Source organism: Erigeron canadensis, chromosome 6 (genome assembly GCF_010389155.1).
Source record: "Erigeron canadensis isolate Cc75 chromosome 6, C_canadensis_v1, whole genome shotgun sequence".
Lineage (NCBI taxonomy): Eukaryota > Viridiplantae > Streptophyta > Magnoliopsida > Asterales > Asteraceae > Erigeron > Erigeron canadensis.
This window is the reverse complement of record NC_057766.1, coordinates 11,676,872-11,748,960: the sequence shown is the minus strand read 5'-3', so window position 1 is coordinate 11,748,960 and position 72,089 is coordinate 11,676,872. Positions and strand designations below refer to the sequence as shown.

At 35.1% G+C, this 72,089-nt stretch overlaps 5 protein-coding genes across 8 annotated transcripts; 3 read left to right on the top strand and 2 right to left on the bottom strand.

The window, feature by feature from the left end:
* The first annotated feature begins 13,657 nt into the window (after positions 1-13,657).
* LOC122606124 lies at positions 13,658-15,447 on the top strand. Its single transcript, XM_043779087.1, has 2 exons — positions 13,658-13,825; positions 14,757-15,447. The coding sequence occupies exons 1-2, from the start codon at positions 13,764-13,766 to the stop codon at positions 15,316-15,318; spliced, it is 624 nt and encodes a 207-aa protein (XP_043635022.1). The 5' UTR covers positions 13,658-13,763; the 3' UTR covers positions 15,319-15,447.
* Positions 15,448-19,554: 4,107 nt separating this feature from the next.
* On the top strand, positions 19,555-24,733 carry LOC122605824 (acyl-coenzyme A thioesterase 2, chloroplastic-like). Its single transcript, XM_043778782.1, has 5 exons — positions 19,555-20,154; positions 20,762-20,939; positions 21,158-21,630; positions 24,099-24,227; positions 24,444-24,733. Exons 1-5 carry the CDS (start codon positions 19,588-19,590, stop codon positions 24,576-24,578), a joined length of 1,482 nt encoding a protein of 493 aa, XP_043634717.1. The 5' UTR covers positions 19,555-19,587; the 3' UTR covers positions 24,579-24,733.
* Positions 24,734-29,394: 4,661 nt separating this feature from the next.
* On the bottom strand, positions 29,395-32,978 carry LOC122603918. Of its 2 annotated transcripts, XM_043776772.1 has the most exons (6): positions 32,867-32,978; positions 31,384-31,453; positions 31,135-31,294; positions 30,595-30,676; positions 30,246-30,462; positions 29,395-30,085 (listed from the first exon to the last, which is right to left on the bottom strand). In XM_043776772.1, exons 1-6 carry the CDS (start codon positions 32,936-32,938, stop codon positions 29,766-29,768), a joined length of 921 nt encoding a protein of 306 aa, XP_043632707.1. In that variant the 5' UTR covers positions 32,939-32,978; the 3' UTR covers positions 29,395-29,765. The 2 variants fall into 2 exon arrangements, with proteins under 2 accessions (XP_043632707.1, XP_043632708.1); XM_043776773.1 differs by lacking the exon at positions 32,867-32,978 and having other exon boundaries at positions 31,135-31,265; positions 31,359-31,421.
* A 4,316-nt stretch (positions 32,979-37,294) lies between these two features.
* On the top strand, positions 37,295-44,632 carry LOC122605394 (eukaryotic translation initiation factor 3 subunit J). Of its 2 annotated transcripts, none has more exons than XM_043778339.1 (7): positions 37,295-37,447; positions 37,932-38,005; positions 39,338-39,453; positions 40,181-40,320; positions 41,384-41,534; positions 41,617-41,776; positions 44,177-44,632. In XM_043778339.1, exons 2-7 carry the CDS (start codon positions 37,993-37,995, stop codon positions 44,269-44,271), a joined length of 675 nt encoding a protein of 224 aa, XP_043634274.1. In that variant the 5' UTR covers positions 37,295-37,447; positions 37,932-37,992; the 3' UTR covers positions 44,272-44,632. The 2 variants fall into 2 exon arrangements, with proteins under 2 accessions (XP_043634274.1, XP_043634273.1); XM_043778338.1 differs by having other exon boundaries at positions 37,296-37,447; positions 37,919-38,005.
* Positions 44,633-44,830: 198 nt separating this feature from the next.
* LOC122605393 (calmodulin-7-like) lies at positions 44,831-49,724 on the bottom strand. Of its 2 annotated transcripts, none has more exons than XM_043778336.1 (3): positions 49,533-49,724; positions 48,195-48,564; positions 44,831-45,185 (listed from the first exon to the last, which is right to left on the bottom strand). In XM_043778336.1, exons 1-3 carry the CDS (start codon positions 49,606-49,608, stop codon positions 45,098-45,100), a joined length of 534 nt encoding a protein of 177 aa, XP_043634271.1. In that variant the 5' UTR covers positions 49,609-49,724; the 3' UTR covers positions 44,831-45,097. The 2 variants fall into 2 exon arrangements, with proteins under 2 accessions (XP_043634271.1, XP_043634272.1); XM_043778337.1 differs by lacking the exon at positions 44,831-45,185 and adding an exon at positions 47,330-47,455 and having other exon boundaries at positions 49,533-49,720.
* Positions 49,725-72,089: the final 22,365 nt, after the last annotated feature.

Sequence of the window (72,089 nt, the reverse complement as noted above, 5' to 3'; positions counted from 1 at the left end):
TATTTTATTTATTAATGTTAAATAAAATACAAGGTTGTTGCGGAACTAAGATAATACACGAATGTAAATATCCTAACAACCTATGAAATACAATTTATCTATACTTGGAAATTCTCTTAACAATCGAAACACTTAGAGTTGTGAAATGTTCCTTTTTGCGATTGAGAGAATATTGCACAAGTTCACCAACAATATTGCAGAATGTATGTGTTTGCAAAGTTGTTAAAATGCTTGTGCAAGGACCTCTATTTATAGTCGAAGGTTGAGCATTGGGATCTCAACTTCGACGTACAAATATGGTTGACAGCACACAAAAGTATTAGTAAATAATTCTTTGTGTGTGTGCTAAATAAAGTAAGACAAAAGGTTACTTTATTCAACCACTCTACATCTTTGCACTTTTATCCACAGACAAGATTATTATCCGGGTAAAAGGATGTAGTGTAAAAGGTCCTCCTCGTAATCAGTGTAAAGCTTTGTAAATGCATTTACACTGAGGATCTCTAGTTGATTAATCTGGTAAAATGTCAACTGGGCTTCGCTGCCATTGCCATTCTCTGTCTTCCACTTGTTGTCTTCTACTTCAACTGGAAGGTCTTCAGATACGGTCTTCAGATCTCAACTGGAGGAAGTCGTCAGTTGCATAAACTGTACATTGTAACTGGACTTCAAATATTTCGGACGATTCTTCATGCTCTTCAGATGCAACTGGAGAGATCCAGTTTTCAGCAAAACTAGACCTAACATGACAAAACAAAAAACATGGGTAGCCTTACAATTTCGTCCTCTTTCATTAGAGATCCAATTCGATATACTTTTGACGACTTTTTAATTTTCGTTTTCTTTTTGGTACTTACACATAACTTACACATGTGTAGGTTGAACAAAAATTATGATTCGGAGTGGGTTTCGCCCTTAAGGATATTCATAAACCAAAGCTGGTGGGGGTGATAGGTCATTGAGGGTGATGGGTCATAGTGTGATAGGTCATAGAGGGTGATAGGTCATAGGGGGTGACCAGTGATGGGTGATCTACCTTACGGGCTCCGCCCTTAGCCGCTATGGCTCCGCCATGGATTGACGGGCTCCGCCCTTGGCCACGTACCATCGCTCCACCATGGATTAACGGGCTCCGCCCTTAACCTTCATTGTTATGTACATATGTTCATTTACTAAATTACATGTGAAAACAATGATCCGACACATGTGTAGGTATACAAGTACAAGGGTAAAAAAAACAAAAATTAAAAAGTCATCAAAAGTTTATCGAATTGTATCTCTAATGAAAGAGGGCGAAATTTTAAGACTACCCATACTTCTTATTTCGTCTAACGATTTACGGTTTGTGGGATAAAATATTTTGAATGATTTGGATGAGTTTTATTAGTTAATTGAAGAGAGAGAATGATTAGAGAAATATGTAGTCCAAAATGGTTCTTGAGTTCTTTTTTTTATAAGTTCTTAAATAACCCTTCCTATTTGTACCAATTTACCACATGAACCACCCCTCGACCAAACAGATTAACAAGAGTAGAAATACCATTTCTTAAGAGTCACCACGCGAAAAGATTTACTTTTTTGGAACATATTTGTTCTAGCATATATGTAGTAGAGACAGTGTTGACATAAGAACCATGATCAATGTACTTACGCACACTGAAAAGTGATCTTTGCCGATGAGGTTCCAAGTCTATGAATCGTCACAATTTTGGAGCTCCTTCGATAATACATTCAACATATTTTAGAGCTGGTCCATTTCTGTCCATTCCTTATTGCCCTTTGCCAGTTCCAAGCCCAATCAGAATTAGGATGTCTATCAGACACCATGCAATTCTTGTCCCTTTCTATTGCAAAAAGTCTCGGAAATCTGGTTTCAAAAGAATTTTTCTTTTGATCGGCAGAATTATATTAATATTAAAAGGCAACTAGCAAGATGCTAGCAACCAACGATTTCAATTACATATCAAAATAATAAAAAGAAACAATAATACATTATCTCGCAGAAACACAACAACATTCAATAGACCTGCTACTGCAAAGATGGGATGTGTGAACCAATAGCATCAAAGGCACCAAATTGAACAACACCTTATCAAATTCCACCATTACAAATGAGCATCCCTCGTTTCTGTAAGTAAAGGATTGGCCAACCATTGAATCCAGTTCATTTCTATTTTCTTATATCTATTCCGAAACCAAAAGAATGAGAAATTTATAATAGACTCAACGAGAAACATCTTCTTTTTTATAATAACAGACTCAGCGAGTTTCAAAAGCACATAATTTCCCATACCAAGTGTCTTTCCAAAAATTAGTTTTCCGAGCGTTCCCAACTTTTCTAGTAATAACATCCTTAGGAAACGAATAATGCTCATGGGAATGTTTGGTACCAAAATAATGTTGTTCCATGTATTCTTTTGATTCGTCGACAAGTTAATGAAACATTCGTTCCCATTCATGGATTATTGAAATCACACGAACCTAGAGACAATCTTGATTATTTAAACCACGCCATCTCCATTTGTACGATAGTGACAAATTCATAGCTTTCAAGCTACCGATACCTACTCCTCCCTCATCGATACCTGCCAAAACGGTGGTCCAATTAATCCAGTGGATTTTTTTGTCTTTTGATCCTCCCAGATAAAAGAGGATCTTATTGATTCCAAGGACTTAAACTCTTATTAACAAAATTTGGCATCGGGTGGGTAAATGGAAAGGAAGTAGTTCCCTAAAGATCCAATATATGACTTAATAAGAGTAGTCCTACCACCAATTTTGTAAGTTAGTTTTCCAACTACAATTACTTATTATAACCCTCAAATTAGTGGGGAATGCTTCGTTACATCATACTCTATAATGATTAATTATATTTATCGAATTTTTTTTTTGAAACAGTCATTTTTCAAGGGTGTTTTGTCAAACAAGTTTTCAAAAAAAAATGAATTTGTACAAGCAGGTAAACCGGTATTTCAAATACAGGTTTCGTTTTTTTGGCTTCAAAATGGTATTAGCATTACCGGTTTCAAAAAAAAAAGGTGTTTGAAGCTGGTATTTGCATTACCAGTTTCAGAGGTGTACAGTGAGATGTGACTTGTCAGTGGAATCTTTGACTTGTGCAATCTTTGACTTGTGCAGTTATGTGACTTGGTGGATGCCACGTGGTAGGTTTCTAGTAGTGAACAGTGACAGTGCCTTGATATCATACCAATCTTTCTTTTGAGAATGGATCAGCTCTGTTAGATACATTGTATATACTCGTAAATATTTATTTCACAAAAATATACATATATCTATTGTTGTAATACAAAAAAAAAAAATTTAAAAACTTACGCTTTCTTCTTTCCACCCCTCTTTTGTAACACCCCAACTAAGGCGGAACAATGAGATGTACAGAAAGTCGAGTATTCAAAACAAAGAACTATAAATAACATTCACCATAGCTTTATTTGATAAAAAGAATTTACAAATGTACAAGCATGTGAACCAATTTCCAAGTACAAATGCGTCCACCATACTTAGATATTAAGTTCACGAGACAAATAACAAACACATGAAATAGTATACTACAATGATCAAGGCGGATTCCATTGCCCATCACATGGTTTGATCTTTGACTCCAAAGTGCAATGCAAATAGTCATGATGCATATAGTTCCTCATAGTTAATGCTAAATCCTGAAAAGCATGAAGAAAAAGCGTCAACTACGAAAACATAGTTGGTGAGTGCATAGGATTTCGAGTAAATCTCATTACATATCCATTTCAAAACTTAGAAAACATGTTATCACATATCAATATACCCAAACCACATAACCGAAGAATTTCCATATCATGTTATCAAGTTTTCCAAATAGCACAATGCTATATCAAAGCATTGAAAATTCATGGTAATTATGAAGTTCTCATTTGTCAAATCCTCTTGAGAGAAAAATATATCAAACGATTAATCATATATCACATCAAAAGCATTTGGTCATCAAGATTTCAATATCGCCAATTTCAACAACTTTCAAACTTCCATATAAGATCCAATACCCAAACCGCATGTTCATTTCCATAATAAAATCGAAAACATGTCCCAAAATAGTCATTATAACTTTTATATACAACTTATCTAATGAGTTTAACTTGAGCCACTGCTAAGACCCTTTCATGTCCAAACCAATATAATATCCCATTGTATAACAATAATAGCACATGTTGTCAATCGTGTGTTAACCATAATTGGGTCGCGCCATGGAGACGGCCAATAAAATAAAAAGTAGATTAGAGCACCCCTAGGTTGGCAGCCGTTGAGGCGGCCACGTAGGCGGGCAATCAACCTGTCACCATCTTCGTGAGTGAGGGGACGAATTCTAGTTGCGCAACTCTCTAACTACAGGCTTCAATGAGTTAATAGTAGTGTAGCGGGGACTAGACTTTGACAATTCTCAAGCTCATCATATAACAAATATCACATTGAACATACATCATAAATTCCATATCATAAACATCCTTTCAAAGTATCATTTCATAAAGAAAACAATTTTTATTTATTCATGCTTTTCACCCCGTAAGTAAAACACATAAAAGAGTTTGAAACGGGGCTATGACTCACATTGATATGCCGCACATTATATCCACACATCCAAAATGGGTGCTTCCCATCTATTGCTTCCTTGATCATGTATCCGTCATGTTCTTCAATCACATTTCAAGCCAAGACTATCCCTACAAGGGACTAATATACATAAGTTCCTATCTTAAGCCATTACTTAGAAATGTCACTTTCATTATGTTGCTATCAATTGTGGGATCCAAGTACATTTCTAACATTTGCATCGTTTTGGTTGTAAAGATTGATGGTGTAAAAGGCTACTTTCATTATATACGTAGTTATAAGTTGTTAGATTTTCGGTAACTTGGCTTCATTTGTGGTTTCACTTGGCATCTTAGGTTATCATATAGAAATATCATATCAAGTTATGTCATCTTTATTCATTATTGAATGTGTAATCAATTTTAATATGAATTAACATTTGTGATATCACTTTATAATTTGGTTAACGTAATTACTTATGTTCATCCCGCTTATTTATCTTTCGTTTTATTTTGATTACACTTGTATTCAACTTGCATATTTCTCAATAAGTCTTATGATTACTCGGTTTATGAAATCCATTTAAATGTTATGGGCCATTATCAATTGAGCCCAAGTGTTATGGGCTTTTAAGTAACTTCGGCTTAATTTAGTTATTGGGCTTAACCTTATTCGGGGTACATGCTTAATGGGTTATATTGGTTATTGGGCTATTTATGTATTTGGGCCAGGTGGGACTACTGATTTATGGCTCAATGGGTTCATTATTTGGGTCGGGCTAGCCCATTATGTCCTTAGTGTATTTGTTGGCCCATTTACACAAGTTATAATGTTACTTACAAATTTTCTGTTTTCTACTTCAGATATATGAAATGTTGGCCACTAATTCAAGGTTAGTTCTAATTATTTGGAACCTCCTAATTTTTATACCATAACCTATGTGTGTCCACTTATTATGTAAATTTTGGCTTAATTTTTAGGTAATGTTTACTACCTCTAAATATTTTAGAAGTGAAAGTGGTCAAAACAGTCACTCTTTTGCATACCCAAATGTTTTATAAAATTTCTTTGGATTATGCTCTTAGTAAAAATTCCGTGATTTTATTTTAAGTTTAGCACACATTGAACCTACTTTCCACCAAGTATGAACTCCTGGAGCCTTTTCGTTTAGGAGATAAAAATTGTTAAAGTTTATAAAATATTCATACTAAAGTGCAGTCTTGACCAATTTTAGTAGAAAAATCATATCTTTTGTTTGGTTCAGTATGTTTGAGTAATTCCATTTGGAGGTTAAACTTAACTCTTTTATCTATAAATTTTATTTTGAAAGGTTTGCTTGAAACGGCCCTCACATGCCCAGTTTACCCGTTCCAAGACAGAAAATGGTTTCTATCAGATTTGTTCTTGATCATATCAACTCACCAATGACCTTTCTTGCTTAATTAACACTTTAATTTATCACTTACAAGATCAACTCTCATTTTTGCATCATTTTAATATCAATATTTACTGATCTCTTAGCAAATTTAAAGTCATCAATCATCCATCTCTAATCCCAAATCAAAATCAATAAAAACTAAGCATGCTTGTAAAGATCTAACATTTTTAGACAAGATTACTTATCATCTTTTATGTGTATGATTTTTAATGATTATTTTTGTTAACTCATCATTCAAATATGCATGCATGTGTAGATCTAGACTTGTTTAGCTCAAGAAATCCAAGATTAGTGAAGTGAGATTTAAGAGGGTTCAAGCTAACAACCTTTGAAGATCAAAACAAGAAGATCAAGAGTGTTGCTAGGTCTTGTTCTTGATGGCTGCCCAAGAGTTGTTTATTGGCTGTAACAAGCTTGAAAAGAAGGGAATATAAGCTACAAGATGTAAGAAAGGATGATGAACAAACAAATGAACAAGTTGGGTACCCTTTGATGATCAAAAGTCAAAAGAAAGGAAGAAGATTGGGCTTTTGCTCTTGTTTCTGCTGCTGTTCGATCAGCCTCTTAGAGGGCTGATTTCGTGACCTTGTTGCCCCCAAATCGACTCCATGATTCCCTCATTCATGACTCTAGTTGTTGGATGATCAAGGTAACTTATTATTGCATTAGATTAGTTATATTCAAGCTACATTTTACCTTGTTTGAACCGAAAATGAAGAGAAAGAAGTGCAGAATTTTTGAGAGACTTGGAGAGAGTGTTCTTGCATGTGTGTGTGTTGGTTTGAGAGAAAAATCTGAAAATGAGAGAGGAAGGGGGAGAGAGCACATGATTTAGGGGAAGAAAAGAAGCTAGGAGTGAGCTAGTTGGTTGTGTGGGGTGGTGTAGTGGGTTAGGAGTGAATACATTGGCTAACCCAAGTGATATGTGTTGGGTTTAAGTCCTAACTAGTGTTTATGTGTAAGTGTAAGAATAAGTGGGTTAGTTGTATGTTGATTGGTAAATTTTACAAGAATCTATGAACACATATATGTATATTTTAAGTTGTAATGTATTTCCCATAACTTTAAGACTTATGTAAAAGTTGTAGTATATATATGTATGTCGTGTATGTATGTATATACACATATGTAATTGAATTGTAAATTTTATCGATGCACATTGTTATTAGTTGAAATGTTGATTTGTTTGCCTTCTTAGATGCTTGATTGTTTAATTTCCATACTTGTAAAGTTGTTATTACTCATTCTCTTTGAGTTTGTCTTGGATAATTATAGTTATTGTTAATGACATTTTTAAAGCAACTAGCTATGTTTTGGTATTCTATTGAACTAGAGGGCAAGTATCACCATGACCTAAATGTCGGGAAGGTCAATTTTCTTAATAAACCTCTAGAGATAGACACCTAGATAAATCCAAGTAAATTGTCCTAGCCAAAATTTGAGGGTTGTTACATCTTTCCCTTGGAAATCCTCTATATATTTCAAAAACCAACAGCGTAAGCCCGTGACCCAGAATTTGCAAAGAAACTCTGGGATTTCAGTTCAAGAATTTGGGTACAAAGGCTGGATAGCTAACCAGAACAAATAGCTGTATCACAAGCTCAGGCATCTGTACAAAGAAGCAAAAGAGGCTTCTCATACATTGTTGAAACACTGATGAAACACTTAGTTTTGCCCGAACCCGGTATTCCCAAAACCTGGTTCGGGCTTTATGGTCCACTGTACTGTAGCGGTCAAAAAGCTACCGCACCACATCACATCACTGCGAAACCGGGCTTGCAAATACCGGCTTCAAACGTCTCTGAAACCGGTAATGCTAATACCATTTTCGAGCCAAAAAAACGAAACCGGTATTTGAAATACCGGTTTAACTGGTTGTACAATTTATTTTTTTTTGAAAACTTCTTTGACAAAACACTCTTGAAAAACATCCGTTTCAAAAAATATTTCTATATTTATCTAAACAAGCACTTTCAAAAATTATCATTATAATTTCTTTATCCTTTGAAATCTCCACCCAAGCACCCCTTATCTACGTCAATTAAGCATATTTGATAAGTAGTCGTGTTTGGTTTATAGATTTTGATACAATCTGTGGGTTGGATTGAATTCCATTCCTTAGTACAAAAAGACGATAGAAATTTCATTTCATTAGAATGTAAACATTCTTTCATTTCATGAAATCTCCATTTTTAGGGTAATTGGATGTCATTTCATTCCTTCCCTTTCTTGAACTTTCGGAAACAAACAAATATTTCATTAAGTTCCATTCTTTCAAAATCTAACTCTTTTGACATATTTTCTTCTTTAAAAAATATTTTGTGAACTAAATGTACCCCTAGAAGTTATATGAGCGGTAACGTCCACATAGGGGTTTAACTTTATGATTTGAATTGTATGCTTTTATTGATATATAATATGATGGAGGAGTTCCTCAATTTATACAAGAAGAGAACATGTAAATACGGAAACTAAATCAATTCTTGAAAACATGTTTCTTGATGACCAAGTTGATATCTCCTAACTCCGGAAATGATGATTTGTTCTGATCCGATATCTTCTATCTTTAATCTTGATTTGGTCTTATCTTCTAACACTCCCCCTCAAGTTGGACATCGGGATTACCAAAGTTCAACTTGTTCAAACACTTACGAAACATAACTGTTCCCACAGCTTTAGTTAAGATATCTGCAAGTTGTTCTTCAGACTTAACAAACGGTATTTTGATAATCCCATCTTCAAGTTTTTCTTTGATAAAATGACGATCAACCTCTACATGTTTGGTTCGATCATGTTGAACCGGATTTTCTGAAATCTGAATTGTTGCTTCATTATCGCACATGATCCGTATACTTTCTTTGGAGGCGAATCCTAACTCGGTCACAAGTTTCTTTAACCATAGTGCTTCTGCTAGACCTTTAGCTATACCTCGAAATTCAGCTTCTGCACTTGATAGTGAGACAACTTTCTGCTTCTTACTTTTCCATGTGACAAGATTTCCTCCTACAAGAGAAAAGTATCCTGAAGTTGATCTTCTGTTCCCTTTATCTCCAGCCCAATTAGCATCTGTATAGATTTGAATCGTTAGATGACCATTTGCTTTAAACAGTACTCCATGATCAGGAGTTCCTTTGAGGTATCTGATAATCCTTATAACTGCATCCAAGTGTTCTTCTTGAGCTGGTGCATGAATTGACTCACCACTCCAACAGCATATGCTATATCTGGTCGAGTATGAGCAAGGTAAATCAGCTTCCCCACCATCCGTTGATATTTGTTCTTATCAGCAAGCTTTCCATTTAGTTTCATAAACAATTTTTGATTCATAATCATGGGTGTATCTGCTGGTTTACAATCAATCATTCCGGTTTCAGCTAGAAGGTCCAATATATATTTCTTCTGACAAATAAAAATTCCTTGCTGTGATCTCATAACTTCAATTCCAAGAAAATACTTAAGGTTTCCCAAGTCTTTCATCTCAAATTCCGCAAATAATGCTTCCTTCAATTTCTTAATCTCTTTTTCATCATTTCCAATAATAATCATGTCATCAACATAAATTATTAGACATGTTACCAGATTTCCTTTATGATTGAGAAATAAGGTATGATCTGAGTTGCTCTGTTTGTATCCATATTTCTTCATTGCTAGAGTAAATCTTCCAAACCACGCCCTAGGTGACTGCTTCAATCCATATAAAGACTTCTTCAACTTACACACTTCTGCTTGTTTAAAACCATGAGAAAAACCTGGAGGAGCTTCCATATAAACCTCTTCTTTCAATTCTCCGTGTAAAAAGGCATTCTTAACATCAAATTGATGAAGAGACCACCCTTGATTTGCGGCTATTGAAAAGAGAACCCTTATTGTATCTATCTTCGCAACTGGAGAGAACGTTTCAGAATAGTCAATCCCATATGTTTGAGTGTATCCTTTAGCAACCAACCTAGCTTTATAGCTCTCTATGGCACCATCTGGTTTATACTTGACTGTATAGATCCACCTACATCCTACTGGTTTCTTTCCTTTAGGCAGAACACATATATCCCATGTATCATTCTTTATAAGGGCATCCATCTCAGTCTCCATGGCAACTTTCCAAATTTTCAATTTCAAAGCATCTTCTATTCTTGATGGAATTGATTCTGAGTATAATGCAGCAACGAAAGCTTTTGCTTCTTCAGAAAATCTGCCTGCAATGTTGGCCATAGGATACCTAGAGTTTTGAGGAATTTTTTCTGGAGAATATCGTTTTGCAGGTATCCCTCTGGTTGACCTGGGAGGAAGTACATATTTTTCTGGGACTGTCACTGCTTCTTCTACCCCAGCTTGTACTTCATCTTCTATAGAATCTTCTAAATCATCTAAGATACTCTCATTATTAACTAAATGACTAGGTATAGATTCACTTACCTCGGATATCAGGCTCGGGACTGTATGTTCGTTGACACTTTGAGGAGAGGACTGTTCTTCATTCACGGGATCAGCTGATGTATTCTGTTTTTCTGGAGAATCAGTTACTGAAGTATAACTCAACCAACCCAGTGAGTCACTTTGTTCCTCCCCTTGACCACTGTGTTGTGGGGAGTAAAAGTACTTGGTTTCAAGGAAATCACAATTCATTGTAGTAAACATATGACGAGTTTTTGGATTGTAACACCTATATCCCTTTTGGGTAACCCCATATCCCACAAAAACACATTTTTCGGCACAAGGGTCAAGTTTATCATGATAAGTTTTTGGGATATGTACAAACACTGTACACCCAAAAACTCTAGGTGGGAGTGTGAGAGCTGGAGGAATATTATGATAATTGGCAAGGATTTTGAGTGGTGTTTTCATTTTTAAGATTTTTGTAGGAAGTCGGTTAATCAAGTAGGTGGCAGTTGCTATAGCTTCGGGCCAAAAACTTTTAGGGACAGCAGATTCAATTATCAAAGCCCTAGCCATTTCTAATAGTAGCCTATTCTTTCTTTCAGCGACACCATTTTGTTCAGGGGTATGAGGACAGGTGGTTTGATGAACTATCCCTTTGGATTGAAAAAAAAGGTTCATTTGAGTGTTCACATATTCTCCACCATTATCTGTTCTAACAACTTTGATAGATTTTTGAAATTGAGTTTGAACCATGGCATAAAAAATGGTAAATCTATCATAAACTTCACCTTTATGTTTCAAAAAATAAATCCAAGTCATCCGAGTGCAATCATCAACAAAAATCACATAATATTTGAAATTCTGACCTTCAACCACTGGAGCAGGACCCCACACATCTGAATGAACTAACGAAAAAGGATCTTTAACTCTAGTATTGGTGGGTCTAAAGGTTTGTTTGTGACTTTTGGCTAAAATGCAAGTCTCACAAGAAATTGTTTTATTTAAAGGAAAAAGATTCGAAAACAAAGTATGCAAATAACTAAGTGAAGGATGTCCCAGTCTTCTATGCCATAACCAAGCCTGTCTTTCATTAGTTCCATGAGCTAGCATCACCTTTCCATTATCAGTAACTTCATCAACATAATACAGTCCTCCTCTCTCAGTGCCACGCCCAATGATCCGTCCCGTCCTGATATCCTGTAACAGACAAAAGTGTGGATGCATAAGAACAGAACAATTGAGCTCTTTTGTCACATGACTTATTGACAAAAGTTTATGTGACAAAGAAGGAACATAGAGACAATTGGTTAGATTGATATTTGGAGAAATTTTGACGGTTCCACCATTTTTAACAACCATTTTTTGCTTATTTGCAACTTCAATTTTGGTTCTTTTTGGTTTTGAAAAAACAGAAAAATCGGTTGGGTCATAGGTCATGGTATCGGTTGCACCACAGTCAAAAATCCATGACCCATTTGATTTATTGCAGCTGGGCTTAGTGATATGGGCTCCCCCTTGTTTCTCCATTGGCCCAAACCATTTCGGCCCACTGTTGTACGGCCCATGTGGCTTATAAACCCTTTTATTATTATCACATATATATAGATTTATATGGAAACTTGGGATATTTTTGTATTCCCCCATTCCTGTTACCTTCAACCACCGAAAACTCCCCCTCCCCTTTATCAACTCCGGCCGCTGCTATGCCACCGAACCCAGTCTCCGATTTTCGATTATCACTTTCTTTGGTGGTATTGGCTTTGGCGGTAGGGGTGGCAGTGCTCGATTTGGTGGTATAATTTTTCTTGAAATTTTTCTTGGCCGCCGTCTTGTGATTGTCCGTCCACCACTCGGGATATCCGATTATCTCGAAACACTGATCTCGTGTGTGTCGAGACATGCCACATTCATCACACGTTAGTTGTGATTTATCATCCTGGATCTCCTTTTTCTTGCCGTCGTATCGTCGGTAGCCTTTGGACACAAAACCGCCGCCGTTGATTTCTCCGGCAATCAACCCGACGGCGACACCTTGTGATTCAGTGGTAGTTGCTCCCAAAATCTTTTGGTGAGCAGCTTCTTTTCGGACAGTGGCATAGGCTGCTTCAGCAGTTGGAACAGGGTCGGTTCGAAGTATCTCCCTTTTTATTGTATCGAATTTCTGATCTAATCCATTCAAAAATTGGAATAGTTTTTGATCCGATCGGATTTGTGAATATGTTTTTATATCATCAGGGCACTTCATTGGATTGGGATCAATCCGATCTATCTCCCCCCATACACCTTGGAGAGAAATCCAGAAATCCTCAAGGGTTTTATCATGTTGCTTCAACTCGTTGGCTTTTACATGGAGATTAAAAGCTTGCAATTTGTCTTTGCCGCTACTGTATGTTGTTACCAAGGCATCCCATAATTCTTTTGATGTGGAAAACTCGGTTAGATTTCCGGCTATGGTTGGCTCGATGTTTTTGAATGAGCCAAGAAAAAACGATCAGGTCTTCTTGCTCCCATATCTCGTATTTTTCTGATGATAATTTTTCAGGTGGGTTTTCGGTTAAGTGATTTAAAAGGTTTTTTGATTTTCCGCCTATGGCGACTCGAATCATTCGAGTCCATAAGGCATAGTTTTGGCTATTTAACTTCAGATTAATCTGAAGATTATCGGAAAGTTTTGGGATTTGTGATTGTTGATTAGAGTTGTTTTGTAGAAAATTGGCTAATTGTAAGGCCAATTCTGAATCAGAGCTGTCGGGTTGATCGCCCATGGTAGCTTAAATCTGATGATGATGATACTGGTTTGATGAGGTTAAAAGGTAGATGATGATGCTAGAATTACTAGCTCTGATACCATGTTAATTTTATGATTTGAATTGTATGTTTTTATTGATATATAATATGATGGAGGAGTTCCTCAATTTATACAAGAAGAGAACATGTAAATACGGAAACTAAATCAATTCTTGAAAACTTGTTTCTTGATGACCAAGTTGATATCTCCTAACTCCGGAAATGATGATTTGTTCTGATCCGATATCTTCTATCTTTAATCTTGATTTGGTCTTATCTTCTAACCGTTTTGGCCGTTTTAGTAATTTTGTTAAAGAAAAATAAAGGTAAGAAGTCCAACTTTGCCTTTGAAATTTAAAATCACCTCACACAATCAGAAGGAAGGAATCATGCCTGCCACTGACAAAGCAAAAGGCATTGAGGGGTATACGTAAATATCAAATAAAGAAATGAGGACAACTAGTATCCATCATTCTTAGCAACCCGAAAAGACACCATCATTTGTAATTTACATGAACTCTCTTCAGATTTACTCTCATTCTTCTCTTATTCCTACTCTTACCCCTTACTTACCATTTTCATGCACATTATCATTGCTAATCTGTTGATGCAAGATCCCAAGACCAACTCTGTTACATCTAGGTATGTGTCTTCCTTCCTCATCTACTTCCTTTTGTTAGAAACACTAGACTATGTGGCTTAACCGATATTCCCATGACGTTTCCTAGACCTTTTTTTTCTTGAACATTATAAAAGTTTGAAGTTCAGAAGAATAAAATTTGTTGCATATATACTGGTTTTTTCATGCTTTTTCCTGTTTCATGGTGGAAATATTGGACTAAAATGTCCAGGGCTAATAATATCAAAGCATAACTTGATTCCATGTATGTATTATCTTTTAATATTAAAAAAAAAATAACCCAAAAGTTTTTGAATATGTTGAAAGTATTAACATTCGGCATCCATGGATCAATAAGTGTAGGTGTGGTCAACAAAATGTTTTAGTCCAGCACTTGGCCCCATTGAGGGGTTTTATTGCTTTCTTTTTCTCAAAAAATGATACTGTCTAAGATAACTTTTGACTACACCATCGTTATTCTAAGACTAAACTGTAAGCAATCATTCTATAGATGTCAATTTCAACTAATTTACATATACAAAAATGTGAGTTGGGTCTGTTTCACGGTCTAATAAAAGTTTTAACGAAAATGCGAACGGGTGATGAGTCAAACGTGTTGGCCAGTTGAAGTCATAAGAATTACGTATGTCATGCTACATTCTTTAATTCGACTATTTATATTCTTCTTAGAAAAAAAAATCATTATAATTGTAAATTGTGAGTATAACATATCAGCTATTCAGAAAAGCTTGAAAACATGAACCAAAAAAAGTGTTTGTGGTTTAATCTAATATGAACTAGCCTGTACTAAAAATAACTTGTTTTGACCGAAGCGAGTAACCCAACCCATTCTGTCAGGTTAATCACCTTCCATCATATATGCACCATCTAGATAAAAAGTTAGTTCAAAATTCATTAATAAACTCGATCATTGTCATGTTATAAACCGTGCAGGAAGCCTTGGTATCAAAGAGCATTAGACATGGCTACTCTATGGAAAATTACCAATCCAAAGTCTACAAATATTCCATCGCCTAACCAGACTTTAAAGAAAACTCATTCATCATCATCATCATCCTCCAAATTTACTACCACAAGAAATAACACCCCCAACAGAGAAAAACTAAGAAAGTCGACATCTTTAAAGGTCGCCACCTCATTCACCCGTGTTTGCCTATGCGTCCCTATATCTTCTTACACGGAGGTTTTCCAGCAAGCTGATGTACCCCCTAGAAGAAGCAACACGTATCCACGATCAAAACCATTTCCAAATTGTACTCAAGAACGCCATCCAACAACTCCAAGAATGAGCATAGAAGGAAGGAGAATATTTAGAGGGAAATCTTTAACTGATGACGTGTTAATGAGAAGATTTGTAGTCGAAGAGGAAGCGATGATGCAAGTGAGGAGGCGAAATGAAATGGAAATTATACGGAAGAGAAATTCTAAAAGACGGAGAAGACTTGGTCCAAGCCCACTAAGTAGAATGGTTTTGGCAGAAGAGGATGGATTTTAAGATTTTGGAAGTGTGCAATAGCTTCATCTTATGTTCTCATATTACGTACCTATATATGGTACTTCATTTTGTATTTACTAGTCGTTTCTTTAATTTGGCTTATAATGAATTCCCAATATTGGTTTGCTTTCAAGTTGCATTACTTTCGTGGCCACCAAAAAGAGTTTATTATGGTGAGAGCTAAGAGCGAATGCATGTGCCTACTGCATAGTGTTTACCAATAAACAATAATAAGCCCACTTTACTCAACTAAAATCAATCAAGAACCATAATATATTATGGATGCTGGCAATCTTCAAAGCTACAAAGTATCTTTTTATATAACTAAGAACGTTCCTCAATTAGAGGAGACCAATGCGAAATATTTATAGGGGCCAAGGATTAGTCCAGTCACTGGTCCCCAACCGTACGTGATGCTAGTCTTGCAGGACCTTTTATTCGATGTGTTGTTTTTCCCATGTATATTTGTCTTAATGGTAAGATAAGACAAGATTGGAGGCAAAGTTTATTACAAGCCGCTGTCATCTCCTTGCTCTTGCCTTGTTCGCATCCTACGCAACGTAATGCTCCGGACCAATGATTCTTTTGTAGCGTCCGGCGGGCTGATTAGTATTAATGATGGGCCGGTGCTTAGTGTAAATTATACGTCATCAACTAGCATATGCAATGTCAATTCATCTTTTCGTAATTAAAAAAAAATAAAGGTAAATGAGTAAGAACCCTTTATTCCCATGTACTATCTTGTTACTGAAAGAGCAAACTATAAGTATTTAGTTAATACATTATTTGAAAACCTTTCATTTTTTTTTTCGCAAATTTACCAGTAAAACTTAAACAAATTCATGTTATTAGTCGGCTATCGGCATTTAATATGGTAATTTAAATTCAAGTTAGAGATTATTTTATGAAAAGTGATATTCGTACCACTTTATTTGATACATCTACCACATTGTACACATTTCATAACACACTGAACAAGTAGTTGATGCACAGTTATGGATGACGTATCAAATAAAGTTGTACGAATATCACTTCCCTTATTTATACCCGGATTACTTTAGGATATTTGATATAAAACTTTAAGCAGAATGAAATTAATGAATTTAAAAAATGAAAATAAATATCCAAAACAATTTGTATGATAAAATCTGGGAACCAAATTTTAGATTTTCATGTATTATGTAGAGAACCAATATTTTAATCTCGAGTTTTGTCTCAGGAGAGATAACAATTCTTTATAAGTATATCGTGTATAAAGGCAGTGATACATGCACAATAATAAACGCAAATTACAAAAAGAGGTACTACACAAACAACAAAATTGGATGTCAGAAACAATTTTAAAATGGATAATTAATTGTAATGGAACACTACACGATATTCTGCTTGTTTGTCTGATTACCCGACTGCTAAAATCGTTGAAAAGAAACAATGTAAACATAAAAGGAAATATAAAGAAAAAAAATATTAGGGCCAAGAAGAAAAAAAAAATAATTGTTTGATTAATTTGTTTTCATAAGAACAATATATTGTAATGTAATAATAATAAATCACATATGTAAACAATAACTTACACATTTAAGATTTACAAAGATAAAGGAGTAATAATTTACATATTTCAAAATCTAGTTCTCTATCTTTCTTCTTTATTTTAAATGATGATGATGATGATTATATTGATGTAACCTAATAAAATTGTGGTGGTGGTGTTGATAGAATGAACAAATTGGAGTTAGTACAAATTACCTTAAAAGCTTGAACGGGTAAAAAGTTGGAAAAAAAAGTTGTAATAAAGTTAGTGGTCAAACATGAAAAACAAAAAGTTTGTGGTACAAAGTTGTAGTTAAAGGACTAACTCTAAAAAAAAAATGAAAGTTTGTGAGGAAAATAGAAAATTCAACACTTTTATGATAAAAATAACAAAAATTATGGTAAATATAAAAAAGTAAAAAAAAAAAAAAAAAGGTCTGTGTAGTTAAAGAAACTTTAATACAAAGTTATCATACCTTCTTACCAAAAAAAAAACAAAAATGTTGTTTGTGAAGATTAAAGAGTCTACAAAGTCGACAAACATAAACGGACAGTTGATGCATGTTGTTACTTGTTACCTTGGACATAAATTATTCTAAAAAATGCGTAATGTTTTAAAGTTAACTAGACATATGCTCATGTGATACCAAGTGATACCAAAATCATGGTGGTGATGGCGATGTGTTGGTGGCAACAACTGATGACGGCGACGAATATTGTTGGTTATTGATGTAAATTTTATTGATGAAAAAAAAGGTATTATGCTTGTCTTAGAATTTAAATGGCAGATATTGTAATTTAATTTAATTAAAAATATTATAAAGTATCTAACAGCAATTATGGATATATAAAAATTGAAAGGCAAATTTAATGGATTAAGTTATTTAAAAAAAAAATAAAAAGGGTTATTATTGCTTTAGAAAATCATATAATATATAGATATTAATTCTTTATTCATATCAATCATCACATACACCAATTTCCACATGTACCAAGGTTTGTCAATCCTGTAATACCATATGTTAGATGATATCATATCACATCACAACCCTTAGTTTTAAACTACTAGCCTTATCTCCGCGCGTTACGGCGGTTAAACAGTAATCACAATACAAAATATGCGAGCATAGGAGAGAAGAGTTGAGAAAATAAGTGGCGAATGGGTGCGTAATGACAATAATTGCAAACCAAACACTTGTGTTAATCCGTAAAAATTACCATGATATATCGATATCAAACAAAAGAGTAAAAGTTTAATACTTGGAATAATCCGTAAAAAAGCTATTAATGAATAAAAAATGGGCCCCCTGATTTTTATGGAATAAAAAATCAAGATGTGATAGATTTTTCACTTAAGTTAAGTGTGAGACAACCCCACCTACACTTCCCCCATATCTATACTTCTATACTACTATATAAAAATTATAACCCGTATGTTGAAAGTTTACATAAATGAGACATGCGAATTGACTAAAATACCCTTAATGAATTAAATCACCATCAACATTTAATAATAAATTACACCATTAGTCCATTGTATTATAAAATATCTCTACTAACCCCTTTAAATCAAATACTTTTATCTACACCAATAGATTTCGCCACCACGGTCATCGCTGACTCGCCGCTGCATTGCGCGGGTACCATGCTCGTCTATATCTATATCTAATATCTAATACTATCTTATAAAACATTTTGCTTTTTTTTTAAGAAAAGATGATTTAAGTTACCCAAAATACCTCATTCCTTATTCATTAATTTAAACATCTCTACCTAATATACTTATAATAACCTTGAATCACAACCACTCATTTTTTCTTCTCTCCTCAAATCTCAATCACTCATTTTTTTTTCTCTCTTCAATAAATTATTTTATTCCTCCAATTCATTCAAAATCTTTTATCTCAAAAACCGTATATCAATAAATTATAAAAATTGTATGGGTGTTCTTAAAAATTCATGTTTTTTCATTAGAGATGTCATTCGATATACTTTCGACGAATTTTTAAATCCGATGGCGGAACCCATTCGGCTAAAGCATTTGGCTATCACACTCTATGACTTATCACCTCCTATGACCTAACACCCCACCACTTCACCACTGTAACGCGCTGACACTATCTCTCGTTATCTTATAAAGGAAGAACACCTTTTTCTTATAAGAAAAGATGATTTGAACCGACGAAAATACCCTTCTTTTTTATTCAATATTTTAAACATCTCTACCTAATATACCTATAAAATTCTTAAATCTCAACCACTCATTTTTCGCTCTCCTCAATTCTCAACCACTCACTTTTTTTTCTCTATAAATCATTTTATTACTCTAATTCATTCAAAACATTTTATCTCAAAAAAACGATAAATTATTAAAATTGTATTTAGACATTCCTTAGGCTATCTCCAATGTTAAGGACGCTCTTAGGCGTTAGGCGTCTTTAAGCTGCCACATCATATCCTTATACATCCTTACAAATATTCAAACATCTTTACAAATCCTTTAAATTTTATAATTTTATCTTCAACTTTAGAAACATAAAATAAAAATATATTATATAAAGACAAGTAAAAGTATGTACAAGAATAAGAACATCCTTAAAAAAATTTATTAATTTTGGACAAGTTCCAAGACCGGATTTCAATGATTCCCTTTTCTGCTTTTTTTTTTTTTTTTTTTTGGTTTCATGTCCCTCCCAAAAACAGGTATGAGCATAAGCATACAAGAAAAGATTAGAAAAAATGAAAGCACTAAGATTATTATTTGCTGTTAAAACATCAATCTGCACCAACCACCGATCTCATTTCTATTTTCTAAATCACAATCGAAATTATGATTTGTTTCCACCCCCACATAAAATCTTGAATCATTGTTTTAGAAAGCACAAATTTTTATCATGTTACAAGCATAAAAGTAGGTCATATTCGTCATCTTCAAAACAAGATTCATCATTTCCTAGTGGTATCGACCCCATAAATATAGCGTCCACTCTTACATCCCCTGATGGTGTCTCTGCAATTGATGCGGGTAATTCGTTGCGAAAACCGATTAGTTTGTGGCCAGGAATGTACCATTCTCCGGTCACAAATGCTTTATGGCAGGCCAGGTCCTTTATTTTTGATAACCCTTTGAGTGCCACCACTGCTGATGATGTTAGTAAAACTCCGACTCATAGCCGGACCACTATTCTGTACCCTTTTTCGACCGATTATATATTAAGAGAACAGTATCGGAATCCTTGGAATGGGATTCGGGTTGGTAAGTTGCTTGAGGATCTTGATGCATTAGCCGGTACCATTTCGTTTAAAGTATGTGTGTTTTACTCTAGCTTTTCAAGTTACATAAATAATAAATATTGAGATTAGTGAATGTGTTTGGGATTGCATATTAAAGCTGCTCGAATGTGTATTATCCTGTGTTGATTGATACATTAGATAAGGCTTTTTTTACTAAGTGTTTGGGACCTCAGTGCTTATTTTATACGGAATATAATTGCCGGCTACATCTCACCTCCCGCTTATGTTGGGAGTGAGTCCAGTTGTTTAGTTGTGGGTAAAACTGCTTATGCCTTTTGAAATAATAATAATCATTCAAAGATAACATAATGCACGCCACGTAATAGTGTTTGGATTTACATCTGTTGCATCAATACGCGTTATTTAGATAATATCAGCTGCATGAGTTTGATTTTTGTAATTGTTAGAGACTTAACTAATCACCTTCCTTTGAAATGAATATTTAAAACTACTTGCTTCACCCTCAAATAATCAGCTTCCTTCCATTCAAAAACTTAAAGCTGATTATGTATTTTATCCAAACGAAATAATCAGATTAGTAGTTTTAATATGTACTCCTGAACAACCCTAATTCTGTTAGATGGTATAGTATTCATAACATTTCTGGTTTCTATACCAGCACTGCTTCAATCATGCCGGCATGGCCGATTCCTTGTTGCTGGTGACTGCTTCTGTGGACAAAATGGTTATTAAAAAACCGATTTTGGTGGACAGTGATTTGAAGATAGTCGGAGCCGTTACTTGGGTTGGTCGATCATCTATGGAAATTCAACTAGAAGTCCTTCAGTCCACTAAAGGTACCACTAAGTTTTGATAATCTTTGTTTGTTAGCATATGATTTGTTTCACTGATAATTACACACACACAGCTTTTAAAATTACAGAACTGAGTTCTTGTTGGATTTTCTTGAAAACATTGGTGTAATCTTCCTTTTGGATCGTGGAACTGAATTATTCTTGTAAAACTAAATAGTGTTTTGGTTAAATTTCTAATCTAGTTTTACATTAATCTGCAGAAACATCTGATCCTCTAGACTCACAAGCTATAATTGCAAACTTCACTTTTGTGGCACGTGACTCGAAGACAGGAAAGTCAGCGGTGATTAACAAAATCACACCTGAGACTGAACAAGAAAAGTTGCTTTGGAGAGAAGCAGAAGAGAGGAACAAAGCACGAAAAAATAAAAGATTACAACAAAAGAAGGAAATTGATAATGATCAGGAATCAGAGAGACTCAATGCGTTGTTGGCTGAGGGCCGTGTGTTTAGTGATATGCCAGCGTTGGCAGATAGGGACAGCATTCTTATAAAAGATACATGTTTACAAAACTCGTTGGTATGCCAGCCACAGCAAAGGAATACCCATGGCAGAATATTTGGAGGATTTCTTATGAGAAGAGCTTTCGAGCTGGGTTTTGCTACAGCTTATGCCTTTGCTGGCAGTGCACCACTGTTTCTTGAGGTTGATCATGTTGATTTCTTGAAACCAGTAAGTGTTTCATTTTTTTGGGTCATGGTTGTTAAACCCAGTAAGTTATATATACTCCAAAAAGCGTTTAAGTGCATAGACCCGTTACATCGGTGGTAAAACATACATAACAGATACACCTAATACAACTACTTCTGTAAAGAAGACAACCATTATTCATTAGAATACATTTGAATCCAAATTGACACTAAACATAAACTAACGTCTGATTTGACCACGAAGAGAAATGTAAAGTTCGTAACCATCCACCATGTCAAAATTTTCATCCTTACGCAGACTTTTAACATTCGCATTACTCCTCCCACTAGTCTTACTTGGGGCAGCCAAAAACAAAGATGTCTGATTATACACGTCCTCAACATCTGTATCCGAACTAACCTCTTGTTCAATCTTCTTTTCACTTGCATTTTCTGCTTTAGTCCAGTTATACTACAGTTTGACCTCCTCACAGTGTCTAAAATATCAGGCCAATAAACACAGGCACCTCCTGTTTGGATGAAATTTCAACTAGAACTCTAGCAAATATAGCCCTATCTATTTGCTTCTCACACATTTCAGAAGTATATCTATCTGCAACAATAGGAACACCAATGGCACTCACAAGATGACTCAAAATCTCTTCGTCCCAAAGGTTAATAGGTATGTCATAAATATTCACCTATAAAGGAACTACAGGTGGTGTAGGTTTATTAAACCAAATACCAGGTTGCCACCTTTTAAGCAGAATTGGAATATCAATATATCATTAAATTACGAAGGACCATTTTTAAGCACATGTTGCATTCCCTGTTTAGACTTAAATTTGAGAAATTGTAACCCTGATCATTTAGTGTTACATCTTCCAAATCAACCGTTTCCACAACTCTTTTGCAAGGAAATTCACAAAACAAAAGCTGGTTGTTTCCTGACAAAATATTCAACCAAAGCTAACAACTAAGTATCAGCTTGTTTTTCGCATTCAAAACAAAAAAAGGTATCAGCTTGTTTCAAAACTGGATCATCAGGTATAATAGTCCTTTGGTACCTAATTCGGTAACAGTAGGAGCAATCAAACGGAGTTTGACTTTTTCAGTATATTTGTAGCTTTGTGAAAGAGACATAAGGTTCCTGTTCCTATTCATTGTCACTTTTAACATGGGCCCCATTTAGATTTGAGGGTCACCATTCTGGTTCGAATAGTCACTTTTCTGGTTCGGAACTTCTTCATTGACTTCCGAACCTAAATTGCACATAACTGAGCCACTTTTGTGCAAATCCGAGCCATTATCAGCCACAGCCGAACCACCACAGGTCATATGTAAGAAGGTAGGATCCTTACCACCCTTGATCAAGGTTGGTGATATGATGATTGCGTTTTTAGGGTTAGGTTTTTGCGGCTCAAAGGTACGGTTAGGGTTTTCATGGGTTTGCGAAAGATGTACCCCAAAATCTTTATGAGCTTACATGGATTCAACTCTTGAGACATCTTGGGACCCAGGCGTCAAAGGATCATGATTCCCCTCCCCTAGCCGCACCTCCCCACAAACAGTGGTCCCCCCACTCCCTGGCCAAGTTTACAGTGTGGTGGTGGACAGCAGTTTAGTGCTTAGCAGCAGCAACAAGGGAGTAAATAATTATAGTGATCGCAATATTGAGATGATAATCGTAAGATATATATATATATATATTAGACCCTTGAGGCATATTGTGTTCCGTTGATACAACAGATACAAAGGGGATAGGTGGCTGTTGGTTGTGTGGTGGTTGGTTATGGTTTCATGGATGCCACACCTTTTTTCCTTGGCTTTCCTCTATCCTTTGGATGGTTTGGGTTCGTAGCAAGAAAGAGGATGAAGAACCAATTTCCCCACCAAGTTTTGAGGGTGAATCGACACCTAAACCTCCGTCCAAAGGCCAAGGAGAATAGCCAAAACCCAAGTAGGCCAAGATCACCCCTAGTAGAGAGAGATCTGTATTGTTTATACCTAGTGTTTTCAATTTGCATTTATAAATTTAGTTCCCATGTTCAATCAATGGTTATCTCAAGTTTCCAATATGTTACTAGTTACAACCCGTCTCAAATGGATAAAAGACTAATAACAAGTTTGAGTGAGGATTTTATAATAACTCATCCTACATGGATGATATGAAATGTTTGAACACCATATATTACTTCTATTTATAATTTCTATCATGGCTCTAAGTTAATTTACCTAGCCTATTAATTTTTCTTAAGTGCTATAATTCATATTAGCAAGGCATCTCCTTGAGTCCCTTGAGTTGGACACTCAGTGCATCTCCATCAGTGGGTACGGCTGACGTGGAGATGGTACTTTTCTGGTGGTGTATGATAAATTTTCCTAAATGGACAGATTGAAAATTTATTATCGAATGCTGTAATTTTCTTTTACTTTTGTACCCCTTAGGTGGTTGGTCTGTTTGTTCATTGGTATTTTCTTCCTATAATATATATGAATTTCTGACACCAGGTGGATGTTGGAAACTTTTTGCGGTTCAAGTCATGTGTTCTGTATACAGAACTTGAGAACCCAGAGCAACCACTGATCAATGTGGAAGTTGTGGCTCATGTGACTCGGCCTGAGCTCAGATCTGCAGAGGTAAGCCTGCACATTTGCTGTCCAAATATTCATGTTTTCATCCGGATATAATTTAAGGAGGTGACTTGATTTGCATACTAGACCTTTTTGTTTGTGTAAACATATTTGCTTCTGATAATGTGAAATGATTTGTTTCATACGTGGTTATTATGATGATCTGTAACGCATATTTACTTTCATAGCATGAGTTATTGATGATTTGTTAAACTTGAAAAGGTATCCAACAAGTTTTACTTCACATTCTCAACCAGCTCGGATGATATAACAAGCGGTAAGATACGTAGTGTTGTTCCTGCTACGGAGGAGGAGGCACGCCGAGTGATTGAACGCATGGATGCTGAGAAATGTTGAGCGGCTGCTTAGTGTAACTATTTCTGTTTCTTGGAAATCAATCTTGTAAATTTTGTTGATCGCAATTTAAACACTAAGATTGAGCATGTAAAATACAAACTAAAGGCGACTGTTAATTGCTGCATGAAAATGAATATTATCGATTTTTAATGGAATGCCAACGGTTGTGATCGATGGGTTCTTCTTCGCAAACTACCTTTTCCATGTCCATCTTTTGGATTGCTCGATGATTTTTTCCCAAGGCAGCCTCTGGCGACCTTACAGCTGTTAATCAGATAAATGCAATTTCTAAATCAGCTTACAACTCCTAAAAGGCATTGATAATAGAAATCAAGTTTCTACATAACAGCATAATGTAATAGTGTTAAGTATTTACAGTCAGATGTAAACATTAATTAATATCTATATATAAAGATTATATACCTTTGAGATGAGAAATCTTTTTAGATTAATTACCTTTACATTAATTATCTTCACCACTCGTCGCCGCCACCATCACCGCTCGCAACCATCACCACCGTATTGTGTGGGTATCTTTTTATCTTTTAAAATATTTCTACCACCACTTTTACATTGGTTACATGTACATCAGCCTATAACACTCGACACCACCACCAGTTGTCGCTCGCATCACCACCTGTTACCGACACTACCAGTCCACCGCCACAGCCACAACCGCCGCATTATGTATATGCTACATTATCAAATATTTGTTCCCTTCATTTTTTTCAACTTGTATGTAGTTGATTTATTCATTATTTTAGACATTTCCACTTGAAATACCTATAATATCTCCTATAATATGTATTTGAGATACCTATAATACTCTTAATGAAATTAATCTACAACATTTACCGTTAACTCCTAAAATAACTTCACTACCCCTTTTATATCAATAACTTACACTACCCGCTGCTGCCGCTGCCACTGCCACTGCCGCTGCCGCTGCCGCTGCCACCGCCACCGCCACTATACCGCCGTATCGCATGGGTATATTATTAATGGTTATAATCATCTTAGATAACATTCTCAATAGCATCTTGAAAGCATTCTCAGCTTAGTGATATGAGGATTTTGTTGATAAGTTGACACGATAGAAATGGGATTTGCAGATAATTAGAAAGAGTCAAAGAAAGAGAAAGAATTCATCAACATATCTAATTATTATGGATAGTAGTGTGAATACTTATACAAACAGATAAACGACTTTAGTTACAAAGTTACACTCCCAACCCTCGAACTATCTATTACTTGCTTATATGTTCCTAAGTACATTTTATATGTAACAATACTCCCCTCTTAAACAATTTTTGCCCTCAAAAATTGAAAATAGGGAACCCGAGCTGCATATCACCCATATATTCTCAAGTTGCTTTTGCCACACCCGTTCCAATGTATAAAGTTTTATGTTGTAGTAACCCAATAGAATCAGCAATTATGATGGAACGAACATCAGCACCCAAACCAAGAAATCCAATACTCTCCATTCCACTACGAGCCATCTTCTTCACTTGAATTCCCATGCATCTCCAAAATGACAATTTGAGAGCTGGTGTCCTCATATCTCTAATGTACCTTTCAATCAGCCATTCAATTTGAATAATATCATCAGCAACAACATCTTTGAATTCGTTAGAGTGAAGAGAATATAGTTTCTTAACAATTCTTTGAACAATACTACTTGGAAACAGTCCCCTTCCAATAGAGTTTGCAAAGACTTTTCACCCCTTTCAATATACTTGCTGACACTTGAGCTATGAAAAGTTATGAGATCGTTATCAGTGATAAGATACACATTATATACAGCCGCAGCCTTGAGTGGCATTTCAACCTTAAGTGACTTAACAAAAACTTCAGCCATTCTTTTTGCAAATTGATGTGCATAGCCATAAACATGTGAAGTTACTACTCGGTTATCTTCCGTTAAGATCTCAACCAGCTTCTTTGGTCCACCATTATGCCGAAAACCTTATATTCTTTGAATACCATGAATTGCAGCCATCACATTCAAACCTGAAACGACCCCGGTTGGGTCTTGTTGACAGTAGAAATTAGGCACATTCTGCTTTAAAAACCACTTACTAGTGGCGTTATATACTTGTTACAGTTAGAATTGGAGTTTGGACAAAATTAACATCTTTTGTAAGTAAATGGACTAGAATGTCAAAAATAGGGTTAGTTTGAATGTATGTTGGAAGCGGTTACATCCCGCTCCTCCTTATATTGTAATTTTGTTTTGTAATTGATATTCAGTAGTGAAATAATATCAAAATCCTCTTCTCTCTAAATTTCTTCTATCAATTTGGTATCAGAGCCACTGATTTTTCGGCGGCTTCCGATTCCGATCGTCTTCTCCAGTGAGCCACTTCTCTCCGGCGAATTAGGGTTTAATTTTTCCGATCAAAATTGGGGAAATGAAGATGGGAACAATAAATCAATCACAAGAAAAGGAAAAATTGGCGAAAGACGATGAAAGATTAACCAAAGAAGTATCAACCACACAAAATAAGATGATTTCTCTTCGATTAACCGTTCAAACACTGTTAGCACAAATGGCGGAAATAGAGAAACAACGGTCAACAGCGGTGGTTAGAGCAGATGAAGGAGAAAGATTTAGCAACAACAGATTGGCGAAGCTTGACTTTCCAAGATTTGAGGGAGATGATGTGGAAGGGTGGTTATATAAATGTGACCATTTTTTCACCATTTATGATACACTAGCAAATAGGAAGGTGAGATATGCAGCCATTCACATGGATGGAAAAGCTCTTTCTTGGCATCAAATTTACATCAAATCAAGTGGAAAGACAATGGACCAGATCTAGTGGGATGAGTATTCAAGATCCATCATGGCCAGATTTTCAGACTCATCCATGGAGGATGCCATGGGTGCTTTGAAAACATTAACTCAAACAGGGAGAATTAGAGGTATATTCTGGTGAATTTGATAGATTACTTAATAAAATCATACTTTGTGAGGAGTATACAATCAGTTTGTACATAGAGGTTTGTACATAGAGGGCTTAAAGCCTGAAATTGAATGCCCACTAAAAATGTTTCAGCCAAAGACATTAAAAGATATTTATTCTTTGGCTAAATTGCAAAACCAATCTTAGAAATTACTACATCCAATTGTGAGGGTGGGAACTAGTAGCAATGGAGGTTATAAAGGATCTGGGGTGAAAACCGGACAGTGGACCAATGCTACTAAACAACCATTATTAGCTACACCTGTAAATAGTGTACCTTCTAATGTTTTGGTTCCAATAAGGGTTAATACCAAGTTTAGGAGGATAATAGAGCCAAGAATGAATGTTTCTATTATGATGAGAAGTTTTCTACTGGTCATAGCAAGGTTTGTAAGGGAAACAAATATTTGTCATTGAAGTAGTAAATGAGGAGGAATTCAAGATATATATATATATATATACACACCATACAAGAACAGAAGGCTGAATAAATATAAATCATAAATAAATTCAACTTCATCGAGCAGCGAAAGACAGCGAATAGAAGTAGAAAAGTCAAAACGTGGAGAGTACGTCGTACCTGCCTCATTTAGTACGCTACTTTACTAATTTAGGTACGTGGTTCCCTCTCGATTCCATTCGTTGTACCATGTCAAATTGGATCGCCGTACCACCAGCGTTCGGGACGCTATCGTATTGCGTTCCAATACGTTTTGTACCAATACGTAAAACGCAGCTGTTTGAGCGTATTCTGTGACTATTGTATGGCGCACTTGCATGACTCAACAAGGACGTTGAGTTATGTTGAGGGGGGTGTGAAAGCATACATCGCTGACATACAAGGAGGATCCTGTCTATAAGTAATATCATTGGTCTTACATAACACAACGCATTTTGGGCGTATTGGATGTGGGTGAGAGGAGAATCCACAGTTAAGCTTGCTCAGGCGGTAGCAATGCCAAATGGGTGACCCTACTGGGAAGTTTGCCCGAGCAACCAGAAACAAAGTTGTGAGCCTACGGGCAAAGCGGACAATATTGTGTTGTGGTAAGGCGGGGTATTACAGTGGTTCTCTGGGTGGCGCTGACATTTGTTTATTTTATTTGCGGCTGTCAGCGGTGGCACGTGTCCAGATGCGGAGACGATGGAGAGATGGTCGCACCTCTTGAATGTAAGAAAAAATGAGACCGAGACCACCCACTAGAACCTTGTCGGAGTCTAAGACCATCCACCATCCATCTCGTCGGAGTTCACAACTCACAACCGTAACCATGACCGTATAACAGGTCAATCGGTACATGAAAAAGAACAAAAATGAGAGGTTCTTACATCAAATAGCCAGTTTTAAATATCACTACATAACATAACCATTAGGTCATAGTTGGTTACACCCATGAGCCATAATCTCAAAGTAAAATTAACATTGTTACCGGCTATCGGTACAACAAGTCAACCGGTACATTAAAAGAATAAAAATGGAAGGTACTTACATCAGATAGCCAATTTGAAAGGTCACTACATTACATAACCATTGATTCATAGTTTGTTACACTCCAATACCATAATCCCTTAAAAAATATATATAAGATATAAAATAAAAACCTTTTATCTATATAGAGGGAAACCAACGTATTTACCATAGAACGACGACAACAATACTCAATCCTTTATAAGTCTGGGTAACTATATTTACCATACTGGTTATGGAAATGATTATCTAGCACGTTTTATATGATTCTCACCTCAAATGTTTCAGTCCATGAGAATCTAGTCTACAATTTCGGTTGTCGCAGATGAAATTCAACTTACAAACTTGTTACGATCGAGTCAATGAAGTTAAAATATTCTGGATTGAGAATAGATACTTTATAAATTGCAACTATGTCCAAAAGATTGCAAGAGTAATAAGGCATCAACTACTTGTGTCCAACTTTAACACCTGCCATTGCTATTCTTTGTTTCATAGACATAGCCCTTATGAAACATATTTTTGGAAATCCCTTTATTTCCGCCCTACTAGCAGTATATAGAATGAATGCTCGTATATAGAATTACCTTATGACCCTTTATACATCTTCAATACATTGATGCTCTACTAGCAGTATACATAAACATCTTCGGGCAAGCTTATAAAATGAATGACAAAATAGCCATATCTTCCAGTCAAAATAACAGTGCTGCACACACGGTTTGCACTCATCCTGGGCATGCATTGAGATCACCAAGTAAATGAAGGCAATACATATGATGGATACGCATCATACTTGGATGCAAGAGCATGGACAGAGGAAAGATCTGCTCGTTCTCCAAATTCACTTAGTCCAAGCTCATTTGCGTGAATTCCACAAGTGATAAATGCAGATTTAACCCCAGATGCATTTGCACCCTTTATGTCATGATGTAGAGAGTCTCCCACAGCAATTGAATCAGAAGCATCAACACCTGCAATGGTCATGGCTGATTTATAGATAATTTCATAAGGCTTGCCCATCCATTTAACTTCACCGCCAAGCTTTTCATACCTAGCTGCTAATGTACCTACCAAGAGCCAAATCACTATAGTTACAAACTTTTTTTAAATGTAGCTCGCTGACGCAGTTAGTGCCGTTGAAATTAGAAATTTGGACTCGAGACAATTACTGAGAACATAATCCAAGTATTTCAAAGCTACAATTGTTGTTTAGTAGTATAAGTGTACCAGGCATAATACGTAGTTCTCTAGCCTCAACAGTCACAAAGTCAGGATTTGCTACCACCATAGGGATTTCTTTAGCTGCACATTGCTCTAGAATCTTCTCAAGCTCCTCAACCTTCTTAGAAATGGAATCACCAGATGAAAGCCCCAAAGCTTCGGTACCATGAACCAAAATAAACTCAGCCTGTTCAACATTATCTACAACCTGTAGCCCTAATCCCTGAAACAACATAATTTGTAACCAAGTTTCAATTGTAATCTACACTTCTATGTAGTCGATTTTATATATACATGCATAAATAGAATATAGGGAAAATGACCAGAATAGATACAAATCAAAGCAGATAGATACATCAAGTGATATAGCGCCTCGGTCACTCCATGTCATGTGAATGCAGGTCTTTCCTAGTGCCCGGAACCAAGGATCATCTCTCCTGGCCATGATAGAAAACATATAAAAGACATTACACTGTAACCATTAGTAAAATATAAAAGATAAGTGAAAGGAAAAAATAATAAGAGAAGGAATAAGCTATTAACAATGCCATTTGAGGAGATTTAAAGCCATAACTTATAAAAAGGAGAATCTCCCTTCAAGTTATAATTGAGCTTCTGTTGTTAACACACTTATATCCATTTGACAAATATGTGGGTATAAGAGAATAAGAAATGGATATATTCCAAATATAGCATGCTAGCAAAGGAAACAATGGGTTAAAATTTGCAAGTCAAAGAGCACACTCATTCTAAAAAGGCGGGATAAAATAAAATGAAATAAGCATTTCAATACACTGTGAGTTAACATCGACATTAGATTCATTAAATCTGGTAACATCCATTTTTTATGGAGTTATCTTGCTTGGATTAGCATATTCAAAATGGGTTTCACTACCTTTGAAGATGCTGATATGTTAGTTCGCCACTGGTTATGGCTCCCACAAAGAGGGAGGGGTCAAATCCGAGGCTCTTCAACTTATCCAAAGTTGTTGATGCACGTCTCGATGAATTACTTATAATAACCATCTTGACACCATGAGCAGCCAAACTTTCCACTGTTAGAAAAGCAGAAAAATTTAAAGTGAAGATGATGATGGCTTTCCAAATGACTTTCCTTACCAAAATGTCAAAGCTCATAACATACATGTAGCTATAGCACCAGGATAAGGCTGTTTTCCATCATGAAGAACCCCAAACTGGTCTAAAAGCCAGGCCTGCACCAAAGGAGATCTCAAGTAAATAAAAAGGTAAAAATGTTAAGATATGATGCAAAAGGTAAACATATACGCCTTGTGTGCATCTGTCAATATGTATTCACAAGTAATACAAAAACCTAGAGTGTGCAATAATATAGTGTTCATTACTCATAAAAAGGTTGCACCATGAACTTTCATTAATAGAAAAGAATGCATCAAAGTTTTTGTAAATACAAGAAATAAACGGAGTTCTAAAGCTAAATAACAAAGAAGCTGTCCCCTAATCATATGTGCAGATATGATAAACACCACATCCATATAGAGAATCCAAAACAATTTGGTTTCATTAGCTGAAACATAACTATTGAATAAGTTTCCATCAGTGAAACATTTTCGATAAAATACATGTACAGAATCTGTTCACAAACAAACTATAAATATAGAGGATATGAAACAGTAGTTCTAATTAAAAGACTGAACGTTTTTTGGTAGATTATGTTATGCTCTTTACCTAAAAAATTGCCCAACAAGAACATATCCTATATATCTAGAAAAGGGTAACATATAGCACTGACCATTACGTTGTAAGTTTTTATGCAGTGTAACATGAGTTACAGAATATAATCTAGAAAGTTTTAGTCATACAAAAATCAAGTTACCAAGAAAAATGTGGAGCTACAAGTGTATTGTTGTGAATTTAATATTCAAAAATCAAACTTCAAGGCCCATATTGGAAACCAACAGGTCCATGAATGAAACAACCGAGCTAATAAACTCTATCGTTTACCACCTTAGCCTCCTATTGGTTGCTGACAAATAAAGCTTAAGATACTTGACTGTAAGAAGGACTGGAAATATGAATGTACTTGAAGTAACCTTGATTAGCTCTACTTCCATTCAAACCTTAAGCAAAATAACATATGGCTATAAATAACCTTACAAACTTACTACTAACTGCCACCAAAACGTGGGACACAAAATAAAATAACTTGACTCCTAATGATATGTATAAACGTGGGTAAGGCCTTAGGCACACATCACAAACAATTTCAACCACAAAATCAAAAAGTACATGAGTTGTTAAGGAAACATACATGTAGACAATCATCATGTAAAAATAAACAAATTCAGGGGAGGATCCGCTATTATTACAATGAGAGACGTCAGTAGATATAGTATGATGACGGCTAAGGACGCAGAAGCTTGGGTTAACAATGTGGGTATTCAGATATTTTTAGGTTATATTTAGAGTTGAAACCTGATTTGGATCATTTTTAAGCCATCGACAAGTTTGATTCCAAAGTTTCTGGATGTAGCTTAGCGAGTCTTTTCAGATTAGGGTATTTTCCTATATCGATTAATCGTTGTACACACACACATAGATATAAAATAATAAATTGAAAAAGACTGAAGGTGAAAAGCAAAATATGCCTTGTAATGATGAGTTTCGGCGAGTTGGCGGAGGCATGTGAAGGTGGTGGTAGCAGCAGCAGCCATTGTCATATATCTTCTTGCAATCTTATTCTTTAGTTTTTGAGTGAAACTTGTTTTATAAAACAGCGTCAAACGCCGGTAATACAACTTGGCGATGGTTAAAAAAAAAAACCAACTTTAACCATAGTTATCACTAAGATCATCACCCGCGCTTCGCGTTGAAGCGGGACAGATTATTAAGGATGGTGACAATCATGTCTCGTATGCCTAGCCACCTAGCCATTTCTAACAATCTACCAATAATATATACTCATATCATGTCATACGTAACTCATATCTAACTATGTCTAACTTATGACAACCATGTTTTCACATATTTTAAATAATTTAATTTAATTTGACCAAATTAAATTAGGCATACTCAAATTAAGTAAAATATTTTATAATTTAAAATTTAGCCATCTAGTATGTTATCAATAATTTATTATTAATTAATGTAATAGTTTATGAAGATACAAAAAGGAAAAACAATTTGTAGTGAAGTAATGTAAAAAAAAATTGTAGTGAAGTAAATATTTCCCATTTACACGTGTTGTATACCACCTTACATTTAGCCACACAGATGGGTTTAAAATCAAAAGTGTAAAGTCTTCCCCAGTTAGCCACCTATACCTTTAACTCTCTGTTTTCTCACCCACAGAATTCCACGTCTTTTACAACTACCCTTTTCCAAAAGACATACATAGATGAAGATCGATCAAGAAAGAAAAACACACTGATAGATTTCAGATTTCTCATACTCAGATTTATTATTTGATGTTTGTACTCTTAAATCTTGGAAAGTTAGAATACGTGTCGATGAGGAATTGATGATGATTAAAGTAAGTATATCCATATCTATGGGGAAACTCTTTGGTTTATGCTTTATATTCTTCTTATTTGTTCATAGTCAGTGTTTTTGTAAGTAATAATATTACGATTTCTTCTCATATATAATTTATTTGATATTCTACTAATTAGAAAAATTGTTTCCATTTGTTCTCTAGCATTTGATTTATCCAAAAGCTTCTCGTCAGGGTACTTTTAAGCCAACGGTTTCCGACACCGGGGAAATGGAAATTTGGTCGGGTGTACCGGATGCAAAAAAGAATGTAAACACATTCAGGGAAAAGTTAGTAAACTTGTGCATTGAAAATTTGTACTATGCATAAAAAGATGTACCAACGGTGTTTCTGGTGAGTGGCGATGAACTCAAAAGAAGAAGATGAAGATAGATTAATTGAAGAAGACGAAGGTCGAAGATAGATGCATATGGTGTTGTTTGCGTTAACAACTTGTAGAGATTGAAAAAGTCTACTTTTTTTTATAACAGTTGTACCAAATAATCAAATGTATCTGGAAAAGTCAAAAGTTGTATTTTATGTTTATAGAATTGTACCAAGTATATGCATAAAGTAGTTGTACCTATAGCTTTTAAAAAGGTAAAAAATAAGTTGGTTTTTAGTATATAGGATAAATTTCATTTTAAATATATTTTTTATGACTATTTACGGGTAGTCTAATGATCAATTCATTTTAGAGTAAATTATACTTTTCGTTCATGAAGTTGGCACGTTTTTCACTTTTGATCCCTAAACTTTAAAAATTACAATTTTGACCCTAAAGTTGGCCAATTTTTTCAATAATCGTCCTTTGGCCTTACTGCATAAAAAATGGCCGTTAACGTACGCACGTGCTAGACACGTGAGGGCACTAATGTCATTTCACCTTACACCGAGGGACGAAAAGTGAAAAAATAGCTACCTGAGAGACGAAAAGTGAGAAAATAGCTACTTGAGGGACGAAAAATGAAAATCACACAAATAAATTTATCCTTTCATTCTTTCTTTTTCCGATGGAATTTTTCGACTAGACATTTATTCCCCCTTTACCCCCAAGCCTCTCCAATCACCACCACCTAATAACCACCAACAATAGTCGCCGCTACCAGCCACCGCCATCTGTAACCAACACCAGCCACCGCCGTCTATAACCACCACGAGCCACTGCCACCCACCACCGCCTATAATTACCACCATCCACCGCCACTACAATCAACACCAGCCACCACTGCCTACAATCACCACCAGCAACCGCTGCCTACACACCGCCGTCTACAGTCACCTCCAACCACCGCCGTCTACATTCACCACCAACCAACCGCCGCAGACTAGAATCACCACTAACCAACCGCCGCCACCTAGAATCACCACCATCCACCGTCCCCCTTACAATTAAAATCAAAATTTAGAAATGAAAAAAAAAAAAAGATGACTGACATGTTTGAACTATAATTTGTTTGATTGGTTATGTTTTGAATGTCATGAATTTGAGTAAATGATTTTGTTTGTGGTTTAGATTTGGATTCAAAGTCGAGATTTTATTAGGTATCATCCGAAAATAAATGTGTAGTTGGAAAATTTCATCGGTAAAATGATCGGAAAAGAAAGAATGGAAGAATAAATTTATTTGTACGATTTTCATTTTTCGTTCCTTAAGTAGCTATTTTTTCACTTTTCGTCCTTCAAGTAGCTATTTTTTCACTTTTCGTCCGTCAAGTAACTATCTTTTCACTTTTCGTCCCTCGGTGTAAGGTGAAATGACATTAGTACCCTCACGTGTCTAGCACGTGCATACGTTAACGGCCATTTTTTAACGCCGTAAGGCAAAAGGACGATTATTGAAAAAATTGGCCAACTTTGGGGTCAAAATTGTAATTTTTAAAGTTTAAGGATCAAAAGTGAAAAACGTATCAACTTTAGGGACAAAAAGTGTAATTTACTCTTAATTTTATAAGGGATAGCACTACCTGCGCAATGCGGCAATGGTTGTGGCAAAACGATATGGTGATGAGGGCGACTGTTGGTGGTAGGCGGCATCGAGTGGTGTTGATAATTGATGTAAAGGTAATTGATGTAAAAGGTTAATGCATATATTTTGGATAGATGACTAGTATTGTAATTTAACCATTAATGATGTTTTAGATAATTCATCCGTAACATTTAAAGAGAGAGTTGTTTTATTTATTAAATAGTATAACAATATAGATTACGTGTATAGGGGAATTAAGATTAAGAAATAAGGGTATTTTGGGTATAAAAAATGTTGAATTTCCTAAAATATGAGAGGTCAATATGCTTTATAAGGGGTTATAGATTATAGATAGGACCGACTGTCCCAACCAGCTTAAACACCAACTTTATAACGAACCATCACTAAATAACATGTTTTTATTTATATAGTTATCCACGTAAATCTTCCGTGAGGTTACTAAAAAAGTACGTTTCATCCTTTCGGTTTAGAAAGATCAATAGCAGTAATTTATAGCAGGATAAAGTTCGTGTTACATATATTGAGTTATTGACCATTAACACACCTTCATTTAAACCCTTGTGCATCCCATGTGAAGGTATTTTCGTACTTTGCAAAGTATAAAGGACCAAAATTGATCTTTTGGTTGGAAATTTCAGGATTTGTATTATTTTCATTATCATCATCATCCAAAATTACTTCAACTTTATTTGTATTTTTTTTATCATCATCATCTATCTGTCAAAAACAAAAGTTAGAAAACAATTAACCTATAATCACCATCATCATCACCGTCTATCATTCTATCCATCCATGCATATCCATAACTATATCTAAATATTTATTTACATGAAATTGATAAAAACAAAACAAACACATTGTCAATAATAATTATAAAAAAAAGAAGAAGAAGAAGCAATAAACGACCAGAAAAATGGGAAGCAATGGATGGTTGAAATTTGAGGTGGAAGGGATACAGTATGGTGGGGTTGTTACAATGGCAAGGAAGAAAACGAAACAAGGATGATGGTGTGGACGTTTTGGTTGTAGTGGTGGACAACGACGATAAATTAATATTTTTTTGACCAGAGGTTTGTAGGTCTCTCAACCCATTTTAAGCCGTGACAAGAGTAGTCCACATAAAACTTTGCTACAAAGGGCATCATGTTGCACCCCTCATTGTCGGCGACAGTGTGGCCACACGGGCTTTGTCGCACCTTTATTCCATATGTTGCCAACACTTTTACTTTGTGAAATATCAAAGTGAATAATTTTATTATTTAAACCGACCCAACCGATTCATACTCACCCTTAATATGTGGTATATATGTGGGAAATGTTTCTTTTTTAGTTAAAGTAGCATTTTATCCGTACAACGTGACAATGTTCATAATTGTTACAGTGTGGTGACAACGGCGAATGATAATGATGGTGGCGTCCGGTGACAATCTCAAGTGGTGTAAATTAACATATAAATTTTGATGTGAAAATTAGTGAAGACTTTTTAAAAAGTAAAGGACTTTTTTAAAAAATAAAGAACTTCTGTGTAATTTAATCAAGATGTATCTTTATTAGATAGGTATAGAAAAAGGGATTGTCGAACCCAACCCAATTATAAAACCCTAAAATCAAAAATCACTCTATCTTTGTGGTCTTCATTGCAAGCATTACTGCCGTAAACCTCTTCTCGCCGTCGTTCCTCTGCCACTATCACCGTTGTGCGCTCAGGTATATATATAGTTCATTCATTAATCCCTGGCATGGAACTGAAAATTTTGTAATCCCAATCCTTGGAATCTGATGATGACTGCTTATTATCATAAGATATCTAAAAGTTTACCTTTTTTTATATATAAATCCAGGTTATCAAATACTAGTTTTTTGGGATGTGTTGTTCCAATTGTCTATAACTTTGCTGTGTATATATATATATATATGTATCTATCCGAGTTTAACTTGTATGTAGCCACTGCGTGACTTCTTCCTACTTGCTACATCATAGAAAACCGCCCAGATTTCAGATACATTAAATGGTAAAAATCGGAAATTTATTATATAGCGGGTACATACCCCCGTAGCACAAGTTTGATACTTTTTAAAACACTTGAGCGTTGTGATATTTGTTTGTATTGCGAAACTTGGTCTCATTCAAGAGAAGTCTTTTTGGGTTGTGCTTAAGTATGTTGACCTTTTTTTCAGTTTTGTGAGGCAGATCTCGTTAGTCATTCTCAGTTGACTCAGTTTTTGTCGAAAGAAGGAAAGCACGAAAAAAGATGGAGGATTGGGGTATAATTACTCTCTCTCTCTGTGTTGTTTACTGTTGTTTCGTCACACGTGATGGATTAATTATGGTTTATAGCTTTGCGCTTTTCTGTTTTTTACCATATGACTTTGTAATGGTTGCATGAATCCATTGCGAATGATGAAAGCAAATTTGTTTCATGGTTACGTTCATGATGAATACTATATTTGCTATTAATCCTCTAGCTTTGCGCTAACTGGAAGGTCAAAATGTAATCTTTTCTAAAAGCCATGAATAGCTTGTACATCTTAAATATGCTCTTTGAATTTACTTTTTTCTAATTACCTGTGATATTTAATGATCAAGGGTGTTTGATTTACTGTATATATATTTTAATTTAACCAAGTTCCTGTTTTATCAGCTAACAGAAATCCTGGTGGCTTGGTCTTTTTTTTTTTTTTAATAAATTAAATATGAGAACCACCAAACAAAAACTTTATGATACTGTCACTGATGCATTTTCATCTGGTGCATTATCATGTCTTGATGATGAGGGTATTCTTTCTTACTCCTGGATTTTAGTTCAAATTAGTGATGCACGTCTGCCGATTGGCCAATTTTAGAATGTGCTTGTTTCTTGAGAGTGGACCTATTACTTAATACCCGCCTCAGTTTACATGTCTATTAGCATTATTGTGAGGGGTTGTTTTGAAGAACTCCGCTTTGCTTTTCCTTTGGTTTTTGTAGCGTGAGTTGTCTATATGGATGTGGAGTAGTAACGTTAGTCAAATTAATGAGCTTTAAGTTAGTCAAGCCACATTTTTTGTGCTCTCTCTCTCTCTCTCTATATATATATATATATATAGGGGGACAATCAAATAAGAACAGTCTTAAAATAAGAACGGTGAGAACACTTAAAAAACATCATTTTGATGCATTAAAAGTCCATAAAACTAACATAGTGCTTAACTAATTATCATTATTTAAGTGTTTAACAACACAATGATCCGTCAAAATCGAAAAAATCACGTTTTTTGTTTTGTGCATCCATCTTGGATGCATATTGATCAAAATGATGCATAAAAAAACGTGATTTTTTCGATTTTGACGGATCATTGTGTTGTTAAACACTTAAATAATGATAATTAGTTAAGCACTATGTCAGTTATATGGACTTTTAATGCATCAAAATGATGTTTTTTAAGTGTTCTCACCGTTCTTATTTTAAGACTGTTCTCACTGGAGTGTTACCCTATATATATATAAATGTATATATAGATAATATATATATTCTTGTATGCCAAGTAACAGCTAAATATGTGCTGCGCTAGTTTGTATTGCCGCTCATGTTACAACATTCTAATTAATTATGTCAGAGGATGAGTCAGCCACACTCGTTATAAAAAAGGAGCCTAAAAGCATGTGGGATGATGAAGATGTTGATGAAAATGATATAAAAGACTCATGGGAGGATGAAGACGAACCTGCTCCGGTACACTCTGTAGTCTAAGATTAGCTGACCCACAAAAACTTATTTATTGAGTTCAATAAATCAATGTGTTAAATTTGATTACAAAACTATTTCGTTACAGTAATTACAAAACTATTTGTTCAATAAATAAATGAAGTTTTTTAGAAACTCTTTATGTATATTTTTACGTTTTGGATGCCTTCCAACCTTTTTGATACTTTGACTTCCCTGACCCCATGTTTTCTGTTTTGTTTGTTTTTTAGCTTGGCCATTTGACGTTGTAAAGATAAACATAACCCAAATGGGTGATTATTACTTTTATACGAGGAAAAGATCAATGGGAACACTTCTTTCCCATGCTTTCTTGTCGTCTAAAACCAAAATAGAAAAAATTACACAAGCTTTTTTTATTGAATGGCGAAAATATTCAATGTGATCTCCTTCTGTGTTCTTTTATTTTTCTAAATTTCTATTGTTGAATTTTTTGAGCTTGCATGATTAGGTACTTCTTTTTCATCATTTTTTTAAAGTACTGCTATATTAAGCCAATGCATCTTTTACTTGAAACTTTAACGATAGTTATTTTCTTCGAAGTTATTCTAGACTTGAGTAGCTGTTAAATTGAAATCACTATTATTTTGTTCTTGTAAATTACTAATTGAACAGTCATTTTTTGTACTAAAATGTACTTGTCATTCTTATTTTTTTGTCAATTTTATGATGATTCTGTTCAATGTACGTGTATCAGCCACCAGTTGTAACACCACCTCCTTCTGAGAAGGCCCCGAAGAAGTCCACAGCCAAACCATTAAAAGAAAAAGGGAAGGCCGTTGAAGTAGTAAAAGAGGAGCCCTTAGATCCCGTGGCAGAGAAGTTCAGACAACAAAGGTATGAACCATTGGCTGGTTATTGGTTTATCGATACCATCATGGCAAACATTTACCTCTCCCATCCTTTTTTTTCTAAGATATAAAGGAACTATATATAATCCATGTGATCCCACAATAACTAATCAAATACTTCAAAGGGTCCACCTTAAACACAACCAACCTACCAAGAATCCATTTCTTAAGTTTCCAAGAAATATACAATTAATCATATATAGCTGGTCATTTCTTGGCAATATTTAATCTTTTATTGTGTGCCTTGGCTTTTACCTTGAAACATTATGTTTTTTTCACGTATTGACTTTGTTTTTGAAAATTTAAACTAGTAGTGTTTCCACCTCAAAGTTAAAGCTCTATTGACATATGTTGTCATACCATGTAATGACACCTAATACCGTTCTTCCAAGTCATTATAGTTGTGTGCAGTAAATATAGAATACCTATCATGCATGCGTACAGAAAACCTTTTACTTCATATTAATAGTGAGTTAGCTAGATGAATGCATAATCAACTTCAGGGCCTGTTTATGTTGGAACAAAATTGATGGATTTGTGGAATGTGCAAGTTAATAGGATGGATCATTGCATGCTATATGCATAATTAGTTTATTAGTTTTCTATGTTGAATCAACAATAATCAATAATAATTAAAGCTTATTCAAGGTTGTGGCAGTTAGATATATTTTATCGTTATTTATAAACAAAAATAGATACTGTCTAAATAACATAATCACATCCGATAACATAATCGTGTGACATCGTTGCTTCTAATGTTACTGAAAATCACATGAATAAAACTGTGTGACATCATTGTTTCTAATTTTATCCTTTCTCTGATGGAATGAGATTGAACCAAATAACATAATCACATTTGATAGGAATGATCCATACAGTTCAGTTTGAAAATCAAACAGACCTTTCTTTTTTGTTAAGATGGAACGGGTGATTCAATTCTCTTTTCTGACCGTAAGCTATAAAAAATGTTTTTTCATATCAATCATCAGCACACGAGTCTAAAAGCTTGTCACTTGTCTCTATTATTTCATGTCTTTTATCTGTAACAGGCTTGTTGAAGAAGCTGATTACAAGAATACAGCTGAACTTTTTGCCAGCAAGAAGGGTGATGACAAGACCATTGATAATTTTATCCCGAAATCAGAGAGTGACTTTTTAGAATATGCAGAACTCATTTCTAGTAAACTCCGGCCATTCGAGGTATTTTATCTGTTATATTTTAGTTTGCGTCATATCTGATGGCTATGTTACTCAACTCAGCTTGCTTCGCCTTTGTATACAGAAAAGCTATCATTACATTGGACTGCTCAAGAATGTAATGAGATTGTCAATGACTTCCCTAAAAGCTGCTGATGCAAAAGAAGTTGCTTCTTCTGTAACTGCCATTGCAAATGAAAAGTTAAAAGCAGAGAAAGAAGCTGCAGCCGGCAAAAAGAAAACAGGTATGTCTAGAATTGTACAGTAAAAAGAAATCAGGTAACCCTAGATTGGTTGTGCTCACTTTTGGGTCATAGAATTTATAGGTGATAAAATTGTGTGGGTGGTGAATTGGGTGAAACCAGGAAATTTTTAAGGTATCGATGTGGTTAATTTGAAACTCTTCCTGTCAAATCTCTCAACAGGAGCAGCGTGCCATGTTATTCTGATACTGTTAAATGACAAATAAAAGCATCTCTATATAATGTTTATCTAGTTATTAATCACACAACAACTTAGTAAAAGCATGATATAAGTCGCACCGTTATTCAGGATAGGTGAATAACAGTAAAAAAGGCTTGGAAGTTGATATATATGATCTCATTTGTTTGATTTATCCAACTATGGCAATAGATGCAGTTATTTACTGCTTTCTAGGCTATGCTTAGTTTTTAAACCAAGGTCGATTAAAAAAAGCAATAGCACTTCTAAAGACAAAAATTGATCACACGAATTTTTTATAAAAAAAATTGTGCTAAAAATCACAGGCTGCATAATCTTTTGAGTTTACATGATTCAAAGATTTGTTCTCAATCAAAGTGGAATACAAATGTGGCTGATTAAGCTTTCTAAAGTGAGGATTATGAATGCTGATGTCCTTGGATATTGAGACATCGATCCACTTTTTCACTCTTCTAGCTTAGCCTAGCTTACAATACGAATTCCTATAATTAGTTGTAGCTTGGTCTAGCATTTGGAATCTTAGATCCATACTTTTCTTAGAGAAAATTACATTTTTGGTACCTCAAGTTGGCAACTTTTGCACTTTTAGTCTCCAACTCAAAAAATTGCAGTTTTCATACCTGAAGTTGTGTTTTTTTCAATTTTAGTACCACGCTCATACGACGTTAATTTTTTCCGTTAAAGCCCTCACCTGACACGTGAGGGGTATTTTAGTCTTTTGACCCTTTTTTTTTTTGAGAAAATTACACTTTTGATACCTCAAGTTGTTAATTTTTTCACTTTTGGTACCTCAAGTAGACAACATTTTTTAATTACATTCTTCAATTTTCATCTCATACATTAGCATCTATGAAACAACACACACTCAAAAATCAACACATTGCGATCATCCATATATCCATGTATACCTATATCTTTATACCATACCAAATCCAACACATAAACATGCGTAAATAAATTCAAATCTCTTATATGAATCATACACCACCAGAAAGGGTTGTCGACTATCTCCCTCCCCACCAGGCACCACGACCTCTACCTTAGCTAGAGATTCCGATCTAATCTCGTTTGTAGCAAATTTATTCATCTGTAACATAGTCCGTTCAGATCTCGTTTGTAATAGATTCCGATCAAGTTTCGTTTGTATCATTATCCGATCGAAGAATAGGGTAAGTTAGGGATGAGAGGGTTTCAATAATATGAAGAAAAGAGATCGATGGTGGGTGCGTATTCCGGAGACATGAGTTTTTTTTGGCTATCGATCCACCAATGCATTCCGTTCCTCCACCATCACCCGTAATTACACCAACAACATGTAATATTTCAAGAATAGATACACACCATTTTTTAAGAGCCGTGAAAAAAAAAAATCATGTGTGTTACTGTGTTGATTTTTGAGTGTGTTGATTGATAGATGCTAATATGTGAGATGGAAATTGGAGAGTCTAATAAAAATATGTTCGTCAAAAGTGAAAAAATTGACAACTTGAGGTATCAAAAGTGTAATTTTCTCAAAAAGAGGGGAGCCAAAAGACTAAAATACCCCTCACGTGTTTGTCACGCGAGGGCGTTAAAGGCAAAAATTAACGCCGTATGAACGTGGTACCAAAACTGAAAAAAACACAAAACTTTAGGTATGAAAGGTGCAATTTTTTGAGTTAGAGACTAAAAGCGCAAAAGCTTCCAACTTAAGGTACCAAAAGTGTAATTTTCTCTTTTCGTAATGATAGCCTCATCTCTTAGAGCAGAAAAGACTAAGGAAGAAATGTTTTGTTATTGGTGGTTATACACCTTTGGTTTCAGTGTTTGCATGAAGAGTATAGTTGGGTAACTTTTAACTCGTGTACTCAGTTGAGCCGTTCTTTTATAGCTGTTTTCTTTGTTCTGACCTTTGTCTCAGCCCAAAGTAAGTAAGCAACCCATTAATAAAGCGGGTTATAGTAACCCCCCCCCCCCCCCCCCCCCCCCCTTCTCCCCCCTCCCAAAAAAAAATAAAATTAAGTTGTATGTTTGATTTGGATTGGTTTAGATTTTCTTTTCTTTTTGGAGGTATTTTATTTTATATTATTATTATTCTTTTGACATTTGATTACCTTTTTTGTGAGTTATTTCTATTTTATGCTTTATGTATGTAATTAGCAACTTTGAGACAATTTCCATCTCTTTAATGTTACCTTTTGTAGGGGGTAAGAAGAAACAACTGCTCATGGATAAGCCTGATGATGATTCTGTTGTAAATGCTGGCTATGATGGATATGATGAGTTTGATTTCATGTGATAACAACGGCATGTTGTCACCCTTACCCTTTTGGTTGCTTCCTAAATCGGGATCCTGTAATTACAGCTTGACGAGCCGGGGAATCCTTGTCTTTGAGAAATTTAAACACTTGTTTTCTCTGGTTTAGTATTGGCTGGATGAGTGTTCGTTTTGCATTCCCTTTACTTAGCATATAAAACTTGGAAACTGCATATACCTTCACCTTGCGGATTACACCCATGATAGGATATATAGTGTTTTGGTGACAGGTCGGTAAAAAGATGCAGGATTGTATTCTAGATCTATCTTCTGTTTGTGGTGCTTGTGTTTAACTTGTCCGACTTGAAAGTGTTTGTTCATTTTGCCAATTACCATTTTGCTACATCTCGTCTCAAAAAGTCTCATGTTATGTTTGAATTTAACATATGCTGTTTGTGCTATTTTTTTCTTTTAAATACAGTCCAAGGGTTCTTAAAGCCTGGTTTTGTTTTAATAGTTAGTCTGCTAATGATCACACTTATTCACATCTGAATTATACAAGTTTTCTTGTTACGTAATGGATGCCGAGTATTTCTCATCATTTCAGACACTTAAGCAACATAAATCTTTGATGTTTAAGTATGTTCCGAATACAATCCCTGGAATGCACCTCTTTATTAACACTTTATCAAATGAAAGGACGACCAAACCATTCCATACTCACAATAATACCAAGACACAAGCTTTATGACTTCTTCCGTAATTTTCCCCCCTACTCTAAAGCGGATATGTTAGCCTTCAACGTTAAATGTATATGCATTATGTGATAATGCTTTTTTCCCCTTTGGAGATCGCAAGTTTCATGACTTCATAAGACAACACAGCTTCCACGAGATCTTTTCCAAAAACTCTTTGACTTTATTCTTGATTTCATGGTTGCTTCCTTCCTTTTCCTTCTGTATTTGTAAATAAAGTTTTTTGTGTTAAACTCAAGTATAAGCTAAACTTAAGTTTCCTACAAAACAAAATTTGAAGCTAAATTGATATCTATACTATTATATAAAGCATTTTGTCTTTTTTAAAAGTTTCACTTCATGATCTGAAGTACCTAAAATACCCCTTTTTTTATTCACTAATTTAAGCATCCTTAGCTAATATACCTATAATACCCTTTCTCTCTCTCCTCAAATCTCAACCAATCATCTTTTTTTTCTCCCTCCTCCGTAAATCATGTATTTCTCTAATTCATTCAAAATATTTTATCTCACAAACCGTACATCGATAAATTATAAAAACTATATGGGTGTTTTTAAAATTTCATGCTCTTTCATTAGAGATGTCATTCGATATACTTTCGACGAATTTTTAAATCCAAGGGCGGAGCCCTTTTTAAAACATTTGGCTATGACACTCTATGACTTATCATCTCTTATGACCTATCACTCCTACCCGCCGCAATGCGCGGACACTTTCCCTCGTTACTTTTAAAGAGGTTAGAGATTTCTTTTCTCATTAGGTAAAAAAGTTAAATCGTCAATGTGAGGCTAACCCATTTAGTGGAAATTTGGGTATAAGTCCAAAATTAAATGTCTAACACACACACATACACCCCACCCCACCCAAAAAAAAAAAAAATGTAAACATGATCACAGGTATTAACATGATACATGAGATAAAAGGATTCTCGTCACTATATCCATTTTAAATGTTTAAAAATAAGAATAAGTCCATTAAAAAAAGAAAGGTCTTAGTTTATATGGAAGAGCGTTTAGCATAAACCAATTTAAAAACAGAGAAATTATGTTATAGATTAATAGAAAAAGAGGAAAACAAAATGAAAAAAAGGCATAAGACCCATTGTTGTGTAAAAATAAGGGGAAGAAACAAACTCATTGATAAACAACTTTAGTTTTGATAAGTACAATGAAATTTAGGCATTATATTATGGGAAAGGATTATCGTACCATAAATTCTCATAAATCTATCACACATTATAACTTAAAATATACTGTACAAACCATTAAAGCATATATATGGTAATTTTATTAATATGTGTGATACAAATATCACTTTATATTATGGGGTGTGTTATATAAAACAGGTATATAAATTAGTTATATAGTTACCAAGTTACCATTAAATTTAAGGTGAATATGACATGTACAATTATTATGCATACTAAGAGCTATATTTAACATTTTCTTATTATTATTTATACGTTTTTTCATATCTTTTTCCTTAGGTGTGAAGAGTGCGTTCCTTCGGCTCGTACTTTTAGCTCTCATCCCTTCTCTCTCATATAAGAAATGTCCTTTCCCTTTCTTCCCTCATTCCTCACGTTTTCCTTTTTAAATTGAAAGAAATTAAATAATAAAACATAGAGAAAAAATAGGTGAACAAGAGATCTCCTCTCATGATATACCTTTCTCAAAGAATGGCATTCACTAAGGTACCTCACGGTGCCTCATTTTGTACCTTTGTATTTAGGCATGTTTAGTTCACAAAAAAATTTTAGAAAAGAATAAAATCTATTAAAAAAAATTAGAATATAAAAGAATAAAATTTGACAGAAAGAATGAAATTCCTTTCCCGTCTCCAAGAAATGGAGATTTAAGATTTCATCATATGATAGAACATTTACATTCCAACGGAATGAGATTCCTCCATTTTTGAACAACCAAACGCACTAAGGAACTGAATTCAATTCCAATTCCGTCAGATTTCAACAAATTTTGTAACCAAACGCGACCTATTACAATTATATACTATCTTGGGTCGTGAAGTATAAAAGAACTGAAACACTTGTTTTTATTCTATAATTCAAAAATAAAAAATAAAAAATAAAAATATATGTATTTGTATTTATTCCTTATCATACCTTTTGCTGTAATGATATTACCATAATTGTTACTAGAACTAGAATTGATGTTTATTCATATAATTCAAGCCGGGTTGACTCATGCCCAAAAAAGTGTTTTCCATAAAACCGAAATTAAGTCTTAACCAAACTTAATAATAAATTCTAAACTTACTTAATAAATTAAATCACCACCAACCCTTAATAATAAATTACACTATTAGTCTCTTATAAAAAACAAATAATCTATTACCCCCTATAAATCAAACATCTTTCCATCAATTATCTACACCATTTGATGCCGTCACCACAATCATCATCCATCGTCACCATCCGCCGTCATCGCTGTCGCATTACGCGAGTACCATGCTAGTATAAAATTTATAACTGATTTAGCGAAATTTGAGTCAAAGTTTACACATAACCGGTAACCGAAATCGGTTAGAACCGAAATACTCGGCTATAAGTATGTAAAACAAAGCTGAAGACACCCAATGCCTAATGGACTTGTCATGTAGTTGTCCTTAAGAAAGGAGAGGCTAAGTATATTTTTACCTTAAAAGAAATGATCAAGCACATATACATATGGAAATGAATAAAATTATAACTTTTATGATTATAATGAAATCTCATTCTGTTGTTCAGGTACCAGAACCAGAACCTAAGTGCAACAAATGCTACATCTTTAAACAAATATTAAGCCACATAAAACATAGGAAGGCTATTTAGGTATCACCTCATGTAGCTATTTTAAGATGGGAGATTCCCAGCTAGAAACGATTATCATCAAAAGGTAATAACAAAAAATACCATGGATAACAAGCACTAATGCAATAAGATGTAACATGAATAAGTTGATTGATAAAAGTTCATCAAATTTGTTCTAGGTTTATAACAAAAACAGCAAGAAGAAACTAATTAAGCTAAAGAGCAAACAAGCACAGATACATATAATGCAAACAAGGAAAACAAAAAACATCCAAAGAAACATTCAAGATATGAAATGAATCCTAACCACATGCAAAAACTAAGAGTTTTGATAACAATTTTTTGAAATATATTTTTATAAAATTGTTTTACGTTTTAGGGTCGGGTTGAAGGTCCTCACTTGGCCATCATGATCTTGACGAATTCCTCATAGTTGATCTGGCCATCACCATCCACATCAGCCTCACGAATCATCTCATCAACTTCCTCATCAGTGAGTTTCTCACCAAGATTCGTCATAACATGACGAAGCTCAGCTGCAGAAATGAAGCCGTTTTGGTCCTTGTCAAACACCCTGAAAGCCTCCTTAAGCTCCTCCTCAGAGTCCGTGTCCTTCATTTTTCTGGCCATCAGATTAAGAAACTCAGGGAAATCAATAGTACCGTTTCCGTCGGCATCAACCTCGTTGATCATGTCTTGGAGTTCAGCCTCGGTTGGATTTTGTCCAAGAGACCTCATAACTGTCCCAAGTTCCTTGGTAGTAATACAACCTACAATAGCATAGCACAAAATATTTCTTCATAATTTCTTCCACTTATAGATGCAACAGAAAACTCTAAAAGAAAGATGCACGTTTCATTTAACTTAAGATCTTATGCCACATTCCATACACTAATAACAAATCCTACACTTGAGAAAATTGAATGAACATCAAGATTTAAACCTCTTCAAGAACACCAGCTTCACTGAACAACACAAACACTTTTCGTCAATCCTAACTTTTATCGTATGAAAAACAAAACAGATCTAACTTCATAGTTCATTATTCAACAATTGTGATGATATTATTACGAGAGAAAGGTACCCGGGCGTCGCGCGGTGATGGAGGTGGCGGCGGTGGTGGTGATTTAACGGCGGCGGTGACGGGTGGTGGTGGCGGACGGTGGTGGCGAAGATTGGTGGTGGTGGCGGTGGCACTGGTGAGTAGTGTAAGTTATTGATATAACGTAGCTATGATGTATGGCACATCATGCATTAAAATGTGTACATTGTCGAAACTTAAAATCAATATTGAAATTTTAAGTTCATTGTTGAAAATCAAAAATAGATTTGCTTTATAATAGTATATAGATAAGTTTACACAATATAGTATTTCACTGTCATATTAATACTCTTGTAAAACAATCATCTAGTAATAACAAAACCAACATATCCAACAAACTAAACCCAGCTTATAAGTTATAAGTAACACCAAATAGATATCAACTAGGATCTTTCATCATGAAAATAAAGTCAACATCCTAGAATATAAAGTCAACTATATAGTCAAACTTCAATAAAAAAAAACCCAGATATCAAAACACAACATAATCACCATCTAATGTTAAAGATACATAAACACATATATAAACACACAGAAGATATATACATATATACACACACACAAACTTTTGTGTGTGTGTCCGTGTGTGTGCATGTATATATATATATATGCAAGAAACTTAAAGGAAGAACAAACCATCTCCATCTTTATCAAACAAGCTGAAAGCTTCCTTGAATTCAGAGATCTGATCATCAGTAAGTTGATCTGCCATTTGTTTGTTAAATCTAGACAAAGAAAATAAACAGAAAAAACAAGAGGGTGTTTTTGATTTAGGAGGTTGAGAATATATATAGAATTGAAGACTAGTGTCAAAATTTTATTTTATTTTCGACAGGATCTTTTCGGGTTGCATATTGTCATGTGGTTTTACTGAAGTGCCCATGGCTTTATTTTGCCTTTACAGAAAGTGACCTCCATGATTGGTAATATGCTATTCTTTGATACATTACGTGTAAAGTGACAATTGGTAAATATGCTTTTCTTTCTATGAAACTTAAATATGTTATTCTTTTCATATTTGGTAAATAATAATGTGAAAGAAGTATCAATCATTAACACATAGATTGGTATATGGTACTTGATAGTTTTGAGTTTAAATCTTAATGGGCGCAAAATATTGGAGATAGTATTTTTTCTATTATAAGTTTCCTCTTAAATTGAAGTTGAATATATGAAAAGATATGTCGTTGAACTTAAATTTACCATTTAAAAAAATGTGAAATAACTCAAGAGTATAGTAGGATCGTCCATCAACGTGTAAAGTGACAATTGGTTACTTTATTTATGTTTGAATGTGATCTTGTTATAAGTGGAAAAAAAAATTCAAAAAAAAATTTATTTATCAAATTAATATAATCTTAAAAGTATTTACTATTTACTATATATATATAAAAGGGAAAATGTAACATTTACAAATATAGTTTAAAAATAAAGTTAAATGTAAGAATAGTTCTCGTGGTTTGTCACTTTTTACAACAACATTTCCTTTATTGATTTTTTAGAACGAGGATCCCTGAAGACATGTTTTGGTTGCAACGACAGTTCATCTCTAACAGATCGGTTAATTAGTGTCGTTAAGGTCCCCATGTGAGTAACACACGCGAGATATTAATGTCCTTCTACCTACATAAACCTAGGGGTATTTAAAACTATCTATATCCGAACCGTTATCCGAAAATCCAATCCCCTAAAAAGTTGGATATCCTTAAGTTTCATTTTCAAATTCGAATAGTGATTTTAGAAAAATTTCAGATATTCTGGTCATCCGAAAATACCTGGAAAGTTTTTTTTTTGTTAAATTTCAATATTTTTCTACGTCCGAAAATATCAAAAAATTATCGAAAAACTTTAGTTTTAATATCCAAAAGTATTATAAATTTTATGAAAATATCCGAAAATATTTGAAAATACATAAAAACAGATATTCTGGTCATCCGAAAATACCTGGAAAGTTTTTTTTGGTTAAATTTCAATATTTTTTTACGTCCGAAAATATCAAAAAATTATCGAAAAACTTTAGTTTTAATATCCAAAAGTATTATAAATTTTAGATAAATATCCGAAAATATCTGAAAATACAATATCTAGAATATTTAATTTTTTTCTAAAATTTGTAAATATTCGTAAACTTCGGATATTCAAAACTTCGAATATGTGTTCGGATATTAACGAATTTTAGATATTCAAAACTTTTGGGGTATCCAAATTTCTACGATCTGACATTCGTCCTTGTTAAGTCCATTCCCGTGACAGTTTCTAATCATTTCCCTAAGCCTTTTCCATGCATCAACTAGTGATTTTCCCTCGTCTTGCTTGAAAGCCTTGATCTTTGAATCATTTTCCTAGCTAAACTCGGGGGAAAGAATCGCAAGACGAACTGTTCGTGAAGTTGATTCCATGTAGTGATGGTACCTTCATCGAGCTCATCGAACCAAGCACGTGCCTCTCCCGTGAGAGACGGAGGAAATAAGCTAAGCTTCACATCGTTATCGGTGACGTCTCCTTCGTATTTGAACATTTTGCACAAACTTGTGAACCTGCTTACATGCTTGTGGTGGTCGGATTTGGCTCGGTCGTCATATTGGTTGTCTTAGATTAACTTAAGGTGGTGTCCTTTGACTGAAAACAAATCTCCTAAGTTGGTTGGAACTATAGCCGATCCCGGTATAGGTGCTACGACTCTCGTTCTTTCCATAATCGGTCGGTTAAAGTCCTCCATTTCAGATCTAGGTGAGTTTGGTGGCGTTGGTGATTTTTGTGGGTTTGACGGGGCTGCTTCTAACTGTTGTATCCTAATCCTATCGGGTGATGATGACCTACTGTTCTTGTTTCTCGAGTAAGTCTCCAGCTTGATTACCTAAGTAAAACTGTAAAACTTAAAGAAAAACGTAAAACACACCAATATAAAAATAAAATGAAAAGCTAAATTAAACTACTTCAATGAAATGAAAATACTACTAAACCCCAAAATTTGACCTAAAACTTAATTTGACCTAATATGACTTTTAAACCTAATTTGACTTAAACGTAAGTACTGAAAATAACTACTTCGTGCCGAAACACAAAGTAGGATCGAATTACACTACTAAACTAAGAATGTATCGTGTCCCCAGCAACGACGCCAAAACACTTGATGGGTGGTTTCTTTTTGTGTTTAAATTTATAAATGTTGTACAAGTTATTATCTCGGAACACACACACACCTTAACAGACAAGGGACCCGATCAGATGTAGTATAGTTTAGTGATAAGAATAGGATCGTTCGCAGAGATGCGTTGCTTTATCTAATCTAGTAATATGTGTAATTCTAGCGGTTGTGGGGTTGCTACGATTTTCTATTAAACTAATTAAAATACTGAAAAGTAAATAGAACCGCAACCACTTATTCAGCAAGATGCTCAGTCTGAAAATAGTTTGAAAAAGCAACTAACAATAATTTGTTTGGCATCTTAGATCTCATGGTACGACCAGATATCATTCTACTTACTTGTAGTCTGTTGGAAACTTAATCACGGTCCATATTCTCGTTAGATTCACTTTGCCTAAGTAACTAGTGTTGTTGCTAGACTCATACTACCATATAAACAAGTTCTTGTTAGATTCATTGCTTAAGCATTAATGACCTAAAGTTTGTGTTACTAGTTCATCTATAAGTTACTCGGCTCTTAAGCCATGACCAGATGTAACATCCCAAACTTTTTCTTTAACGGTTGACTTGAGTCATTAAGTCAACACTTTGTGTTGGTTAAGCCTTTAGATGATTTAATGCTTACGTGTGATTAATGTGCTATATGTGTAAGGTTTAATGCCTTAAATATGTGTTTTAATGTGTTTAAGATGGTCAAAATGTGTTTAAAGTGTCGATAAGTATTCTCGTTAGCTAGTTTGAGCCTTAAATGTGAAGATGTAAAGTTCAAGGGTCTAAGTGGTGAAGTGAGAAAGATGTTACAACAGATTTTAGGTCTCTTACGTGACCTATGACACCACAAAATCAGTTTTATCTCATCATAAGATATTCTCTCAAACCCTAGGTGCCTCCTTCATAACCTAATCGATTTCAAGAGCTTTTGGTGGTGAATCCTTATAGATTTCGATCCTATAATCTTCCCTACAGGTAAAACATGGTTCCTTGTTTGATTGGTGATTCGTGTCATTAGGTTTTGTCCATTGATAACTGGTCATAGGGTTTGGGGTTGATTCGATTGTGTTTTGTTGGTGATTAATCATGTTTTCGGGTGATTAAATGTCCCTATAATGTTTATAATTCATCCTTTAATCAATTGTTGTTTTGATAGCGTCAAATAGGAATCAAAGATGTCATTTTTATGTATAAAAGTCGGACATAGGGTGAGAATTCGTTTGGATGAAAAATAAAGTAAAGGTTGCTGGTTCGCCCAGGAGGTGCGGCGCACCCCTTTAATGGGTGCGGCGCACCTAATGTTTTGAGGGGAGGTTTGGTAGTGAGTCATCAGTAGGTGCGACACACCTCTCAATAGGTGCGGCACACTCATTGATGCCGAGAAGGGGTGTGATGGAGGGTGCGTTATGGAGTGCGACACACCTTACATTTCCACTTGTTGTTCCTTCATCTAGTGCGGCGCACCTAGCCTATTTGTGTTGAAAATCATTGTTTAATTATGATTAGCTCGTTTATCATTCGTTCTAGGTTTCCGGGAGTACGTATCAAGCACCATAAGCTTACTTTAAGTTGTTGTGAGCCCGTATAAGGTAAGATAACTTATTTTGTCACGCTTGGGAACACAATAAACGTGGGATTTAATAATAAATCGATTTGATGAATATGTAGACATCTCTTACATATGTAGGGGTGTGGGAACCACGTGGGGGATGATATGGGTGCTTTAAGAGGTTACCATAACTATGCCTATTATGTGGGACGAGAATGGGATTCTATATGATGTATGAATTGATAGCAAGTAGTATTCCATCCCTTAATTATTGTTGTAAATTTGTGATGTGTGAATGATGATTATGGAATGGCTATGATGCTTAATATGATGAATGCCTTGTAGCAAATAGTATTCCTTATCATAGGGATAAAATGTAATGTTGCTTTGCATACGTGTTGATTATGTCAATAATTAATTGAATGTATGTTGCTTGGTACACATGGTGATTACGTTGTTGATGATGTTGTTTTCATACGTGCCTTGTAGCGAATAGTATTCCTTATCATAGGGATAGTCTTAATGGCAAATTAATGATATGTCTAATGAGATAAAGCTAATGAAGATATAATGATATGAGATGCAATAAAGATTAATGTGTTGTGACGATTTGAGATGACATGTGTTGATATGTGACGATATGTGTCGTTATGTGATGATATGTGTTAATATGTGACGATATGTGAGGATTATGATGAACTGAGATGAACTCAAGTATAAACTGAGACGAAAAGTGTTAAGCTTAACCCATGCTAGTCCTTTGGGGCTAGTGTGCTGAGTCGATCATGAGGGGGTAGTCATGATATCTCCCGAGCGACCCATATTTGTCGATTGAGTATTCCATCTGGTATGATCAACCAACCTGTGACGAATGGATACTCAACCCTATCCTTGAGACAATTAAGTAGCGTAAGCTACTTAACTCTATGTGACGATCAAGTAGTGTAAACTGCTTGGCTTTACGTGTAAGTAAAATATGATGATGACATAATAAAGTTAATGTGTGACGATTAAGTAGTGTAAGCTACTTAACTCTATGTGATGATTAAGTAGTGTAAACTGCTTGACTTTATCTGTATGCATGATAAGACGACGATATAATAAATTCATTTTGTGATGATTAAGTAGCGTCAGTTGCCTAACCTTATGTGATGATCAAGTAACGTAAGTTACTTGACTATTTGTGTAGATAAGATCTGATGATGTAATGATATGATGTTAAAGATGGTATGTAGGACTAAGTAATTATAATTCCTTAGCTATATGTAATGATGAAATTATGTAACCTGTGTATCTATATGATATGTATAAAGATGATGCAATGAGGTTAATGTTGATGACGTAAATAATGATATTAGTTGATGATAAATGAGACGATTATTGTAACATCCTAAACTTTTTATGATTGACGTTTGACTTGTCCATTAGTCAACGTTAGGTTATGTCTAGTTAAACGCCTTAATTGGATTAAGTGATGAAATACTTATGTATTTACTATAGGAAATGTGTGACTAATGTGTTAATGTGTAAAATGATTAAAGTGATGAAACTAATGATAAATGATTATGAATAATGTTACAAAGTGTTTCCTATAGGAGTAAGGGTCGTTAAGTGATCCCGTAGTCGTTAAACGAGCAGTTAGGGTAAGAAAGTACAAGGGCCTGGACGTGAAGTCTTGAAACTTATCTCAACAGTTGAGGGGATTAAGTCACGTCCCATATGCCTCTTATTCAGATGCAAACCTGTATGAAAGCTTCATACACAAAACCCTAGCCTCTATTTTGATCTTATACGATTGAGAAGGGATTCGGTGATGATTTCTTCTAGTTTTTGACCCATTAATCATCCCTACAGGTAATTCATCATTAAAAGATCATAGGATAATGGTCTTTGATAGATTTTGTTCACCCATCTCTGGTTGTGAGGGCTGGGTATGATTTATTTGCAAAACGTTTATGGATTTCATGTCGTTCAGGTAATCAAATAAGTGATTTATGTTTGTAATGGATTAAAGAATCAATTAGTGGTTTGAAGTCATCAATTGTGCCATAAAGAGGTCAATTTCATGTCTCCAGATCAGGCTAAGGGTTTGAGATCGAATGGGAATTGTGACAACCGTCACCTGAGCATGCCGTCCGATTGTACTTTTCCGTTCGTCATTCCTATGACTAGTCATGTACGTGTCAGTATAGTCCGTCATTGGTCAATTTAGAGCATGTACATGTGCTTTTGTAAGACATTAAGTGTTAATAAAATGAGTTTATGTTCATTTAGGCTCTAGTGCATTTATTATTTAGAGATTTGATGTGAGAGTTCGAGTTCGAAGGAATACTAGTTGTCTTGTAGGAATGTCAAATAATCGGAAAATACTTAAAAATGAACTAATAATATTTAAACATAGTCATATTTATAACCGTTGGAAAGGTAGTCAAAAATATGTTCATTTATGTCATTTAAAATTTTAAATGGAATGTCAGGTCTTTTTAAATTTGCGAGTCAAACTTATCCGATTAAAGAGTCAAACTTGGTTTATGAGGCTAGGAGACTACTAACTCTCCCCACCTCTTATTTTCCTTATCATTTTCACTCATCCACTCTCTCACTAAAACCTTTGCTACCCCATCCTTACTACCTCATTTCATCTCTCTATAAAATCTATAAACATTTCCTACCAAATCCAAGATCTAAGTTTATTATCATCAAATTTGATCATAGATCGGTTGTTACTACCCAATTTCTTAACCAAATCGTGAGTTTTATGGCTTTAAATCCCGTTTTTAGTTTAGATCTAAAAGTTCCTTTTATTTTATAAACTTTAATCTTAAAAGTCAAGAAAAAGAATGGTTTTGGGAAAAGAAAGTGAATCAAACATTTACTTTTATGTTTATATTCAAGATCTATGCATTTTATAACCCAAAAACTAGTTAAATCGTTATCTGTAGTCAAAAATAAGTGATTTTGAGTGAACAGCTCGTTGGGGTCGTAAACTCTCTTTCAGATCTGAAATTTAGTAGACCAGATGTAATTTGCGAGGTCATAAATCATTCAGGTCATTGCGAGGTCGTATTTAAGTTTGTGAGGTCGTATTTGAGCATGAGGTCACATTTGAAACTTGGACTCGTATTTTAGAAATACGAGGTCGTAAAAATGAGTCTGGGTCGTAAATAACATTTTGACATCTTTATTTGGAAATCTGATTGGCTGAGGGTTACCTTTGAAGCACGTGGACTGTCAAAACAAAATAATACTGAAGCATGTCACGAAACTAATTCAACCGCGTACAAATCAATTCCAAATTGAAAGCACGTCAATATTATGATCATCGAGACTCGTAATTAATGTCACGACGGGAATTCTGAAGCCATGATGGACTTGTAATTTCAAACCAAGTTTAATTAAATAATTATGTTTATTATTTAAAAGTTAATAATTATTAAGGGCTTATTCTAGTTATTTAATTTGGGAACATATATTATTCACTAAACCAACTAGTAAAAATGGTATTAAATCACATAAAACTAAATGGAATTTCTTAAGACACTAGTATAGGACAAAGACTTGTACGTTGGAGTTCTAGTACTTATCGTGTGATTTATGGCAGTGTGAGACATTTGGATTGTTCAAGTGGTTACTGTAGACTGACATTGACTGTTCGTGTTCAAGATCTTTGTACTAGGTCATTTGTAGTTATTCATCTTGTCAGGTGAGTTTCGTAGTCCTACTTTTATGTGCTTTGGGGTGAAAAGTATACAAATGTTTTTAAACAGTTTGACGATTGCTGTTTGTATTATGTACAATTTATATTGTTTATTGAGTTGTTCATTTAGAGTTACCGGTTCATGTTTGTTTGATCAAATAATCGCACTATGGCTCAACCGGAGGTGTGAGTTGGGTTGTTGGTGTTTATCGCCCTTACGGCCAGAGGGTCGGAGAGACCTCTTTACGCCTATGATCGATTGATCCTAAGCCGCTCGAGGTCGACTTAGGGTTTCTTCGGAGGTCGGATAGGTTGTGAGGGTTTATAAGTCGACTTAGGTTCGACTTAAAGATTTAGGGATTCGATGTATTATCCGTCAATATGATGGACGTGCCGTAAGGCTTCCTCCTCTAATTATATAGAGGGTCAATTTCTTGGAGAGGAGGGTAAGAGAATTAGAGTAAATCTCTCCCTCCTTTGTGAATATCTTGTTTCCTTCTTGAGCAGATTTGTGGTAATCTTGTTACCTAATTATGTCCGAGTATATCGGAGTTTAGATATGTTTAATAGATTAATCATGGAAAAGATCTTTTGTCCGATCTTTGTTGCGGATCTCCTCGGAGCTGGGTATTTGTTACCTTTGGAGCTCCGGGGTAATTATGTTGAGCGGAGGCAGAGCTCCGTTATGGCTTTACCTGTATGAAGATGACTTCGTTCTCTGCTTCTGCTTCGGGTACGGAGCTAGAGCTCTGTATGGGTATATCATCAAGCCCCCTAGTCTGATGGGAGGTTTTATCTGTAAAATATCGCATTAGACTTAACAGATCGAATAACAAAATAAATATCATACCTTCGAAGTCAAAAGGAACGTGCTTCGTTGCTCCGCTGCTTCGTTTATCCATGAATCATATTTAGTTTAAGCCATAATGACTTTCTGTCTCTTAGTGGAAACTTGTTGGCACATCTCTCGGGGTAATTAATCACTGGGTAGTTATCCGTGATTATGACCCATATAAATACCAACTTATTACCACAAAATAAGGGTTTCCCTTTATTGCGTTTTCGCCTGTTGACCCTGCTCTCTGTCTTTTCTTTGTCTATCCATCCACCAGACGCTATCCTGGTATATTATCATCTTCTTTCTTCCTTTTATTCCATATAACCATAATGTCGAAGAGAGGAATAGAAGGTATTGGCAATGTGTTCAACCGCTCTGCCTATCAGAGTTTTGTGGGTACATACTTTTCCCAAAACCCTAACTTGTTCCGGTACCCAGAAAGAGGGCAATCCTTTAGAGGGTTTTGTGGGTGTGTATGTTAAAGCTTTTACTCTTGGTAATCTTAGGATCCCGTTTTCATCTTTCTTCCTTGCTGTTATCGATTATTATCGATGCCATATATCTACTGTTCATCCGATCGGTATCGCAAAAAACATTGCTTTCCAAGTCATTTGTCATGCGAACCATATATTACAGTCTGTTGCTTTGTTTAATTTCTTTTATAAATTAAAAGAATCTGGCGATTGGGTCACCGTGTCAGAAAATGGTGATTATGAGCTTTTTGTTGCCGGTGGTATTGAGGTTAGGGATTGGAAAAATTTGTTTGTTTTTGTTGATAAGTCGTTGATTACTCCTGCTCGTAGTGGCTTGTTGGATAGGGTAAGTTGAAGTATGAGCCAATAGGTGTTCCCAGTGTGTCTGGTGTGTGGCAAGCGGATGTAGATCATCTGTCTTCTTATAGGTTAAAGTTGTGTGTGTATCCAGAGGTTGTGTTGTTTAAGTCTCGGGTTGCAAATTGTTGGGAGTATGGTACTTTGGATGTTGCCATTGAGTTTGATGGTCAGGGTAGGTTGATTCTATTTCTTTTTCTTCTTGTTTCTACTATAAAATAGGATAGATACTGATCCGAATTACTTTTGCAGAGATGTCTTTCAAGCAACTCATTGATAGGAAGCCTGCGTTGACTGGTGTTGTCTTCAGACCAGTGGCTCTGGCTCCTCCACCAATTGAGCAAATTGCACCGGTGGTCCCCGGACATGTTGATCCCACCACGGTTCATGAGGAGCCTGTTCCCGGTGAATTTCCTGAAGCATCTACCCCTGCAGCTTGTGAGCCGGTAGGAGACATTGTTGATGTTTCTGATGATAATGGTGAAGATATGGTTGGGGAGGCAGAGATTCAAGGTAACACGGTTGGCAGTCGTTTGAGGAAGAGGAAGAGTATGTCTAAGAGACCTGGTAGCCATCGACCGAAGAAGATAAGGGGGGAAGGCCAGTAGGGTCCCTCCACAGTCACCATGTAAGTCCTGTTGCTATTTGTTTGCCTTTATTTGATTGTTCCAAATTGATATTTGATTAATTATTTGCGCAACCTTTGATCCCTTTGAAGAGGTTCTGGATGCTTTCACTTATCACCGTGATCTTCAAAGCATTGTCCCTCCAGGATGGGTAAATGGTTTGATGGGCCTGAGTGTTCCTGAGCTGTCAGCTTTCTTCAACTGTTCTATTTTTTGCAGTGTCATTAGTGGCAGTGCTATGGACTCGAGATTGCGGGAGAATGCTGAAGAGTCTTGTCCATCGAAGGAGCAATATGAGCGGTTGATGACGGAGAAGATTGCTTTGGAGGCAAAGGTGGGTGACCTGGAGTTGGACTGTGGGGCCATACAGTCAGAGCTGAGCGCTGCAAGGACTGATGCGCAAAGGATCATTACTGAGAAGGAGAGGGAGGTAGGGTCTTTGGGAGATCAAGTGCGAGAAAAAGATGGTTTGGTGAAAGAGGCACATGATGCACTTGCAGATAAGGCGGGAAAATATGGGAGACTGATTGTGGAGGTCATCCCCCGTGTCTGCAAGTCTTTCATCAATGGCCCAGAGGTTGGCGACCTGCTGTCCAATGTCCGTAACTTGAACAGGGTTGATGCAGAAGTGGGATTAATGCGTGCTCTAGCTGCAGACGGAATGATCAATCTAAAGGGCCGCAATATCCCCGAAGACATAGCTGCTTGCCTTGATTCCGCACTTGATGATCTTGCCAATATTGACTCTGAATACCTTTGCAAGCTTGTCGCTGATCCTGATGCTTCTCCTTCCGATCTTTTGCAGGTTGTCCCCTAACTCTTCTGGTCTTTGTGATTTGATGATGTGAACAATGTTCCTTTAGACAGTCTTTACTCGGTGGCCTGCATGCCGTTTGAACGATTACACTCTTTGATGGCCTTTGTGCCTTTGGACAATTGCTCGCTTTGGCCTCCTTTTATGTTGGGGGAGGCCTTCGTATGTATTTATAATTATAATACCTGCAATATCATATTAACTGATGTGTGAAAATCTAGTTAAATTAAAATCCTTAAAAATACTCCAAATCGAATACCACACACAATCGGGCAGTGGACCCGTCCGTATGCAATATAGACTAAATCAAGTAAAGGTTCGTTTCACGGAGACTACAAAGAGCTAGCGAGTTTTAATTAGTTAAAAAGATTTTGGTTTTTTAAAGACACCACGTCATCTTGTTTTTTATATTAAAAAGTTAGTTGATTGAAAGAGTTAGGAATTCCTAAGAATTTATCGAAAAGAAAATTGTCATATATCAAATAGAATTAAAAGATCATCCACTTCGACTCCATGACACACATTATTTAAGTTGCATCTATATTAAAACCAATTCAACTTGTTGATTTTATAACGAGGTAGAACAAAGACCTCACTAGTTGCGCACCTAGCTTATTACCCTATCCGACCCATTAACCAATCTTTCGACCCCTAAGTTCCGGTTACCACCTTCCTTATCAAGACCTACTAAATTGACGAATTTGTATTGTTATTGTAAACAATCTTGTCTATCGATTTTACCAAATCGTTAACACTTTGAATTCTATTATCTATTGTTGTTTATTATCTTGTTACCACAAGTTAACACCTATCAATTGTACCCAATCGACTAGAATAATGTACTCCTAAACCTAGATACCTCTAAATCATTCATACATTATCAACAAAATAGTAGATAAGAACATAAGAACTCAAAACATTAAGATTACGACAAAACGTTTAACAATCAACTTGTTTTTCATCTCGTCTTCACTCGTACTCGTCCAAGAATCATCCTAATGAATGCCATTTCTAACCAATGTACCTATTCTAAGCCTGCAATCACTAACAATACCATCAAAGCATCGAATATACATACAATTTGCACATTATTAAGCTTAAAACGACTTATAAACGATATGGGAATATGCATATAAATGGACATATCAAATCCACCCATACTTAAGCCTTGCTTGTCCTCAAGCAAATTCAGATTTCAAAACATTCATTCCCTTGGTTCTTGATCATAAAAACATGATAATTATCAAAAAGAAGCAAAACCATAAGAATAATTAAGCAGTTTTAATCTTAAATGAAAAATCGAAATGTTTGACAATATTTGAATGATCTACAAGCCTCGAAAACACGACTAAGCACTTTAATCAAATGAAAGAAAAACATCCCAACTAACTTTCTTCAACTAACAAACTATTGGGTTGAAATATTGTATCAATCACTCAAAGCCTAGTCGTGATGCATATATTTTAACCATAGGCTTGTAATAGAATCGTCCCTATGTCGCCATGGCGCTAGCACCATATAACGTCTATCAAAAGAGGTAATAAACACGGTTGTAATGTACAAAGGCTTACAAGGGTCATTAACAATGTGTATGGAAATTTTAGAGATATAATTGGTGTTAAAAGGAAATAACATAACAATTAACAAAGGTTTACATTATAGTCTAATCCAACACAACCCATATCACTAGTTGCCATCTATCCATAACCCAAAAGATGTTCTCCCGACTCTACTCCCCAATAGAACGATAAAAACCGCCACCATTGTGGTGTATTACCTTCAAACGACTTCAAACCACCGAATCTTACCCATATTGACTTTAAACAAACATTGCCAACTTCAAATGAAGATTATAATCAATCAAAGAACACTTTGTTGGTTTAAACTTATGTACCAACTCTACATTGATTTGCCAAATATGAGGAAAATACCAAATGACAGTCCAAGTTCTTCTTATTTTTTTTTCTTTTTTTTTTCCCTGTTTTTCATTCTTTTTATTCTCTTTTCTTTTCAATGAACTACTTTTACTCTGTCTAATTGGTACCCCCTTTTACAACTTTGAAATTTGTTGACAAATCATAACTAATACTAATTAGAACAATCTAGACTTCTCCATAATTATGACGAGTCGATCCACCCCATCAAAAGGAAATCTACCAACCCAACACAAACAAGACAACCCCAAATCATCCAACTAGCATAGGCAACTAATGATCAACCAAGGATTTCGACTATCGGTATGGTGAGGATAGGTTACATATTTAAGTGGATTTAAAACAAACGAAAAGGCTAGGATCAACAAGTTTCTAAGTGTATCTTGCACTAAAAATGAGTGCAAACAAAGGTTAAACAAGGGAAATTCACTAACCAATGTGATTAGCTACTTAAACACATGCACATAAACATGGTTAAACAATGATAAACATAAACAAATGGTGAATAAACAAAGAAAACGGGTTTAAAAGAGACTCTTACTTCCGGATAAATCCAAAAGCCTATGAGAGGGACAAATTTACAAGGCAACTAAACCAAAACCGTAACACCTATCAAATCTATACATGAATCAAGATCTCACATATTTGGGTGTTTTGTGGTAGAGTGTGCTAGTCATGTAATCAATCCCGAATGGATTTGCCTTAACGATCATTCAAAACACATTTCACAATTTAAAACAGTTTTACCAAAGGGAATATAGCTCAATTACTTACTAGTATAATTAAATCTTAAATGACAAAGTAATTAAACTATAGGACAAGCAATCAAAAGTTAAAAATTTACTCAAAAATCATTAAAAAGTCTAAACTTCACCCGGCTTTTTCCTATTTACCTACCCCCCCATACTTGAGTTGTACAATGCCCCCATTGCACAATGAACTAAAGACAATATATGGAAAATAGGTAAAAGCAAAAATAAAAGAAAGAAAAGATCTCGAAAATTTGCCGGATGTAGGTAAGTGTTTGTATGCTTGGTAGAATCATTAAAAATGAATGGGCGCTGAACTTACTGCCAGCATATGCACATGAATTGCTCCTCTCCAAAAGTATAAAACACAACCAAAAGAAAACCAAAACATCATCATCAATCATTAGCCTTTAGTTTAAAAGAAATCACCATACCATCCCCCCATACTTATTGTTCACCATACAAACCACTAAACTAAGTACGAAAAAGGAAATAGTCTTAGTGCCAACAAAGGCGTTTACAAACCAAATCAAACAAACAACCAACAAATACCAAGTCCACAGATCAAATCAAGCAATAACATGATGACTCAATGCCCATGGAAACCGGCACCGCCATCTAACATCAACCATCATCAAAACTCAGGAGGAGGGAAAATAGAATCCACACCGTCCCCTCCAAGCTCTCTCCAATAAGCATTAACATCGCGATCATCATCAAAACCAGATACTCCCTTATCAAAAACTCCATTAAGTAGGAAGTCATAGCCATCAATATCTGCTAAAGATCTATCTCTTAACATCCCCGTCAAATAGGCAGACTCTGGCAGGGAACAATGCCTCTGTATCCCACCAGCCCGAAAATGAATCATCTGCTTTGTGTAGAACTCACTCCCATTCAATCTAGTGTCAACCCAAATCGTGCTCAAAAACTCCAAGCACCACTCCCTAACCGGTGGATAATCACAATCAAATGCTTCCTCCCATATTCTATAAGCTTTAATTTGACCATTGGAATTCCTATACTTACACTCCACCATCCCTCTTAATTCAGTAGCAATCCCCAAAGTTTCAAAATCTCTCCAATTAACTATCTTGGGTTGCATAACCCCATGGTAACGAATCTCTTGAAATTTGTTGAGAAAATGGATTCGTTCTCGCCCTTCCGAACCCGGAAATGTTAAACAAACATGAGTATCGGTCGTAAGATTTTCTGCCCTAGAATCCAATGGCATATCCTTATAAGTGAATGGATCGCTAGGCTCCGGGTTGGTATAATCGTTTCCTTTAATAATTCCCGGAACAAAAACTGGGGAACTTGATGAAGAAGCCACTGCCTTTCCTCTCCTAGATGTGCGAACCATGTTGAATAAACAAGAAAAATATGAAGAAAATTCAAGTTGAAAGGGTGGTGGTCGGTTTTGGTTGTTAGGTCCAGTTTTAACTAAACTGGAGCTCTCCAGTGACATCTGGAGAGCATGAGAAATTGTCCGAAATATTAGAAGTCCAGTTGCATTGTACAGGTTTAGCAACTGATGACTTCCTCCAGTTGAGATCAGAAGACTAGAATCTGAAGACCTTCCAGTTGAAGTCAAAGACAACAAATGGAAGATAGAGATTGGCAATGGCAGCGAAGCCCAGTTGACAATCTACCAGATTAATCAACTGGAGAATCCTCCAGTGTAAATGCTCTTACAAAGCTTTACACTGATTACGAGGAGGACCTTTTTACTCTACATCCTTTTAACCGGACAATGATATTGTCTTTGGATAAAGATACAAGGTGTAGAGTGGTTGAATAAAGTAACCTTTTGTCTTACTTTATTTAACACACACAAAGGATTATTTTAACAATACTTTTGTGTGTTGTCAACCATATCTGTACGTCGAAGTTGAGATCCCCATGCTCAATCTTCGACTATAAATAGAGGTCCTTGCACAAGCATTTTCAATAACTTTGCAAATACATATATTCTGCAATATTGGTGAACTTGTGCAATATTCTCTCAATCGCAAAAAGGAACATTTCACAACTCTAAGTGTTTCGATTGTTTAGGAGAATTTCCAAGTTTAGATCAATTGTAATTCATGGGTTGTTAGGATATTTACATTCTTGTATTATCTTGGTTCCGCAACAACCTTGTATTTATTTAAACAAGTAATAAATAAAATACACTTGAAAATTACATATTGTCTCACCAGTTTATATACTCGTCATTTATATTATTGCAATGTATTAATATTCTGTCACCTTAATACTTAATTCCAGTTAACCTGGTACACGATCAATCTAAACTGGTCACATCCAGATTAATTGATCGTGTTGCAAAGTTCACTCACCATCGACATAGAGGTGTCTTCAGCACCCATCTAGTAATAGTTGGGACTTACATTGGTTTTGAGAGAAAACAAAGAATACTTGAAAGTTTTGAATGTATGTTGTGTGTGTGTTTCTTTGAGCCGTTCCAGGACCCAAACAAAAGAACAACTAAGATTTTCGTGGGCCCCACTTATCTAAATAAAATCCAATCCACTTAAACCCAAGTCAAAGCCCGGTTAACTCTCAGTCAAGCCAACCTATGCGGCGCACTCAAGGTCCATGCTGCGCACAAAATTGATTTTCAGAATTCCCTTTGTAAAATTTGGCCCGATATGCGGCGCATGAAGCATATATGCGGCGCACAAACACTTTTTCAAAATTTTCTGTGACAATTGTTCCATTCTATGCAGCGCACAACAAAACCATGAGGCGCATAGACCCTTTTTTCGAAACTAAAAACTTACCTTGGCTCGTTTTGACTTACCGTAACACCTCTGGACACTTTGGAACATGCACATCTCAACAAAAAGCTATAAAAACGAGAAATAAACATAACTAAACTAACAAAACAAAAATCTTTTTGATTTTTCAAATGTTTTTGGGTTTTTCAATATAAAGAATGAAAAATGAAATAAACTAAAATAAAAACACACGGGTTGCCTGTGACAACCCTCATTTTCCAACTAAGACAACGTACTTATATTTATCTAGGTATCTATCCCTAGAGGTTTGTTAGGGAAATTGACCTTCTAGACATTTAGGCATATTGACAATTGCCCTCTAGTACGGTGAAATGTCTTAGAAATGCCATAAACAATAACTAAAATCATTCGAGATAATCTCAAGCAATAAACTAGTCTTAAATGAACTTCATAAAATACCTTTGAACAAAATTTTTTATTGTTAATCAATTAAGTTATATAAACAATAATGTAAGACTTAGAAGTTGAGATAACAATCAAAATCCCTATAAATTGTCCAACAAATTAAACACCAAACCAAATTTAAGTAAATATGGCCATGAAAATAAAAATTTCTATCTCGAAAATATTTGTAAGTTATATGTACATAAAGTGCTTAAATAATGAGTAAGTATATATATGCTTAAAAATAAATACAAGTTTACAACTAATAGCTTATGTAACCAACTAAAAATACAAGAATATATCCATACATATATACATGACATATACATACACTTAAATATTTTTAACCAAAACAACTAATTACCTACATTTAACTAACATAACACTTACAAAATAAATACCCACTTAACCTATACTTACACTACAATATATACACTACTTTTATACAAAAAAAAAAGAAGAGAAAACCCTTCCCTCTCCCCCTCTTTGGCCGTCCCCCATCACACCCACACACACACATACCATTTGAAATTTGTCATGCTTTCTTTTAGTCTTGGAACTCTCTTTTTCTCTCTCACTTTCTCCCACTCTTTCACACACATTCAACCACTTTCTCTCCTCAAAAATTCTGCACTTTTCTCTCCTCCTCTTCTTCTCATTTTCGGTTCATACAACAAACTATAGAGCTCAAAAATCTTAAGTAAATCAACTATAATAATAAGGGTTCATGCTAGATCATTCAAGGGTGTGTTAAAGCAAGCTAAGGAGTCCATTTTGGGGTCATATGGTCGTGGGTTTGGCTGTCCAAAACAGCCTCCATTTTGAGTTCATCAAGGGTATAACTCATCATCTTTTTGTTTAATCTATCTTATTTTTGTATATACTAAAAGTTCTTTATCAAAAACCATATTTTTCTTTGATTCTCCTCTTGAAAACACACCTAATGAGGGCATGTTGATAGAATCTTTCCTTTCATGTCATTGCATGTCAAGATCTAGAGGAAAAATTCAAGGATTCAACTCAAATAAGACCCAAAAGTGATGGTTCATGAGAAAGCTTTCAAATTTGTTGATAGATCTCTACAAAATCGATTTTTGTTGATAAGGATGAAGATTATTTTCTGTGATTTTTCATAAATAAACTTATTTTTATTTTGTATGAAAGATTTGTCAAGAGATTTGTTCATAAAATGGTTAGATGGTCACATGCAATCACATTTTTGGATGATATTTGCATGAACTAAGTTTATTGATTTTGTTGGGTAAAAGTTCAAGTATGAATGATGTGTGTTGATCTTAAAATTAGTTGAAATCTGCATATTTGATGTTAAGGAACACAAAATAAAGTAATAATCTTGTTAGTGGTAATTTAGAGGCTAAAGCAAGCAACAAACACTATTGGTGAGTTGATATAATCAAGAAGAATTCTGACAGAAATAATCTTTTCACTTGGTACGGATAAACTGAGCATTTCTAGACATTTTCAAACAAAACTTTCAAAATAAAAGTTGTAGATAAATGAGTTAAGTTTAATCTCCAACTGGAATTACTCAAAAATACTGAACCAAATGAAAGATATGATTTTTCTACTCAAACTGGTCAAAACTGTAATTTGTCTGAATATTTTATGAACTTTAACAATTTTTATCTCCTAATCCATAAGGTTCCAGGAGGTCATACTTGGTGAAAAGTAATTTCAATGTGTCTTGAACTTAAAATAAAATCATGGGATTTTTCTAACAATCAGAACATCAAGAACTTTTATAAAACTTCTGATGTCGCAAGCAGTGCCTATTCGGGATAGTTTGTGTTTGGATAATTTTTAAGGACACCAAACATCATATAAAAATTCACCAAAAATTTACAAAAATACTAGATACATATAAGTCATTGTGTAAAAATCATGAAGGTCCAAATAATTCGTCTTGACCCCAAAATAGTAGCTAACATTTCTTAAAAATGAAGTATAAAACAGAAAATTTGTAAGTAATCTTATAAATGGCATAATGGGCTATGTAATGAACTAAGAACCATAATGGGCTAACCCGGCCCAAATAATGAACCCATAAGGAACACAAATCAGTAGGCCCACTTGGCCCAACAAGCCTTATAGCCCAATAACCACTATGACCCATTATGCACCTAACCCAAGTAAGGTAAAGCCCAATAACTAATGTAAGCCCAAAACATTTAAAATTCCATGACACCTAAGGCCCAATTGATAATGGCCCATAACACTTAAATGGATTTCATGAGATAAGTGTAATCAAAATAAAACAAAGATAATTAGGTGAGATTGACATAAGTAATTATGTTAACCAAGCTATATATATTGATATCACAAATGATAATTCACGCTAAAATCGGTTACACAACAAATGATGAATAAGGATAACATAACTTAAGATGATATTTCTATATGATAACCTAAGATGCCAAGTGAAACCACAAATGAAGCCAAGTTACCAAAAATCTAACAACTTATAACTACGCATGTCATTAAAGTAACCTTTTACACCATCAATCGCTACAACCAAAACAATGCGAATGTTGGCAATATACTTGGATTCCACAATTGATAGCAACATAATGAAGGTGGCATTTCTAAGTGATGGCTTAAGATAGGAACTTACGTGTATTAGTCCTATCGTAGGGATAGTCTTGGCTTGAAATATGATGGAGGAACATAATGGATATATGGTCAAAGAAGCTATAGATGGGAAGTACCCATTTTGGATAGATGAGTATAATATGCGGCATATCAAGGTGAGTCATAGCCCCCTTTCAAACTCTTTTATGTGTTTTACTTTCGGGGTGAAAAGCATGATAAATGAAACTACTTTCTATATATGCAATGTTTCTTGAAAGAGAGTTTGTTATATGAAATGATTCTTGATATATGAGTATGAAATAAAATTGTTTCGTATGTTCATGATAATAAAGGATTTATGTGATGAGCTTGAGTTCTGTCAAACCGCGGTGTTCGGTACACTACTATTTACTCCAAAAGTGGAGGCCTGTAGTTAGTTAGTTGCGCAACTAGGTTTCGTCCGCCCACCCAAAGCGTACCGTTGGAAGGTTGGTTGCCTTCGTGACAACCTCCACTTCTAGTCTGGCCCCCGGGTGTTCTAACTACCTTAAGATAATCGGGCGTCTCCATGGCACGACCCATTATCATTATTGTTATTATTATTACAGCACTTGATTGACAGCTTGTGCTATGAATTGAATTATTGGATTGTAATCGGACTTGAATAAAATGGTAGTAGTAGTGGCTCAAGCATTTACTCATCAAAATTATGTAAATTATGCCTTTGTGGCTAAATGAAATTTGACATTGAATTATGCCTTGTGGTTAAGTGAAATTGATATTAATATTGTTGATAATTGGAAATTGTTTGAACATACGGATTGGGTATCGTCCCTCATATGATATCTTGAAAGACGTTGAAAGTGGTGATATTGAAATGATTTTGGTAACCGAATGATTTTGGTATGATATATGAGTAATTGATTTATATACTTTTTCTCTCATGATGATCTGATAAATGAGAACCTGACATTTTACTATGGATTTTTCCAAAGTCTTGATATGACATTATGGTATACGGAAACTTGATAACATGATATGAAAATTTTGTCGATCATATGGTTTGGATATTTCGAAATGTAATAGTAATCAGTTTTTCTAAGTATTAAAATGGTGATGTACCAAGATTTATATAAAAACCTATGCACTCACCAACTACGTTTTCGTAGTTGACACTTTTTCTTCATGCTTTTCAGGAATTAGCTTAAGCTTTGAGGATTTATATGCATCATGATTATTTGCATTGCACTTTGGAGTCAAAGATCAAACCTTGTGATAGGCAATGGAATTCGCCTTGATCATTGTAGTATACTCCTTCATGTGCTTGTTATTTGTTTCGTGAACTTAATATTCAAGTACGGTGGACGCATTTGTATTTGGAAGTTGGTTCACATGCTTGTACATTTGTAAATTCTTTTATCAAATAAAACTATGGTGAATGTTATCTATAATCCTTTGTTCAGAATACTCGACTTTCTGTACATCTCATTGTTCCGCCTTAGTTGGGGTGTTACATTGCCTCCCGAGAATCGCTTAATTTATTAAGGAGTCGTTAACTAGACTCACATCCCCAATTACTTATCAATTTCATAAAATGGAAGTTGATCAACCACAACTCCCTCATCACAAGACTCTTCATTAAAAACCTTCAACCTATGGCCATTGACAATAAATGTTTCCCCATTCACCTTATACAATTCCACATACCCCGAAGGATAAATATGTTTAATGACATAGGGTCTCATCCATCTTGATGTCAATTTAGGTTGTTTCAACTTAAACTTTGAAATGAACAACAAAACTTTATCACCTACTTTGAAATCTTTCTTTCTCAACCTACGATCATGCCAAACGTTTGTCCTTTCTTTATAGAGCTTCGAATTTTCATAAGCATGCAATCTTAACTCATCTAACTCATTCAATTGTAACATTCTTAACTCACCACTTTCAATTAAATCCATATTACATATCCTAAGAGCCCAATAAGCTTTATGCTCTATTTCTAAAGGTAAATGACATGTTTTCCCATACAACAACCGATAAGGTGTAGTCCCAAGTGGAGTCTTAAATGTGGTCCTAAAAGCCCATAATGCATCATCTAATTTCTTTGACCAATTTTTAGGATTATCACCTATGGTTTTCTCTAAATTCGTTTTAAAGCCCTATTTGTATTTTCTACTTGGCCACTCGTTTGCGGGTGATAAGAAGTAGAGAAACGATGATGAACACCATACCTCTCCAACACCTTAGCAAGTTGGTGATTCGCAAAATGAGTTCCACGATCACTTATTAAGGCCTTAGGACAACCAAAACGACAAAATAATTGTTTCAAAAAATCTATCACAACCCTTTAGACACATAATTAACCGCCACTAAAATTAAAGACACTTATTTGAAGGCGGAAATGGTCCCATAAAATCAATACCCCAAACATCAAAAACTTCACAAACCTGGATGAAGTTTTGAGGCATCTCATCTCTCTTTGTGATGTTCCCTTGACATTGACACGCATCACAAATATCCACCAAAGTTTGAGCTTCCTTGAAAATTGTTGGCTAATAAAAACCTACATCAAACACTTTCTTACTAGTAATGGAAGGTCCATAATGACAACCGGTACGCCCTCGGTGACATCCATCCAAGATCAAACGAGTCTCTCCACCCGCAACACATCTTCTAATCATTCCATCTGCACAAACACGAAACAAATAGGGTTCTTCCCAATAATAATGCTTAATATCGGAAAAGAACTTTTTCCTTTGTTGATTTGTCAATCCCTTTGGAAGTACCCCTGCAACAAGATAATTAGAAAAATCCGCATACCATGGAACATTAGATACAATACTCATCAAAGATTCATCCGGGAACGTATCATCAATATCATCCCCCTTTGGTTCCTCACGGTGAGGATCCTCTAACCTACTTAAGTGATCGGCCGCCAAATTTTTAGCCCCTTTCTTATCCTTTATCTCAATATCGAACTCTTGCAAAAGCAAGACCCAACGTATGAGACGAGGTTTAGCATCTTGTTTAGCAAACAAGTACTTAAGGGCTGAATGATCGGTAAAAACAATGGTCTTACTAAGTACCAAATACGACCTAAACTTATCAAATGCATACACAACCGCAAGCAACTCTTTCTCAGTAGTGGTATAATTCTGTTGAGCACTATTAAGAGTCTTGCTAGCAAAGTAAATAGGACAAAAATGATTACCTTCTCGTTGTCCTAAAACAGCTCCAACT

Coding starts and splice junctions, on each gene's coding strand:
- LOC122605824 (XM_043778782.1), top strand. CDS start 19,588: ATGAAAGCACTAAGATTATTATTTGCTGTTAAAACATCAATCTGCACC. Junction 20,155..20,761: donor CCGGTACCATTTCGTTTAAA/GTATGTGTGTTT, acceptor TTTCTATACCAG/CACTGCTTCAATCATGCCGG. Junction 21,631..24,098: donor ATGTTGATTTCTTGAAACCA/GTAAGTGTTTCA, acceptor TTCTGACACCAG/GTGGATGTTGGAAACTTTTT.
- LOC122606124 (XM_043779087.1), top strand. CDS start 13,764: ATGCACATTATCATTGCTAATCTGTTGATGCAAGATCCCAAGACCAAC. Junction 13,826..14,756: donor ACCAACTCTGTTACATCTAG/GTATGTGTCTTC, acceptor TAAACCGTGCAG/GAAGCCTTGGTATCAAAGAG.
- LOC122603918 (XM_043776772.1), bottom strand. CDS start 32,938: ATGACAATGGCTGCTGCTGCTACCACCACCTTCACATGCCTCCGCCAA. Junction 30,463..30,594: donor GAGGCGCTATATCACTTGAT/GTATCTATCTGC, acceptor ATGTTGTTTCAG/GGATTAGGGCTACAGGTTGT. Junction 30,086..30,245: donor AGAACTACGTATTATGCCTG/GTACACTTATAC, acceptor GGCTCTTGGTAG/GTACATTAGCAGCTAGGTAT.
- LOC122605394 (XM_043778339.1), top strand. Junction 40,321..41,383: donor GAGAAGTTCAGACAACAAAG/GTATGAACCATT, acceptor TATCTGTAACAG/GCTTGTTGAAGAAGCTGATT. Junction 41,535..41,616: donor GTAAACTCCGGCCATTCGAG/GTATTTTATCTG, acceptor CTTTGTATACAG/AAAAGCTATCATTACATTGG.
- LOC122605393 (XM_043778336.1), bottom strand. CDS start 49,608: ATGGCAGATCAACTTACTGATGATCAGATCTCTGAATTCAAGGAAGCT. Junction 48,565..49,532: donor GTTTGATAAAGATGGAGATG/GTTTGTTCTTCC, acceptor ATGCTATTGTAG/GTTGTATTACTACCAAGGAA. Junction 45,186..48,194: donor GTCAAGATCATGATGGCCAA/GTGAGGACCTTC, acceptor TTACAAATACAG/AAGGAAAAGGAAGGAAGCAA.